Source organism: Drosophila subpulchrella, chromosome X (assembly GCF_014743375.2).
Source record: "Drosophila subpulchrella strain 33 F10 #4 breed RU33 chromosome X, RU_Dsub_v1.1 Primary Assembly, whole genome shotgun sequence".
NCBI lineage: Eukaryota > Metazoa > Arthropoda > Insecta > Diptera > Drosophilidae > Drosophila > Drosophila subpulchrella.
Window position 1 is genome coordinate 3,518,670 of NC_050613.1, and position 72,089 is coordinate 3,590,758.

Sequence of the window (72,089 nt, forward strand, 5' to 3'; positions counted from 1 at the left end):
GAAAAAAAGCGTGGAAAGGCACTTTCTAAGCCAAGTTCCAACCAGTTCCAAAAAGAAGAGCGCATTACAAACAAGGGCTTTCTTAACTTCTTGACCGAATACAAAAATACACAGGAAATGGTACGTTTCGGAGTCAGACATTGGAATGAATTGAACAAAGGGTCCATTTAAAACATGGTAAGTAAAGGAAATATGCTAGTAAGAACAAATATAAAACAATTTTTAAAAAAAGGGGTTTTGGGAAGAACCTGTGACCGTTATAAAAAGTGCATCTCGTGAATCATTCCCATGGGGAAAGCCCCGAAAAATCTGAGCGGGTGAAAAATAGTCCAGCTTACTCTCCTTATGCCCGTGAGGCGACGTCCAGAAAGGTAAAGAAGCCATCCAAACCCAAGAAGCGCCAGGTCAAAAAATACGTCCTGTGCTAGGCGGTTGCCTACATAAACTTTAAACGCTTGAGTTATAAAAAAAAGGAAGAACGCTATAGTCGATTACCTCGTCTGTCATATACCCGTTACTCAGCTAAAGGGACCAAAGGGAGATGGAGATATGCAAGCAGCAAGGCGAGATTGTAATGCGCCACCTACCGGCGGTAGACAGATTTAAGCGTTATGGGCGTTAGAGTGGGCGTGGCAAATTTTTTTTGGATCAATCGATAGGTATTGACGAGACCAATACATTTCAGTTAACATTTTTTATCTACCATGAAAATTGTGGGCGGTTTGTGGGCGTTAGAGTGGGCGTGGTATATTCGCGTAACAAACTTGCGCTGCGTACAAGGCTACGGAATCTAAATCTGAGATCCCAATTCTCTATCTTTAATAGTTTCCGAGATATCCACGTTCATACTTACGATTTTTTGAAGTTTGGGGGCGGTTTGTGGGCGTTAAAGTGGGCGTGGCAAACATTTTTTGGGTCAATCGATAAGTTTTGATGAGAAAAATACATTTCAGTTAAAATTTTTATTTCAGCATCAAAACTGTAGGAGCCACAGTTTTGGGCGGTTTGTGGGCGTTAGAGTGGGCGTGGCACTCTGCTAAAACAAACTTGCGCTGCGCAGGAATCTCAGGAATCTGCATGCCTAATTTTATTATTATTGTAGCTCTTACAGTTTCCGAGATCTCAGCGTTCATACGGACATGGGTAGATCGACTCGGCTAGTGATCCTGATCAAGAATATATATACTTTATGGGGTCGGAAACGCTTTCTTCTGCCTGTTACATACTTTCCGACGAATCTAATATACCCTTTTACTCTACGAGTAACGGGTATAGAAATGGTCACACTTACCAGTTAAGAACACCCAGCACTGCTTGAACATTGAACTTTTTATTGAAACTGTTTTAAGGTTCTGGAAATTTTAGAGTATGTTAAACAGCTTAGTATAAGAATCTTTAGTTCTACCACTTATGGAAAAAGTCTCTAGTTTGGCGGGCAAAACAGCTATAAATAGCTAAATTTCGTACGCCCGTAACTTGTGAATTTCTAAAGCTACATGCTTGTGCTATATTTCGTTAGATAGGTGTATTGAAATACTGTGTACGCCTTCCTAACATGATATGTATCAAGCAAAAACACCTCTTAACGAGGTAAGAATCTCGTGACGATCGCACCTTCAACAAACAAAAGTTCTGATATCAACTTTTGTGACAAAAATATATTGTGCGATCTACTAAAATCAAAAAATTTCTGACTTTTTACATTTGGCACGCTGCAATTCAATATATCAGTGTTTTTCTCATTCGACACGCTTTATCAAAATCGTACGGCTAAACACAGGCATATTGAATTTTAGCGTGCCGAATGTAAAAAACTAAGAAAGTGTATTAATTTAGTAGATCGTATAATACATTTCGGCATAAAAGTTGATATCAGAACTTTTGTTTGTTGAAGGTGCGATCGTCACTAGATTTTTACCTCGTTAAGAGGTGTTTTTGTTTGAAATACCTCGCTTGCACAGAAACGACCTGCACGGGCATAAAAACTTCGGCTTGCCAAAGTTTGTTTCCTGTCTTGTTAATTCTTATTTCCATACTCAAAATAAATAAATTCGCAATTAATGAAAATTAAGGGAAATGGATATTTAATTTAAGTTCGCTTTGTTTTTCATCGCGGTTCTTAGCATACTGGCCTCTGATCTAGACTATTACCAAATAAAACAAGAAAGAAAGTTCACTTCGGCACCCGAGGTTTGTATACCCTTGCAGCTATACTTATTACATTTAAAAATACAAAAAATGATATTCCCAATAGTATAAGATATTATGTCAAAAACACCGACCCTATAACTTGTTTCATATTATTTTCCCACCAATTTTCCGATCGTTCCTATGGCAGCTATATGATATAGTCGTCCGAATTTGATCAAATTAAATTCAAAATTGAGAAATAATTAAAAAATGTTATTTATAAGCGTAGGAGGTTATATGTTAAAAAACACCGAAGCTATAATTTGTTTCATATTATTTTCCTACCAATTTTTCGATCGTTCCTATGGCAGCTGTATTATATAGTCGTCCGATTTTGATAAAATTAAATTCGAAATTCAGAACTAATTAAAAAATTTTATTTCAAGCGTTGGAGGTTATATGTTGAAAAAGACCGAAGCTATAATTTGTTTCATATTATTTTTCCACCAATTTTCCGATCGTTCCTGTGGCAGCTATATTATATAGTCGTCCGATTCTGATAAAATTAAATTCGAAATTCAAAACTAATTAAAAAATGTTATTTCCAAGGAAAGGAGGTTATATGCTAAAAAACACCAAAGATATAATTTTTTTAAATTTGTTTTTCCTCTTATTCCTATGGGAGCTATAAGATATAGTTCTCCGATCCGGCTGGTTCCGACTTATATACTACCTGCAGAAGATATAAGACTTTTGGGAAAGTTTCAGCCCGATAGCCTTAAAACTGAGAGACTAGTTTGCGTAGAAACGGACGGACAGACGGACAGACGGACATGGCTAGATCGACTCGTCTAGTCATGCTGATCAAGAATATATATACTTTATGGGGTCGGAAACGTCTCCTTCACTGCCTTGCAAGCTTCTGACTGAAATTATAATACACTCTGCAAGGGTATAATAAGCAAGCCAAACTGTTTCAATTTTATAACAATTGCATTTTTTATGAAACGTCAGACATCTCAGTTAAGGAATAGATTTAGTAAAACAAGAAATACAATAAATACTCACAAATTAACGGTTAAGAGCGATCTGTTCTTGGGAATACTTTTTGAATTCACATTAGTTATTAAAATCGCACCAAGTTTCATTTCAATGTACATGGAATTCATATCAACATTTGTTATTTATTAGTTTTGTAACCTGTTCATATGAATTCGTAATATTCTGGTATGAAAAAGGGATGTGTTCAAATTGAGGAGACAATACCAAACGGGTATTGCTTCATTTTTTTCTCTGTGCAATAGACCTTTAGCCAACACTCCACAGCTCTTGCCCAAATCGCTTTACACCCGACATTCGAGTTTCGAACAGAATTCGACGCTGTCTTTACGGCTATTTAAGTGCCGTGGCCCCGGCAGGAATGCCGGAATAGAATGCCCGGTACTTTTAGTTTAGTTCAGTTTTGTTCTGTTCAGCTCGAGGGGTCGTGGTCGAAGGATTCCCGATTCCTATTCCGATTCCCGCCGGGTGCTCCGTATTTATTAGAAACAGACACGCGACCGCTGCATATTTTATAAGTGCTAATGTCGGACGCGGTGGGAACACCCAGGAACCCCCTGGAACCCCGGAGCTTTTGGGGCTCTCGTTACAAATTGTAATAAACCTGCACATCCGCTGCCATTAAGTGACTTCTAATCAACTTTATGGCATCATTTTTTCAGCAGCCAGGCTAGAGCCCAGGTGTTAATGATTCAATAACATTTGCCTTTGATAGCTGCTGGCGTTTGCGAGACAACCACCGACATTAATGTGGTTACTTTCTCTTTTTTCGGTTTCTTCGGTGGGGCACGAGTCGAATGGGCAGAGGGGTTGGGGCTGGTCAATTGTTGCGTGACTTTCAATTTGTAAAACATTTTCGCCCCTAATGGTAACAGGCGGTCAACGGGTGGGTAGGTGGATGTCCCTAATGTATGCCATGATTTTTGCCTTTAAACCTAATCAATTTGCCTGTCTGGTGACATGGCCACCGACCGGAAGCTGAAGTTCACCCGCTTCGGAGTCCAAGTCCGATTCCCGGGCATTAAAAGCAGTCATTAACTTTTAAATGAAGCAACGGAAACAAGATAAGCACGTGAAGCGACAAGCGACCCCGCGACCCCGCGACTCCTCGATCCACGTCCACTACCCTCTACCCACTGCCCACTGCCACGCCCACCACGTCGCCGCTACCAAATGACCCATAATTATTCAATAAGAAATAATAAAGTGTGGGGCAGAGGTAGTCGTAGTGAAAAGGGGGGCACATATTTCCATTGATGGACAGGCCATGGCTCAAAGGATACGAGGGGGGTGAGGGGAGTGTGGGCTTCAGAGGATACACCGAAAAAATACCCGTGAATTTTCGAAACTCACAGACACATTACATTTTTAAATATTAACGTCTTTTTTTGTATGCTTATATCCTATATTTATATCCTTGCAGAGAATATAATGATTTCAGACAGAAGTTTGCAACGCAGTGAAGAAGACGTTTCCGAAAGAGACATCCGAAAGTATCAGCATCATTAGGCGAGTCGATATAGCCATGTTCGTCCGTCTGACCGTTTCTACGCAAGCTCTCAGATTCTCAGTTTTAAAGCTATCGTACTATCGAATTTTTATTGCAAGTAGTATATAAGTCGGTACGAAACGGATCGGACAACTACAGGGGTGGTAAAAAATATTTACACAAAACAAAAGTTAAATATACTCATAATTTGAACTTACTTCATGTACAATTTGGGCTCAATGGAAAGGTCATTTAAATTCCGTTTGAATTATACAAGACTTTTTTCAACCCATTCAGTACTTATTGAAAATGCAGATTTCTTGTAAAAATCTACTTCTTAAACTTTTTTCCACGTTCAGAAAACTAAAATTTTTAGATGCTTAAAGTTTCTCTAAACAAAACTAATAGTTACTGCAGAAATCGTTAGACTTATATTTTTTATGATTTTTTGAATGTGCCAATGTCAGACAAAAGTAGTATGAAAAAGAGAAAAATATGGCTCGAATGCAAATTTCCAAACATTTCAATGTCCGAGAATTGTTAGATGGAACTTAAGAAACCTGACTTAAATGGTACAACTTCAGAACTGATAAAGGAAATTCTATACGTAAATTAAAATATTTTACCATCTCCAAAATACCGAGTTTTTGCCGTGTAGTCCCTGGTATATGTTGACGTTGGCCCAGGCCAAATGATTGTTGCGTGACTGGCAAGGTTTTTTTCAATGAAAATTCCTTAATTTGCCAGGCCATAAGGCTCCGACGGTCGTCCCCTGACCCCTGACCACCGAAACGGTCTTTGGCAATGTTGTCGCTGTTAAGTAGTTACATTTTGTAGCGATTTACTGACAACACCAATAAAGCATCAAACACCCAGCACAAAGGAAGATACGGAGAAAATACAGTGTTGGATGGGGAAAAAGCACCAAGTTTGTTTGATTCCCAAACATCAAATTATAGCCGGGAAAGTCGGGCTGTTTGTTGGAGGAGAGTGTGAGTGCCGATGCCGCGGAAAAGTGAGTATTTGAAGAGTTGTATTCAATCCCAGATGAATTCGCCACAAGCGCCTCTTTAAGAGTGTGACAAAGTGCACAGAAATAACTTGCTAACTTTTTAAAATGCTAGCTAGCTAAAAAAAAAATGGGACCACTTTCAACATACAAAGTTTTAGATATCGAATTGTGTGATATCAAAATAAACAGGGATAAACAATATTTTTTTTAATGTTCAATTCATTAAATAAGGATTTTTCGGAATTTCTCTCCATAAAATGTCATCGAATCGCAAAGGTCCCACTGGTGTGTTGATTAGGGCTAAGTTAAGAAAATTCCTGGAAATATATTGATTTGGATAGTTTATAAAGGTAGTACTGATTAAGATCTTCGAGTCTTTTCTTGCAAATTCGATGCATTCTGATCCACCGGTCTCCCCAGCTCAAGATGTCTATAGTCTTACCAATCTACATATGAAAAGAGTAATGGCCGATTTCACAAGTGCCGGCTACCATGATACAAGGAATTACGACATAATTATTTGACTGCGAAAATGTTCTGTATAACAAGAATACATTTTGCAATAATTCCCTAATTAGAGCGTGGAATTGAAATTTTTTGAAATCGGAAACATGATGTGCCTGCCAGTTTCATTCTTTTCTTTGAATTAAAATGAAAATTATATTAAGCAAAGCGCTGCATAATGATCTCTCTGCCAACCGCAAACTAGTAAACTTTTCCGATTAGTTACACGCTCCATGACCTGAATGGTATCAACCGACAGCCCATCTCCGGAATGATATGGTTTTTGCAACTTACCTTTTGAACCGGACCAAAGGACTCGGGAATCCGGCGGCCGAAGTTCACTAATTATGTGATGTGCTGTCATCTGTTTCGAATGCGATATGTTTATTGTTTTTGGCAGGATGCATTGTGGATTTGTGGAAACAGGAACCCAAGGCTTTGTTATGCAAAAGTTCCGGCGTAATCACAATCAGATTTCGTCGGGTGGTTTTCGGGGTCTTTGGAGCATGGTCCGTCGTCGAGTATTTAGTGTCACATCATTAAAATCGACAAACAACTTTCGTCAAACAACAATTCAGCAGAAACTACGCTCCATCCACCCAGCCATCTATCCATTCAAACTACGAGTGAAAATCTACAAAATTAATGAGTCATCGTAAAAGTTAACAACTTGCACAAAATTGTTTATCTAAAGTGCTAAGCTCCTCCGTTGGCAACTCTATAAATTGGTGTCCTCGATTGGATTGCTCTGGCAAAGAAGGTTCTTCCCTCTCCGGAAAGGAAAACGGGGTGGAACACGCAGACGTAATCACTTTTTAAGTGTTTGACAATTTATGATACATGAAAATGTTTTTCCTGCTTAGCACACACACCTTTTGCACCCATCGGAGGTTGACAGTAAGACTCAAAGATTATTTTTGGGCTGTGTTTTCGTCCTGCTCAAAGGGTTCTCCCAGCCCCTCTTGGCCCTGTGGTGTATTAACGTGCATTGGAGATGAGTGCGTGACATCCTCTTGTGAAAATCTGGTTTGAATCGTGTTGAATCGTGAGCGAGACAGCTTCATGAGAACACAAATGGGTCACGCACTCACCGCTGGGTTGTCAGCGCAATAAACACCTCAAAGTTGATGACATTTCATTAAGCTCAAGATGCGGGCCGCGGGACGAACTGGCGGGTGTGCCAAATGAATTTACTTATGAAGCATGAAAGTGGGTTTCTTTGGTTACTTTTGGGTGTATATATATGTACGTGCACCCCATGCCCATTTCATCCGTTTCGCCCCAGACATTGATGAACATTTTCGTGTTCATTTGGTGAAAAGGTTTGTCGACGTCGCCGCTGCCGCCGACGCATTGAATTTCATTAAAACAAGCGCAAAAGTGCTTTTACCCAGTTCACCTTTGCCCACCCACTAGCCCACACATGTGAAGACGACTTATGATAGGCAAAAGATCCTGCAAGGACTCTCGCTCTCATCGCGAGCTGGCTGACTAAGTGTTGCCGCCTTTTTGCCTTTTATTGGTCTCCTTGATTTGCCTAAGTGATGTGTGGGCGGGGGAACTGGAGGAAAGTGGAAAAGGGAAATGCTATGGAAGAACTCCCTCTTCAAGCACCTGGTAAGTGAATTTTCCTGAAGGAAGAAGAGCGCCGACAAAGCGACTTTGATTGCAAAAGCCGCAGTTATTTAAGTTATTTAACGCTCCTTTGCCGCTTGCAATTTTAATTATATTTCAAGGAGAATAAATTTATGACGTCTTACCTGATCAAAAAAAAAGTTAAAATAGTTTTAAGTGGTCCACATAATTATCCGTATTAATTAAACACCTTCCATTTTTTGAGAAGCTTTGATTGTTTCCGTCGTGTATTTAACTTTTTTTAACATTTATTTGGGGCCACAGAAACCGCAATGGTGGAATTGTTGCATTTTAAATAATTTTAAGCTTAAATAAACCAAAACAAGAAAGGAAGTTAACTTCGGCAAGCCGAAGTTTGTATACCCTTACAGTTATAATTATTAAATTTAAAAATACAAAAAACAAGAAAGGAAGTTAGCTTCGGCAAGCCGAAGCTTATATACCCTTGCAGCTATAATTATTAAATTTAAAAACACAAAAAACAAGAAAGGAAGTTTTATATACCCTTGCAGCTATAATTATTAAATTTAAAAACCCAAAAAATGATATTCCCAATAGTATAAGATTATATGTCAAAAAACACCGAAGCTATAATTTGTTTCATATTATTTTCCTACCAATTTTCCGATCGTTCCTATGGCAGCTATATGGTATAGTCGTCCGATTTCGATAAAACTTAATTCAAAATTCAACACTAATTACAAAATGTTATTTGCAAGCTTAGGAGGTCATATGCCAAAAAACACCAAAGATATAATTTTCTTAAATTTTTGTTTCCGATTATTCCTATGGGAGCTATAAGATATAGTGGTCCGATCCGGCTGGATCCGATTTATATACTACCTGCAAAAGATATAAGACTTTTGGGAAAGTTTCAGGCCGATAGCTTTAAAACTGAGAGACTAGCTTGCGTAGAAATGGACGGACAGACGGACATGGCTAGATCGACTCGTCTAGTCATGCTGATCAAGAATATATATACTTTATGGGGTCGGAAACGTCTCCTTCACTGCGTTGCAAACTTCTGACTGAAATCAATATACCCCCTGCAAGGGTATAATTATATTCCCAATAGTATAAGATAATATGTTAAAAAACACCAAAGATATCATTTCCTAAAATTTTTTTTACGATTATTCCTATGGGAGCTATAAGATATAGTTGTCCGATCCGGCTGAATCCGACTTATATACTACGTGCAAAAGAAAAACGTTTCAGCCCGATAGCTTTTAAACTGAGAGACTAGTTTGCGTAGATCGACTCGTCTAGTGATGCTGGTCAAGAATATATATACTTTATGGGGTCGGAAACGTCTCCTTCACTGCGTTGCAAACTTCTGACTGAAATCATAATACCCTCTGCAAGGGTATAAATATACGAAAACAACGAAATGTTTTCGATTGGAAAACTTAAGTAGTTCGGAAAGAACTACAAAACACAAAACAATTTGAAAAACAAGAAAGGAAGTTAGCTTCGGCAAGCCGAAGCTTATATACCCTTGCAGCTATAATTATTAAATTTAAAAACACAAAAAATGATATTCCCAATAGTATAGGATAATATGTCAAAAAACACCGAAGCTATAATTTGTTTCATATTATTTTCCTACCAATTTTCCGATCGTTCCTATGGCAGCTATATGATATAGTCGTCCGATTTTGATAAAATTAAATTCGAAACTCAGAACTAATTAAAAAATGTTATTTCCAAGCGTAGGAGGTTATATGTTAAAAAACACCGAAGCTATAATTTGTTTCACATTATTTTCCTACCAATTTTGCGATCGTTCCTATGGCAGCTATATGACATAGTCGTCCGATTTTGATAAAATTTAATTCGAAATTCAGAACTAATTAAAAAATGTTATTTCCAAGCGTTGGAGGTTATATGTTGAAAAACACCGAAGCTAAAATTTTTTTCATATTATTTTTCCACAAATTTTCCGATCGTTCCTATGGCAGCTATATGATATAGTCGTCCGATTTCGATAAAATTTAATTCAAAACTCAAAATTATTTAAAAATTGTTATTTCCAAGCTTAGGAGTTTATATGCTAAAAAACACCAAAGATATAATTTTTTTTCATTTTTTTGTCCGATTATTCCTATGGGAGCTATAAGATATAGTTGTCCGATCCGGCTGGTTCCGACTTATATACTACCTGCAAAAGATATAAGACTTTTGGGAAAGTTTCAGCCCGATAGCTTTAAAACTGAGAGACTAGTTTGCGTAGAAACGGACGGACAGACGGACAGACGGACAGACGGACAGACGGACAGACGGACAGACGGACAGACGGACAGACGGACAGACGGACATGGCTAGATCGACTCGTCTAGTCATGCTGATCAAGAATATATATACTTTATGGGGTCGGAAACGTCTCCTTCACTGCGTTGCAAACTTCTGACTGAAATCAATATACCCTCTGCAAGGGTATAACAAGAGAAAACGCTATACTCGACTATCTGATAGTTACTCAGCTAACCAAAAAGTGCCACCTATCGTTCATATCTATCGGCTGATTATGAAGCCCAAGAATCTTCATACCGAATCCCAACATTCTAGCTATTATAGTTTACCAGATCTCAGCGATCATATGGACAGACGTGCATACGGACATGGCCAGATCCACTCGGCTAGTAATCTTGATTAAGAATAGTTATACTTTATGGGGTCGGAAACTTTTCCGTCTACCTTTCCGACGAATCTAGTACACCCTTTTACTCTACGAGTAACGCCTATAATAAGACCAAGTCACGGCCACCTATATGTAAATCAAACAAAATCACCTTTTAACGAGGTAAGAGGTCGTGACGATCTGATATCAAAATTTGTGACAAAAAATGCTAGTTCATTAGTCTAAATCAAGAACCATGGGTCTTCATTTGAACATCAATATTGCTACCCGAATATATCTATTTTTTAAAGAGAGGTCTGTACTTTTAAAGATTTTTAAGCCTACATTAAAAACAGCCGTGGAATATGAATCCAGGGGAAACTGGCCAAAGGGTCAAAGGGGTAAGATGGCAATGGGGAAAGTGGGCAGAGATACAACAGGGATACATTTCAAACATGAAAAAAATTAAGTATTAGGAAAGCGAATATTTAAACCATTTTTGTCAATAGCATTTTTTAATTTTCATTATTTTTATTTTTTCACATCCCTCCATTTTAAGTAAGGGAAATTTATCAGCTTAAGAATGTTTCTGGCAACATGTTGCCAGAGGACAGATGCAGACACTTATGTCTGCCACCCGAGTTGTTCTAAGGACGCGACGGCTAGCTTCGGGAGACTTCGGCTTAACGGGACACGGGACCCCGAAATGCCATGACATCGGGAAGTTGGTAAATCGGGAAATCGGGACGCCAGTGCTGCCGAAGGACGAGCACGTTGCGTTAGGTCGGCCCAATGCGAAACGCGCTTGGCGCGACAGGCTCAGTGCTCGGGCAACTTCCTAGCGCGTCGGTTCAGTTCAGTCCAGTGGATTCGCTATACGCAAAGGACCTAGTGCCGAGTTTGATATTCTAGAACTTCGAAAAGGCTTTTCAAGCAGAGCGAAACAACATCAAGTGATAATTACTCTAGTTGACGGTCTAAGAAAAAGTTTTTTTTGACAAGTGTTGTTTGTTTGTTTTCCAAGTTTTTTCAAGTGTTGGCCAGTGCCTTGGATTCGTTTTGTGTCATCACTTGTTTTTTGAAAAAGGTAATTCTAAAAACTTAAATTCAATAGTTTTTGGTGGAAAATTCAACGTGAGTTGTGGCTGTGTCTTTTAAATACTAGTAAAGTGAAGTCAATCCTTTGCTCAATCTTTTTTACCATTTCCCGTTGATCGAGGCCCTCAATCGTTTAACATATGCTTGTTCACTCAGTTGTCAATTGCATTATCGGTATGCTATCATTCTCATTCTTTTCACAGTCATTGAAACAGTTTTTACACCAATCGAGTTTTTTCTTTATGAGTTTCCTTGGTTGTTCATGAGTGAATGCCTATTCACTTCATTTCTCTGATACATTTACCTTCTTTATTGAGATTCTTGCATCTTTAGACATTTGTTAGTAACCTTTAGCCTTTGATCGTATCGCCCATACTCTTACTTCTTGTTTAGTAAATTTAACAATTTATGCTCTTCAGCTTGATAATCGGTTATTCTAAAAAAATTGTTCGTTTACTTTTAAGTTTGTCATTAACGTTACTACTTTTAAAAGGCGGGATATTAAAGGATAAAAAAATATATAACAATGCATTAAGTCGACTCGATTGAAACCAAAATAATCAAGAGACTAGATTAAAAAAACACATATAAGATGTGTAGTAAACATTTCGATCCATAAGATCCTTGAGAAGTATCAAAATCCAGTCATAGATCACACAGAAGAAAAAAAAGAAACTTATCGATGCTAAATAATGTGAAGAAACAAGAAAAAAAGCTTCACGTTGTGTATTTAACCTTCAGCTACATGATTTGTTAATCCAAGTCCATATCTTGAGTTATTTGAAAATTGTTCCCATTACTTTTTTTATTGTTCCTAAAGCAGCTTTATGATATAGTCATCAGATTTTTGTAAAATGAAGGTCCGATGGACGTGGCTAGTTCGACTGCGTGTCAATGCTGATCAAAAATATATATGCTTCATCGACCCTGAAAACTGTTAGCATGCGAGGATCCTCCTTGGTTGTGAAGTGAAAGGGAATGTGGTATTCTAATAGAATGCTTCAAAAAATGTGTTGTGCAGCGCGAACAATATTATTTGTATATGATGGCACTGTGCAACATTTTTAGATTTTTGGAGGGCAACCGTATTTATATCCGATACTTGTAAAGCAGGTAGAAGAATGCTTTATTCTTGATCAGGATCACTAGCCATGTCCGTCCACATTTAAAATTCGAAATAAATTTTAGTTTACTTCGCTTTTCAATATCTACCGGAAAGCCATAATTTGTTAAAATCGGATCGGAAGTTATTACCTTGAGTCCGTATCTAGCAAGAACATGTTCGGTGAAGTCACAGTAGATAAAATTGAAAAGCTTAAAATGTAAAAGTGTAAAGTTAGTAAACATGTTAACATCGATGTTTATTTACCTCTAATCAAGGTATGTTTACTTTTAACTTGGTTAGGCACTCGACTATAGCGTTCTTTCTTGTTGTGACTTCGAAGAACTTTCAGACGATTCATTAATAAAAAACCATTTGGGTTCCTCTGATTTAGCTCGCGTATGGATAATATATTGGTAAAAAGATTTTAAGTAAAAGTCAACTATACTTAAGGGCCTAATTAAATGTTATTATCATTATTGTAGGTATGGACTTAAGTATTAAAGACCCCAAACATACTTTTGGATGCAAGTGCACCTATCGTATAAAAGGCCTTACGAAAGGGAAAAAAATAAATATACACTGTTATAAAAAGCGTTTTAAAATTTTCTCATTCATTATATTTTTACATACAATAATGCGTTTACGTGTTTCGTATTGCAAGTGTAATCTTATAAATCAATAGTTTTATATATTGTTAAGTGTTTTTTACATAATAAATGAGTTAAGCATTTATTAAGTCAATATGTTATGTTTTTGAAGCTTAATAAAAATGGTGTTATGTACGAAATGGCATAGAAATCTTCGGCCGGAAATCTTACTTACACCAAAACAAATTCTATCCGAATTCAGTGCTAAGCGACTCATGCATCAAAAATGTTCACTGTATAATGTGCAGATCAACTTATCAAATTGAATATAAGTTTAGCTTTAGTAATATTTAAAACCTTTAACATTTTATTTAGTTCAAAATAATAAGAGAGAATTTAATTAAAAGAGCATTTTTGAGATATAACTCTACAGAAGTGTGTTAGTTATTTATATAAAAAGAAAAATATTTTTAAAGCCACTTAAAATGAAATAATAACAGCTAGAAACATATAAATACCCATCACTCACATATGGGTTAAACCTAACTGATTAGGCTTTTTGCACTTCTGGATATTATAAATACTTTAAAATTGCAATATATTTTTTCCTCCTTTTCTTTAATTATAAAATAACTTATAGCTAATTTATTTTATTTGCGGAACTTGAAACTTTTGGAACGTAATTAGAGAACTCTTAATCAAACAAAAATACCTCTTAACGAGGTAAAAATCTGGTGACGACAGCAAACCAAAGATCTGATATCATCTTTTGTGACGAAAATGTATTATACGATCTAATAACTAAATACACTTGGATACGAACAAAAATTTCAATTGTTCATTTATAGATGTTCTAAACTGGTAAATATGGCCATTCTTGTTGATTAATAATTTTAAATCGTGACTTTTTACAACATCGTGTTAGTTAGGAATTTCAAGAGTTTAGGAATTTCAATTTACTATAAAGCTTTAATTGAAATCGTTAGAGCCGTTTTTACAAAATAAAAAAAAGCTAAAAAATCTAAATTAGAAAAACTTTTGCACATTATTTTTAAACGGTGGTAATTAGAAAAATCATGTTGTAGCACAACTGACAAACAAAATAAAATTTTAATTTTGAGAAGACCCCAAATTTTGATTTGCGTATCAATTTTGAACCGATTTCAACAAATGAGTTGTCATTCGACGCGTATTTTAAGTGAGAATACAGCGACTAATGAACTTGTGCATTTACCCTCAACGGCCCCAAAATATAAAATTTTCTAAGTTTTCACTTTTACACGATCGGACGATCACAGTAATTTTCATTTTTTCGTGTATATCTAGTAGTCGCCTTCGCACACTCTCCTGGTGCGATAATTGGGAACTTCTTATATATTTAAACCCTTGCAGAGAGTATTATGATTTCAGTCAGAAGTTTGCAACGCACTGAAGGAGACGTTTCCCACCCCATAAAGTATATATGTATATTCTTGATCAGCATTACTAGACGAGTCGATTCAGCCGTGTCCGTCCGTTTTTACGCAAACTAGTCTCTCTGTCTTAAAGCTATCGGGCTGAAACTATCCGAAAAGTCCTCTTTCTTTTGCAGGTAGTATATAAGACCGAACCAGCCGGATCGGACAACTATATCTTATAGCTCCCATAGGAAAAATCGGAAAAACAAATTGAAAAAAATTATATATAGTTCTAAATTTTGAATTTAATTTTATCAAAATCGGACGACTGTATCATATAGCTGCCATAGGAACGATCGGAAAATTGGAATATGAAACAAATTATAGCTTCGGTGTTATTTGACATATTATATTATACTATTGGGAATATAATTTTATGTATTTTTAAGAACTTCGAATTAATTTTAATAATTATAACTGCAAGGGTATATAAGCTTCGGCTTGCCGAAGTTTACCTTCTTTCTTGTTTTTTGTATGCTTGGCTTGAAATCGGTTATACAGATAAATTATTTATTCCTTTCTGTGCTTTTGATTTGCTGGAACAAATTTAACCCACCTGAACTTTAAACTCATCCGTACCCATACTTATTCTTCGCCAGCCACCACCACTTTGGCACATTCTTGGGGCACCTTTTCGGGGGGCTTCTTCGAAACTTTTTGCCATCGAACAAAAGGCGCCAAAATGAGACTGCAGCATCCAGCCAGCAGCCCAAGTTTTTAGTTGGCCGTGATTTATGTTTTATTAATATTAAAAGTGATTTATTAGCCATGAAATTTGTAAGCCCAACTTGGCCGGTCCTTATTCGGCCAGGTGAAGCGCTGGCTGCATACGCGATTGTATAATTACAGGTGGGCTGTGGACGGTGTCCTCTTCCGCTGCAGGCTCCATTATCCTTAAGCGCGGACCCGGCCGCTCATTATCCCGCCGTCCCGAACTTAAGCTAAACTGCTGCACAGCGAGATTAAAATTGTAAATGACAGCCAGACTGACAGGACAAGGGAGGAGCATCTGCTCGTCCTTTAATGTACCGAACTGTAGTGTCCCTGCTCCAGCCCCTGCTCCTGCCCCAGCCCATTCCCATTTGCCGTCGCATTTTGTCGTGTTTTTAATGAAAATTAATTAATTAAATAACGTTTTTACTCATCCGCCTCGCCTCGCTCAGCAATTGTCTTCCTTTGTTCGCGGGTGTGCGTATGAGGATGCATTTTATATTAAATAATGAAGTGTGTACAATGTATGCAGTATCACACAAAAAGAGCAAAGAGGCAAATAAAGGAGCTTCTGCGGCAAACGAAAATATGGCCACTTTTGGTAGAGAACCTCACTCTTCACAGTGTACAGAAGGAATGTGCACAGCAAGAAATGTACAAGCAGTTTTTAGACGCTCCACCTGGAACACAATCACGTTGCGCAAAATAAATAAAAGTACCTAGTGTAGTGTGCATACAAAAAAAAACGGTTTTTACCACACAAATTTCTTGTTCCTTCTTGAGCAGCTTAAGGATGTAAGCCAGATTGGAATGATTTTCGAATTGATGATTTCTCAGTTTATTCTGTGTAAAATTCCTTTTAAATGGCCCCCAAACCGTTGACTGTTTTGGGCATTCGGGTCAAAACAAAAGTCATGCACTTCAATTAGAATTAATTTGGAATTTGACTCCTACTCGTTCGTTTCGATTTGGTTAACCGGGGTCATGGCAAGTAGCTCTTGGCTCCTTGGCAACTCCCTTTTTGACTCCAACGTCCTTCCTTTACTGGTTAATTAACTAACGCTCCATAATACCCTCAAGGCAGGGGATCCATTGGCAGGCTGCTCAGGGGGTGAGCCTTTGATTTTCATCCGGCATCTGGGAAAATTGAAATATTACTCAAATTTCGCTCTGAGCTTCATATTAAATGCATTGTTTGCGCGTTGCCTCTATTTATATTAGCATGCATTTATTGCAACTTAATCCCATTTGAACGTTGTGTATTTGATAAATCTGCGAACTATTTTTACTGGCCTCGTTAGCTCGAATAGTTAATTAATGCTCTTAGATAATATATACATTCTTGTGCGAAATCTAGTTGTATTAATAGGAACACATATTCATTTGAAATGGAAATATTTGTAATACAAAAGCTTTCTACTAAAGGTTAATCTACGCCAACATTTACTAAGCTTTGGAGTCCATTTGTAAGACCATTTGTAATTTTCTGCAACAGCTATTTGACACAAAAAAATTTTAGTTTGAAATGCAAGCCCGATTTGTTCGTCAGTATTAATTATTAAAAACCCGTTGCATTCTCAGGTGAATTAATTCATGATTGTGGCAGGAATTGTTAGGCTCGCATTTTCCTGTCAAACTGAAGGACCCCAAGGAGATATTCCGAAATTCCAAAAGCATCGGGCTCCCTTTGCAGTGGAACAAATTGACGGGCTACCTAGGGCATTCAATCACCGCTAATTATTTGGAAATAGGATATGGTCGAGCGATCCAAGTGATGACTGATGATGTGGGCATCAAAGTGCAGCGAAGTGAAAATGCATTTCAGGAAAAGCTGCTGTTCATTTTACTAGCAATTAGCTAGATTCATAATTGGCAAAAACGATGAAATGCATCCCTCGCAGGCAATACAAACAAAATAGCATTAATGTCGGCAATCGGACTTACACAGATTTTGTTTTCGGAGGATTTTCCTTTTGATTTTACGCAACAAGCCCCAGCGAAACAAAGGGAATTTTCGGACGGTAATTATGAGGGCATAACAGCAAACAAAAGACACTACCAAACAAAAGACAAAAACGGTTGCCGCCCAGCAAAAATTAAACGAAATTTTTGCGCGCAGTATTTTCCGGTCCCGATACAGTTCCGCAGCCCAACTCTCCTGGAATCATGTTATAAATAAACTCATTTGGTTGTCTCGTTTTTTGTTTCGGAAGGAAGCAGCGGAGAATGGCTCTGGTAATTCAAAATGTCAGCGAATAAATCAGGCTGCAATTTTTAACCCTAAGATTGATCGAGACCCAGTGAAGATTTATGGTTAAACGAACGAGACGGTTCTTAAAGCAGCTAGCTGTTCGCGTTTTTTGTGGACTAATAAATGACGTGTCACAGCGAAGCGGAAATAAACACAATTAAAAACGCATCAGTGGCGAAATGGTTACACATGTGTGGGCCGGGCACGGGCAGCAAAGGGTTAAGGCAGGGTCGGGGGTCGGGGGTCGGGGCTCGAATGGCCAACAAAGCAAACCACAAACAACCAGCACTTGCACATTAACAAAAGGCAAGCAACAGCGGCAGCAACACAATAAAAGAAATATTTTTCATACAAAAAAGAAAATTGCACAAACAATTGAGAGGAAATGCCAGAGCGCAATATTTGCAGTCGCTTTAAGTGAAAAAATAATGTCACTGCTACAATGCCGGGAAATGGCGAAAGCTTTACCCCAGCGGACCACTCTGCGTATGCGTAATGTTGTTGAGGGGCGACTGCGGAATGCATAGAGAAGCAAGGGCAATTTGACAACAGAAATTAGCCAGCAAGACAACAGGTAATTGGCGCAGGGAGGCAGTGAGGAAAACCAAGAAGTTGGCAAAAACTTACAGGATATGAAAGAAAATTGTATCTGCAGCAGAGTAATTGGAGGGATCAACTGCACACGTACAAAAGAAAAGAAGATAGTGAAAAACAGTGGAAAACAGAAATACTATTCAAAATAACAATAATTGGCCATTAAAAGAAAAATAATTTGCGCCAAAAACTTATCGTTAGTAAACAACGCTCGTAATGACCAAAGGTTTGCTAGAGTGCATTTTGACAAACATGTACCTATTATCTATTACCAAGATATTCAGACAAATATTATCTATTAATAAGGGATTTGGATTAAAATTGTTGGATTACGTCCAAGGGATCAAGACATAAAATAAAATAGTTTGTAAAATACCAGAATTACTCGGATATGATTAATATCTGAACAGAGATTTCTTAGATAATTTATGAAACATACCCCAAAACCCGATGAAATCAATGCAAAGCCCCTTTAAGAAGAACCAAACCAATAGGTGAAGACAACAACAAATCAAACTTAATTCAGTCGTACTTGAGTTTTTCTGCGTATCACGATTTTCCCACCCACTTTTGGCAGTTTTCCGATGGCCTTGCACGCCACTTTCCCCTTTTCGCATGTGTAGCTGCAATAAGCGAGTCAAGCAGATCATTTACACAACATTTCCATCGAGCCAAATGCAAATAAAGCCTGAAGTGCTGAGGTGGGACTCTGGGAGGGAGTTTGGATTAGACTCACTAGCAAAAATGTCAGCGCTAATACTCATTTCAATATCAACAATAAAAGCCGAAACAAGACGGCGAACAACTTAATGTGTGACAGCAGTCGCATGTTAAGTGTGTTAAATACAAACGTGTGTGAAGCTCTTCACATGCACATATTTCCCAGGAGTTTTCGGCCTTGATTGAAGTACTGTCTTTGAGTGCGGACTTTAAGCCGACTTTGGATTGTGGCTTCTCAGTTAATGGTATAGGCCCGTTGGCTATTATGGCTTTCCAAAGATATTTTACACTTTCTGGTAAATATTTGCACACATCAAGGCACAGCTAATGGGCTCGGTCAGACTTAAAGCCGATTATATCAAATTTAATATTGGAACTTACGGCCTCTTTAAAAAGACAAAGGAAAATTATAATGTTGATTAACTGAACGGCCATGAAAGGATTTTTGCTTTGATTGATTCGCACAGTCGAGGGTATTTATTGCGAAATGAGGTCTCAAATCAATTGGCCGTTTCCATTTGCCTTTGGCAAACAACAAAAGGGGCCCAACAATTCCACAGCGGTGTTTATAAATAATATGGAGTAAATTCTACTGGCAACTGCAAGTTCATTGCTTTGTTGTTCCCGTTGTTGTTGCCGACTGGCATTGCCAACTGGCCACGAAATTTAATTAAAACGATTTTCCATCGGCAAACAAACTGCGGTGTGGTGCAAAAGCGAAATTCTTCCACACATCCCGAACCATTTTTGTCTCGCGGTGCTCGTTTTGTCATTAATTTAAAAATTTGTCTGAACCCTTTTCAACTGACAAAATCGGGACATGCAGGGACACGCCCAACCCCCTCCAGGCGCACACTGAAAGTTGCTTTTTGGAACAGGCAAGTTCCAAAAAGTGCCTTCAATTCAGGCAGTTTTAGTATCAACTTAATACCAAAATTTAAAAATCCCACCTTGATTATTTATGGGGCATGCCTAATCCATTGTAATATTGTTATGTAGGATTTATAGACAATCTTTATAATAGTGTCGAACTATTCTTCCGTTTTTTCTCAGTGCAAGCGCACACATATGCATAAAGTCAACTTTGCTTTCGTTCGGGGTTTTCCGCCCTCTCGCCGTCCCCTCCAGGTATCCCTTGCCAATAGTGGTTCGCTTTCTCCGACATGAAAAAGGATGTGTCTTTGCGACGTTGACTCATTGCATTCCAGACACACACACACCCAGCCACTCGCACACGAACACACCCGTGGCTACACCCACACAGCAACAAGTCAGCGAGTCATGTTTTGCTTGCCATTTGTGGAGTTGACCTCAGCCTTTTCCTCTCTATTGAATGGGTCTCAGCTATTTGTAGCATTTAATACACATCCGCACGCCCCCAGTGGTTACCCCAGTTGATCCCCATTCCAAGCCCGCGCCCCCTGACCCCATGCACCCTTTTCTGGTCCTGGCACTTGTCACTTGGTCGCACCATTGCTCATACTAGTGTATATTTGGTGAATGGTGGTGCTGGACATCCTCCCTCGCCCTCTGCTGCTGGCATCTCCTGGTTGATGGACTTCAAGTCGGCACACAAAATGGTAGCGAATTGTTGGGACTCACAGCCTGTCACCACGAAAATATATCCTTACTTCGGCTAATGTCATTTTCTACGGACTAACTAACACGGATGTGGTTCTCAAAATCCTCTGAAGCTCTACCAAAAATGCCTTCATGACAAATACAACAAATCCCAGCTTATAGTTCTCGAGATCTCGACGTTCAGCACGAACAGATAAATGCGCCTTACACAATGCACTAGGTATGACGGTTCTGTAAATTTTATCAGAACAAAATTGAAACAAATATTTTCGCAACGAGCTGCGTTTGTCAAATAAACAAACCAAAACCAAATAGGATTACAAATTGTTTAACGCAGTCTTACGATAAAATTATGTTAAACAAGAAAGGAAGTTAGCTTCGGCAAGCCGAAGCTTATATACCCTTGCAGCTATAATTATTAAATTTAAAAACACAAAAAATGATATTCCCAATAGTATAAGATAATATGTCAAAAAACACCGAAGCTATAATTTGGTTCATATTATTTTCGTAGCAATTTTCCGATCGTTCCTATGGCAGCTATATGATATAGTCGTCCGATTTTGATAAAATTAAATTCGAAATTCAGAACTAATTAAAAAATGTTATTTCCAAGCGTAGGAGGTTATATGTTAAAAAACACCGAAGCTATAATTTGTTTCATATTATTTTTCTACCAATTTTGCGATCGTTCCTATGGCAGCTATATGACATAGTCGTCCGATTTTGATAAAATTTAATTCGAAATTCAGAACTAATTAAAAAATGTTATTTCCAAGCGTTGGAGGTTATATGTTGAAAAACACCGAAGCTATAATTTTTTTCATATTATTTTTCCACAAATTTTCCGATCGTTCCTATGGCAGCTATATGATATAGTCGTCCGATTTCGATAATATTTAATTCAAAATTCAAAATTATTTAAAAATTGTTATTTCCAAGCTTAGGAGTTTTTATGCTAAAAAACACCAAAGATATAATTTTTTTTCATTTTTTTGTCCGATTATTCCTATGGGAGCTATAAGATATAGTTGTCCGATCCGGCTGGTTCCGACTTATATACTACCTGCAAAAGATATAAGACTTTTGGGAAAGTTTCAGCCCGATAGCTTTAAAACTGAGAGACTAGTTTGCGTAGAAACGGACGGACAGACGGACAGACGGACAGACGGACAGACGGACAGACGGACAGACGGACAGACGGACAGACGGACATGGCTAGATCGACTCGTCTAGTCATGCTGATCAAGAATATATATACTTTATGGGGTCGGAAACGTCTCCTTCACTGCGTTGCAAACTTCTGACTGAAATCAATATACCCTCTGCAAGGGTATAAAAACGCAAAGTAGGAGCAGGGAAATATGTTAAATATGCAGTAGCGGAATCTATTCAAATAGTAATATCGCGGATCCCATCTGTATAAAGATGAATTTGGGGCATATTAGTTATGTTCATATTTCTGAGACTCAATTTGATGGCTCTGTGAAATTAGTTTCCCCAGAGCAAGAAGTCGAAAAAAAAAAACGAAATATGTATGTCCCAAAAAAATGCTTGGAAAAAACAACATCGATTTTCATTGAAATTCTGAGTGTTATTTCATTTTTGGAGACAAGTTTTGGCAATACCAATTGGGTGCTTACTTCATAATGAAATATTACCCCAAAACGAAGAAAACATTTTACTGGAATGTGAGAAACAATGGAAGAACAGTTAGCTTTCTAATCTGCATGGGTTCTTGGGCTATGTTTTTGAAGCGCAGCCCCTTGTTATGAATGTATATTATATTTTAAAGAAAAGGTAAGTACATTATTTTAAGATATATGGCTTTTAAACTTGATTAAGCAACTCAGGTGCATTTTTTTGATTGTTAGTAAGCCAAACAATATAAAACGTTAAAAAGTAATAAAATTTAAAACAAGAAAGGAAGCCAACTTCGGCAAGCCGATGTTTCTATACACTTGCAGGTCGTTAGCGTGGGAGCATTGTATGTAAAGAGCGTTCCGATTTTAGGAAAATTATAAACTTATGACTTAAATATTAAGAGTATCTTTCATTTTAATTTTCTACCGTAAATAAACGAAATATAACGGTCTTTGTATTATTTTGACATTAATTATCCGATCGTTCCTATGCAGCTATATGATACAGTCGACCGATTTTTTTTTTAATTTTATTCGAAATTCTAAAATATTAAAAATGTTTCTATGGGAGCTTTAGGATATAGTAATCCGATTCCTATGGGAGCTATAGGATATAGTTATCCGATCCGGCTCGTTCCGACTTATATACTACCTGCAAAAGAAAAAAGACTTTTGGGAAGGTTCCATCTCGATTGCTTTAAAACTGAGAGACTAGTTTGAGAAGAAATGGACAGACGGACATGGCTAGATCGACTCGTCTAGTGATGCTGATCAAGAATATGTATACTCTAAGGGGTCTAAAACGCCTCCTTCAATGCGTTGCAAACTTCAGACTGAAATCATTATACCCACTGCAAGGGTATAAAAACACTTCAATAGTATCGTTAATAATTCAACAAATACTAATACCCTTTTACTCTTTGAACATAGTCTTTTAGGATCGCAGAAAGAGACGAACCAGGCTAAGTCCAGATGGCCAAGGTCATAAAACTAGCTATTTTGACTATCTTATTCAAGCGGAACCAAATAGTTTACAATTCAAGAAAAGAGATTAACATTTAAACGTGCTAAATTATTAATTTTTGGGGCATTTTGCTTAAATTTATTTGACACAGAAATCTATCACTTCAAATAAAAAGGCCTCCCCAATGCAACTACATATAAATATAATCGCAGATTATATTGTTTTGCCATTAAATTATTCCCCGAAAAATAGGCAATACGTATGTCCCGATAATTCGCCCTCAGAAGTAGGCAACACATTTTCGGTTCGCCCATTGCTTGCCCTCAAAAGGAGGCAATACTTCGCTGGCAAACCAGGCTAAAGTAAACAAAGTGCAGAAATAATGAAATTCATTCGCCCCATAACACAGATTTCTGCATGTCAACGGGGAGAAAGAAACACAGTCTGACAAACGCCAACCGCAGAGTGACAGACGTTTGAGTGTGATAGTAGTGTGCCAGACAGGTGGACAACCAGTCAATGACCCACACCACCCACACCACCATCATACCCCATTTGGTGTCCAGACGACAGTTAATTTCCTATTTGATATTTGCTGTTAATCTAATAAATTTGCACGTTGACTAAATCGACAGGCGGGCGAATGAATTGAAAGGCAGCAGATAGGGCACATGTGAGGGGGCGTTGGGATGGTATATACATAAGTGCAACCACACGCACACGAACACTTGTCCTGGTAAAGGACATCGAGGTCCCGACGGCAGCCATTGTTGTGGTCCTGCCTAATCTTGGAATTAATCTCATTTAGCCTATAAACTGCACTGGCCGGAGCCACGAAAGCAGCTCAGCCAGCATCTCCCTTGTAATCCTTTTGTCACAGTTCATGACTTGGCAGCTTTCCGATGCCCCGGCTCCACTTGGAACTCGGACTTGGCCGGCTCCATCTGCTCCTGCTCCTGCTCCCTTCGCACCGGGCAATCCGGCAGAAGCCGAAAATGCGCCAAAGCCAAGCGAAGTACTCTGCTCATAAATTCACTCTCCGGCACACAACGATTGGACCTTCCACATACTGTTCCCATACGGATCCTTAAATAATTTAGGAATAAAAGGAAGAAATTAAGCCCTAAAGAGTCTAAATTAAGATGTTAGGAACGGAAATAAAAGAATTTCCGTTTTATTTTAAGGAATATGGGTAAACAGGATACACCAGCATGTCATTTTAGCGGTCTATATTAAACCGAGCGTTGGTTTCATGTAATGTATAGATATATATTTAAACAGATTGAACAACTCCTATAAGCAACAACAACCCTTTTTTAATTGAGCTTTACTTTGAAGCAGAACCTTTCCCTATTTATTCTATACCCTTACAGGAACTCAAATCAAAACAAAGCTACCCTAAGCTACCCTTCACTGGGTGCGTGCCCCCTCGACCAGCTCTCATTTTCGCAGCTCTAATAACATTTTACATTTTCCATAGTTTTTCTTTTCTGCTTTTTGGGTTTTTTTCGGTTTTCGTTTTTGCTGGCTTGACTTGGGCAAAGATTAAAACTGAAGCTGTGGCTCTGGCCAGACAGGGTGCCCCCATCCCTCATCCCTCATCCAGCCTGTCTGATGGTGGTCCGTCCGGGGTCTGTGGGTCTCGGTCTTACCATCTCTGTTACACGGCAATTACATGACACAGAGCGTGGAAAGCTGGGAAAAGCAGCTTCTCCGCCTTTTGGCACGACAGCGGGACGGGGGCTACAGTCGTTTGTTTGCATACCTGGCTAGCTGGTGATAACAATAATCCTTGACAAGCCATAAACATCTTAACGTCCTTGTCCCGTCGCCGCTTTTCCGCTTTCCATTTACCATTCACCGTTCACAGTTCACCGTTCACCGTTCACCGTTCACCATTTCCATCCAGCGCAGACAAATAGACTAGAGTTACAAATGTCGCAGGAGTCGGGCGTCCTGGGGTTGCTCTTTGAAATTGTAAACCCAACAAGCGCTCTCGGAGTCGCAAAGTCAATTTGAATGTTTGTCCGGGGGATTTGCCTTTTTGTGCGACCTTAGCCCCCGCTTTCCCAGCAGGAACCCTCGGGTCATGGCCCTTGAATAAGCAGCTAATTCGTTTATTATTTTTATTGTTGCGTTGACATTATTTACGTAAGCTGCTTGTCAGCTTTTCACTTAGCGAAAGAAAAGCGGAAGGCTCCGCGTCAGAGACTTTATTATATTCATTTCCATTTTATTTGCCCATTTACAAGTTCCCATCTTTATGCCTCAAGTTTCGGCCAGTCCTGCTGCCTCTCATCTTCGTGGCCATATCCTTTTGTCGTGTTCTGTGTTCTGTGTCCTGCCTGCCGAGTTATGCCTTTATTTGGCACTTGACGGCAATTGCCTCCACTCCACTCAACCGAACTGAATCCCGGGCTAAGCCGTTGCTCCTCGGTCGCTTATTGACTTGGCCGGCTATTGATAGAGCTTATTACGGATTACGGATTGGGGATTGCGGATTGGAGAGCAGCGTCTGGGGCAACGGGCGGATGGGCGATGGGCGACGGGCCAGGGTGCCAAGTGACTCGTGATTTTCGATTTATTGCCGTTGTCTAGGAAGACGTTCCGGCTTAGATTTTCAATGGAAATCTCATGAATATCGGAAGCCTCCCACTCCAATACATTTAAATATGCTTTCAGCCTTCCGTTTATTACTGGTAGCTATACGAAAGTTGAAAGTATTTTTATTCTTGATCAGCATCTCTAGAAGAGTCGATAGAGTCGGTATGGTCAATCTGCGTCAATACCGTTTGCAAGCTCAATTTGAAAGTTATCGATTTACAACCTTTCTTGACGATTGGTCAAATATGTGAATGCAGATTTTGAAGATCCGTATTTCATACGACATTAAGCTGCCATGGATGCAATCGGTTCCAATAAGCAACATTTTCAAGTTTATGATATCTTTTGACAACTGATGGATATTGAGGCATTCTATTTCGATGCTATCAAACATGCTTTAATAAATTTAAGAGTTCTAACATTTAGCAGTTACTTGATACACCGTAACTGCCAACATTTTTTTAACAGCTTAATAAAAGTACTTCAACGCCTAATGTTTTTATGTCTTTAACTGAATGTCTTTATTTTCGAAATAATATCCAAAAATAAAAGGCTGTTGGTGATTAGTATATCGGGACTTGTGTTCCGTCTAAATAGAACATACAACCCCAGCGACTAAGTTAAAGAGATTTGAGGGTTAAAACTGCCCACAAAATAAAAAAACCAATTCGGGGATCTGGCTTTTTTGAATTCCTTTTCCATTCGCATCATAGCGAGGCACTTTTCCACTTGAGCGCAGGCACACACAGCATAACCAAGGATAACTAAGGATCAGGAAAATACGGCAATTGTCCGGCCATGGTCGTGGCTATCACCCCATCCAAGTCCTTCGCCCGGCTCAATGGCCGCCAGGTCAGGTCGGTGGAGCTGAAAGTAAAGCCAAAGTCGAAGCGCTCAATTAGAGGCGTGGTGGACTGTGGGCGGTGATCGCTTGACGTGGCCCAAGTATCAAAGGACGAATCCAAAGAGGTGGAAAAGTTGGTGGGCGACTGGGAGTTTCGCCTGCAAATAAAAATATGACACGAGCTGGCATTTTTCCCGTGCATGTGGACCAGTTGACACTCACGCATATTCAGGCATTTTCTGGCTTAAGCCGGGGGGGAGGACAAGGGCCTTGCAGGATTGTGACAGGGACATGGGTAGGGGCAGGGGCGGGGGAGGTTAGAGGGCCCCCATTCCTACTGGTGCGACAATTGCGCCGCTGGCCACACGAGGCGAGAAGCTCTGGCCTGGACTGCTCATTTACACTTTGCCACATGTCCCAGTGTCTCGGAAATCTGTCGCATCAGCACTAAAGTCCCAGACTATCACGAGGTGTATGTGGGGCATTCCAGGGGCGGGGTGCCAAGGGGGTGGGGCAGAACAATGGGTGGGGCAAGTCAAACGGTTTGCTGCATTATAGTGCGAGGTATCTGGCTAGCTCGAGCTGGGAGTACAGCTAATAAGCAGGTGGGTCTCTGTTCTTGGGCCTGCATTAATTTTAACCCTTAACACTGTATTCTTAGGAGACTGTTAGTCAGTTATTATATTATTAAAGAAATCGATTTATTTTTATTAACTTAAATGAAAGACTACAGATATAAATTCACATATAATTTGTTATTAACCAGCTTAGGACCAGCATAGCTATCGATACTTAAATAAAGAATCTGAGACAAGAATGGCTACAATTACTGCAAATACATTTCTTAAGGAAACAAATTAAAATAGCACCATCTAACATTTAAAAATAATCCACAGCGAGTGCTATTACCACGTATTTTAGCTGTAGCTAAGAATAATAAAAAGGAGATTTGCATAAGAGGTACCAACTAGTTGGGCTATTAACTAGATCGCTAGATGTTTGTGCTTCGTGTGGGTTCGGTGTGTGGGTTTTTCGGCGTGTGTGTTTGTAAGATGTTAAGCAAATACATTTATACTAGTTGTACAGTGGTGTCGAAACCCATTTTAGCCCCCGGAAATCTCCTGCCCCATTTTCCCAAGCGCCGCGAGAAGTAAGTTTTGCTGACCATGACAACGACCACATGGGGGAAAGTGGGTGGGAAAATGAGCACGTTCCATGGCTAGTCGATGGCCAGTTGTCTTTTGCACCCCATCTACCCACTACCCCAGGAAACTGTGGGCTTAATTCTGTTTACTTTGAAGCAAAACTTGGCATTCCCAAGTGTGTATTTTTAAATGTCAGCAAGAAAAGCACAGAGGCATTTTCGGCCAAAACACATGCTGATTTACTTAAAGTTTCGGCAAAAGAAAACAAAAACCAAATCAAAGCCGAGAGGAAAACATTTTGCTGCTGTAAAAAAACAGTGGGGATTTAAAGGGAGAATGACACATAGGCAACAAGCGAAACAATTAATAGCCAGCAATTTCCGTTCACCTCCTGCACAACCAGAAATTATATTAAGCCACCTGAGCCAGAGATTTTGGATCCCTGTCGCAGCGAAATTATTTTAAGGCACCGACAATATTTACTCTAATATTGAGTTTCAGCCATGGCACTTTGTTTCAATTAACAGCCTGAAAGCGCTCGATGAGGTGGGGAAAGGGATGAAATGTCAGATTGGCCGAATGGAGGACACCGTCGCCTCCCCATCCACCTGACCCTAACCAAATTGAACCGGCCTGATCTGAACTGAACCGTCAATTTGCTGGGTTACAAAGTAATTTTTAACCATATTGTTTACTCTCCCTGTGTGTGGCCCAAAGTCAATATGATATTATCATCGGTAATTCAATTTGTCCTGTCAAGAGTGCATCGAAGAATAAATGCACTCTCAACAAGGCACATTGGTTGTGAAATATGCATAGGTGTGAGGGCCAATAGATTGTAATATTTCCAGTAAACCATATTTTAGAATCTACAGCTCAAAAACTGTTTCCAATGCAAATAAAAATTTAAATATGGCAGTGCATTCCTTGTTAATCTTTTTCAAATAAATGAATAAACTGCATTTATTTCTATTTGGAATTACAAAAAGGTAGCTTTTTTAATATGTCTGTATATATGAGCTATAAGTTATCCATACGTATAGGAATTTGTTTACCCTTGCAAAGGATATAATAATTTCAATCAGAAGCTTGCAAAGCAGTGAAGGGGACGTTTCCGACCCCATAAAGTATATATATTCTTGATCAGCACCACTAGACGAGTAGGAATGATCAAGAAACTATTTTTGAAAAAAATTTAAAAAAAATGTAACTCTGGTGTTTTTAGACATATAAACTTCTACTCTTGGGAATATCATTATTTTAATATTTCAGAGTTTCGAAAAAAATTTTCGAAATATAGGACAGCTATATCCTATGGCTCCCATAGGAACAATCGGTAAAATAATGAAACTATTTCTTTGAAAAATTATAACTTCGATGTTTTGGTCATAGAAGAGATACATTAAATTATACTTATGGCAAGTAACTTATCCTACTACAATGTGAATTTTTTTGTACATTTGCCGACGAAAAACAAATACATAATTATCAGCCCAGACACAGTATTGATTAGTTGGTAAATATCCGAGAGTCCAGTTGAGGAAACTATGTCACTTATGAGTGGGCTAAACAATTATTTATTTGTGGAGCCGACAAAGAAGGGAGATTTTCTCGGTGTTAAGGGCTTACAAATTTATCTGGAGATCTCACATACCATATCTAAGCCACGAATCTGGAACAGAACCTGGGGTAAGTGTGAAAAGTGTTTGAGTGCCAAGTGTACAAAAGACGCCCGCATCGGAGACATCAGATGATTATTAAGGGGTGGCAGGGACTACGAACCAAGCACTACGGGCTGGAGGACTAAGTACTGAGGACCGAGGAGTTGGACATGGGCGACAGATAGGACACGTATCTAATAAAACGCCTCGCACACGTACCCACACTAATGCGCTGGCTTCGATCCAGCCATCGCAGCTCAAATATTTGGGCCCGTCTTTTGTGAGCTCATTAAATTTCGTCAATGTAAATATGTATGCCGCTGCAAAGAAGAGTGGTTCCGAATGCAACACGTTGGTCCGTGTCCGCGTCCTTTGGGGGCCGAAGAAGGCGGCCGAGGGTAAGCAACAGCCGGCATATGCACTTCCGGGACATTTCCTGTTGCGACTCCTAGTCCTCGTCCATCGTTCTCTGAATTTATTACGTGCAAATGTAAATGGCGGCACGTGCGGGCTTCGCATCCTGCACTCCACTGTCCCTCGAATTGTGCAAGGTACTAGTCCTGTGCCAAGAAAAATTTGTACTGAAAAATATCTTCTCAAAACTCAAGGCGAAATTAATTATTGCAGTTTTTTTTACAGTTGCGAGGGCATCATAATTTGAATCAGAATTTTGCAACGCAGGGAATGGGCCTGAAAAGGAGTTATATTTTGAAATAGGCTTATATGTGTTTGAATTTATTAATTCAAGAACGTTTTACAATAGTTCTTAATTTAAGAACATTTTACCACAAAGTGCTCCAAACTCAGAGTTGTTTTTAAAATTCTGCCTGCTACACTAAGTTCCCATGTTTTTCTTATTTTCTATTTTATACGATACGAATGTTGTAATATACTACGTATAGGAGAGCACAGCACTAATATAATTGTATCTGTATGACCGTACAAATAATTATTATAATTACCAAAACACCTTCACAACCAAAATTAAATCATTCAAGCCAACCTGGAAATCTAATGAAAACAATAATATTAAGAACAGGATAACCGCTAGTATCGTGAATTGGTTGTTCATATTATCCCACGATTTTTGACACACCTAATTTCAAATTACACAAGGGTGACATCAGAATAGCAGAAGTAACTGACTTCAAAAGGATGTTTTTTGCGTGGTCGGAGCAGGGAGAGGTCTCAGCGGGTTTCCTCCTTCTGCAATAACATAACATCAAGAACAAAGAAGCTAATCATTCCTATGGGAGCTGTTGAATATTGTTGTCCGATCTGGCTCGTTCGGACTTATATACTATCTGCAAAAAAGAGAAAACGTTCGGGAAAATGATGACGAAGAGTGGCCAATTATCAAATATTTAACAGGTACAGGTATTTCATCTGGCCTGTCCGAGCAATGTGACCTGGCTCTGGGAAAAACAACTCGACGTTATACTTTAATTTGTCGTCTGGTCATATTAACAAATATCTTAACGTTAAAAATATTGTCAGTCGGATATTTTGGTTTAAAACTTTACCAAACAAATTCACCAAATTATGCAGACACTTATTTAATATCGTTTTCTCAAATTGATTGCCCCAACGCAGTATAGCCATGATTCAACTGTGTGCTGTTTTTTCTCTCTGTAGACAAATAATGCCCGCTCTTTGTTTCCATACGATAAAATGCAAGTGCCGATCCTCCGTTGAATCCTCCTTGGTGGCGATAAAAATGTTGTCGTCGCCAAACAAAGGCGAGGCAGCTTGCCGTCTGGTATCCTTCGAGCCAGGTTTCCCGGGTCCTCTGTCGCCTAGTGGGCATGCAACGTTCTGTCAATTGATAATGCAGTCACAAGATACAAGCTACCAGATACGAGGGCAAACACTGCAATATGTACGTGCGTTTATTTAGATTATTTATTTTGACAAATTGACAGCGCATTCAAAACGAGAAGGGAATAACGAACAGACAAAAATAATTAAGGCACAGAAAAGAGGGCTGAAAGTGCCAGAGTTTTGTTTGGCTTATTTAAGCTAATCGGTGGTATCTTTGTGATGGGTTAAAAGGCACTCCACATTTAATTGCGTGTAGGGACAAAAATAGGAAATAGTCTTCTGGAAGTCCAACGAACTTATATTTCATATCATATGTCTGCATACCGCATTTGATAACTCACTTGTATTTAATTTTCAGCATCTCAAGGTTAACACAACTAAAGGCATACCAATGGAAGCTAGGACAGTCTTATGATGAACTTGCTGGTGGTTAAGGAAAGCGGCGAGCGGATCGCCGACATCAGCTATAGCCAAGACCAAAGTACCAAGTCCCATCCAAATTTGTCACAAACAACCAATCATCGCAAGCTGGCGCAACTCGAAATTGCATCTGTATCGGGATCGGGTGTGGGAGGATCTGGAACCGGAAGTGGAAGTGGAAGTGGATGTGGACCAGCTTTTCGGTGGCAGTTGCTTATCCTCCTCCTGCTCTGCAATTGCATTGGTAAGTGGATGATGGTTCCTCAAGTTGACGAGCTCTGGCGCTGGTGCGTTGGGCAAATGCCAATAAATGTTTTTGCTTTGCTTAATTTATTATGATAATCCTGCACTATCGAAAGGTTAGAATGTCGGTAATTGACCACTTTGTTGCAATCGATGTACCCATATTCCAGCTATAACTACGTTTTGCTTGCTTGATTTTCCCGGTTATATCGATAAGTCATATCGATCTAACTGGCTCCTTCAGCTTAACCTTATTGATTTGCCTATCGTTGACAAGCCGCTCGGTATGCATACTTACTCACCCATACACTAGTTCCTACACAAAGAGAAATATACCTGATGTCATTACAAAAAAAATGTATATGATTTGTGGCATGATTTCATAATATAATAAAATATATTCTTATCCTTACAGTACCCATATTACACAAAAACTTTGAACTCAATAATTAAAATACCAGTACTTAAAATAAACTATTACACAATTTTTTTTGCTATACTGATTTAAGGACAAAAAAGTAATGTTATATATGTACTTGTATTGTTTTAAAACCAAACCGAACCAATTTTTTATCGAAATAATCTTCATTTTTCTCTGTGTAGTTAGGTATAAGATTTTGGGTTTTTCGTTTGATACTTCATAGGCCAACGAAAAGCAGAATGTTTTATTTTAGTAGCCTTTTTATTTAAGTACTACATATTTATAAGGAGAAATGGATGAAAAGAAAGACAAATTGTTAGCACGTGTGTCAAGAATAACAGTTTTAAGGATTGATTAAAGAACAGGACAATTTGATTGAGATAGTAAATGCCTTAAAGCATGAACCAAAACGGACGATTTTACCATTCAAATTAATAAGTAAACCAAATTTATATTTTGAGTTAGTGCGAATTTTAAAAAAGAGAACGGCGTGCCAATAGATATTGACAAGCGAAAAAAATACAATTTATTTTAAATAAGAATCTTTAAAGATGTGGGTGCTACAAACGGACGGGCGGAAGAGCTTCTTATAGGGGTAGTATTAACAATTTTATAAATGGGGGTATTTTTGATATATGTTATATATATATGTATATATACTTATATTATTTACTTAACAAGATTAACTGTAAACTAAGTAATCAAACTATTTTGTTGATGATTGTTGCTGATTGGATATTAACTTTTTCTGTGCATTTGCACACACAAACACACTGCCATCAACACACACGCACACTAAACACATAGCATATGTAAATTTGTTCGAAATTGTGTTAATTGTTCAATCAATGTCTTCTCTTCATGGAAATGTCAATTGAAATGAAGATCTTACCATTTCGAACAAAATCTCCTCAGTGGGCGCCTTCGAGCCGGACTTTGTGATTCCGCTGGAGAACGTGACCATCGCCCAAGGTCGGGACGCGACCTTCACGTGCGTGGTGAACAACCTTGGGGGTCATCGGGTGAGTGGTGACGGTTCGTCAGCACCAGCCAAGGTATGTATCGGTTTCAAGCGCAGCGTTGAATTTTCAACTTCCGTTTTGCTTTCGTCTTTTGTTCCATTTCGTTTTGTTTCCATTTCCGTTCGTGGCTCTTCCGTTTCGTTTCATTTGCCATTTCAAGTGCACAATATTCAAATAACTTAATACAGTTTTAACGATTTTCCAATCTAAAAGGCACCAATAACAATAGCGAGTTCCCAACTGCACCACAATTATCGCAATTATGTAACCGTTAAGCGCACCTATTCCCATATACGCATATCTATAGTTAACTACCAGTATAACAGCCATAACACCATTCAATATTTACGATTTATATAGTACCTACAAAAAGATGTATGTATATAGAGCACTCCGCATATTAAACGCCACGATGCACTGCAACAGCAAAAGCAACAATTGAGACAAGAGGACCGTACAATAACAGTAGCGAAAATAACAACAATCGCATTGAATCGAATCGAATCGCATCGACGCATCGAGCGGCGGCACCAAAATAAATTTAAATAAACATGGCACAATTTGTGCGATGCGAAACCGAAAAATGCATTGCTTATTGTTTTTATCATCGTATTATATTATTATTAGCACTCACATTTAATTTATAACACTCACAAAGCGAGGAATACGGGGTATGGTGATCTGGGGTCCCGACCCCGGCATTGTGCCAAAGAGTTTAAGCGATAAAAGAGCAGCGCACAAAAACCACCAACTGTAAGCGATTGTTGTTAACAACAATAAACAATCGCCAACCGTTAAAGAATAAAAAAACACAACAATAAATGTAAAATCGCTATTATTCAGCGCCTCCCAGCAGGGATGTATGTTTTCACATATATATGTACGTATATGTATAAGGTCGCATCGAATCGCGTAAACAATGAAAACAAATTAAGTCATTGTATCAGCGATGGTTTAATCCCTTTAAAGCCTAGTTATCCCTTCATCGCGAAAGTTATTCATCCTAAGCGATCAGCATGGGATATTATGGGATTACAAAAATACATAACCAGTGCGCGTACCCATGGAGAGTTTATCCCTTTATCAATCGTGAAAATCTTTGAGATAAATACTATGGATATACATACCGAATGAGATTGAGTTCATCCTTATTATGCATTAGAACCTCTTCTGAGCGGGACAATTTGTTTACTTGATATCAAAAATACATCCATAGACCTATTTTTCAAAAAGTAGAAAAATCAACAGTAAAAAAAATGGCAATTGATGAGAAATATGGTATGTTTTTGCGAAAAATGTTCGATAAAATCAAAGCAGGTCACCATATAAAAAGCGTTAGGGCTCAATCCCTCGGTGCGAACATTTTTTGTTATGAAAGGTTATACAAGTTTTTGTTGCCGTTAGAGCAAATTAACTTATTCCCGAAATAATTAAGATGTTAATGCCCTATTGCTATAAATGCAATTTACCTTTAAAAACAGACGAGTTACCATAAACACATAATTAAAATTTTTTAATTGAAGTCTTTTAAATGTCCATCTTAAAACAAAAAAAGGTCGATCTTATAGACAAATTTTTATGAGTGTATCTGACCAACATTTTGTTTTCAGTATCCATACAAAGCTGATAAAATACCTGCTATAAAAGCGATTTTTGTTTAACTGCCGACATTGAAGTGAAATTGGAGGACACCTTTGAAAGTGACGCACAGTCCGAATCAACGCTTTATTTTCAGTTTTTCGGTGCTTTCATTAAATGCGTTTTTGTGTGTGCAATGTTAACAGTATCATAGCATACCTATGTACCGAAAATTGTGGAGGAGTCTATTGAATATTTGTAGTTATGTTCTATTAAGCTGAATTCCAATCTTAAATAAATTTAAGCTACTAATAATCCCACAAAGTGCCAGACAAATTTATGAATATTATATTTGCTTTAGCTTTCGCCCATTTAGTTATAAATAAGTAAGGGGTATTCGGCAGTCCACGCTACTTCTCTTTCCTTCGCATCCCTCTGTCTATGTCGTTATATATCTGCTTGCTTGCGGCGCGCATTGAAGAGTGTTAATCAACGAAATGGCATCATAAATAAAAATGCCATTTCATATAAATCCTTCGATGTTTTAATCAAACAAAAACAACCAAGGCAAACGGCAGAGAAAGAAAGGGAACAGTAGTACCCCCTGTCACAATGTTTAAACTATAACCTTCATTGTACACACATATAATTTACATTGAATACAATAAAAAAAAATTGCGAGGGTATGGATAACAGCCAGCCCTAAAGAATATCGTATGCCCTAAATGTAAATACCTCACACTTATTTGATGGAAAAATACGGTTCCTAGTGATTAAGAAATGTAACTTTAATTTGTGAGTTCAGTAGGTTGATCTGATGTATTATTTTACACGGGGGAAACAAAATTTGGTCACTCTAATGATCAGGTTTAGTATTTAGTGATTTAGTAGAAACTAAATGTGACCATGGTCCAATTGAATGCAGTTCAACGCAATCCACTCAGCTCTTCGCCAACCATGCATAATTAAAGATCTCTTTTGCAGAAAACTTTGGATGAATTTGCGAAACGCGACCCTTGCTGCTCATCCATTTGTTAAACAAGGATGCCAACAACAATGCGAACAATGCAAAATTCGTGGCATTGTTTTCATTTTTGTGCTGCTCTCTCCGTCGCACTCATTCTCTGCCGCCATCTCTATCTCTGTACCTCTATTTGTACTTTCTTTCTCGCTTTTCGGTTCGTTTTTTAGCCCGCTATTCAGGGCATCTTTTACTGTTTTTATTTTTGGTTAGTAAAATACAGTAAAATAAAAATAAATTCAAGCGCACCGAGTTCAAACCGAAACAAACTTTGCACCATTTATGTATGCATATATATACAAACATATATATACTCTGTGTGTGTGTCTGTGAGCGAGTGTGTGTGCGAATGTGTGAGTCGTGCGTGAGAGTTGTGCTTCATGTAGTCGTGTTGTCCATGTAGTAACAGTAGACTTACTTTATGACATTTGCTCGCTTTATTTGCATTTACATTTGAAATTTTTTACAATCCGTTTTACATTTCCCCCCCCCCCACCACCCCCCCAACCATCACAGTGATTTTTTGTCGGCCCCTTTTTGTTTCCCTGATTTTCGTCACAATCCGTTTGAGCCTTTGTTTGAAATCCCCAACCATCCAAAAAGACCCTGTTTTCCCCATCCCATCCATGCATTACTCAATAAATTTGCTTTATTGAGTAAATAAATAAAGCGTCAGTGCCGCCGTCGCGCTGCAACATCAAACGTTCGTCCTGGCTGATGTCCATGGGTATTTATTTTCCAAGAGGGCTCATAACCCATCACCCCATCCACGTTTTCAAGCTCCCACCTTTCGCCCAGTCCCGCTATTGACACACTCCAATAAAAAAGTAAATAAAAAGGAAAAAGAAATGCGAAGTCTGAGTCTCAGCTGTATTGGCATTCCTGCTTATTGGATTGTCGGACCCACTACAATATAAACCTGCAAAACGGCTGCCGTGTTGGCGGATCACAAAAGGCTAATGGAAAATATTTTATCACTTTTTAGTCAAAAGTTACATCAATCAGCAGCGTTGAAAAAGACCGGCGGATTTTAGTTTTTAGCCTTAAAAGTTCCAATCAAAAAGTTAAAACAATTTTTCATATGCACTTCATGCTGTTAAGCTCAAAAACAATTCCGATTCTTCAAAAAGGCTAGGGCACAAATTTATTACACTCACATCATATTATTTTAAATTCCTTTTACGCAAGTAGGTAAATATTTAAATATATTATTTTAATTAATATAGTTTAGTTCAAACTCTTTAAAAATTGGCAAAAACTACAAATTTAAATATACCTTATCTTTGAAAGTCTACTAAAATCTCGGGTTGGAGTGATGCATTTATTTTTTTGAAATCAATTTTTAACAAATTTTATAGGGTACTTAATTAGTTAATTTCTTAAAAATAAAAACAAAAACAATGTTTTATGCTTGCCCCACAAAAACTATTTTTAATTTACATAGTTTTACGCCAGCTCATTGTCTACACCCAAAAAGTCATCATTATTTTTTAGGTGTTAATATGACAATATTCAGACAACTATTATAAAGCAGACTTATAAAGCTACAGATTTATGGAGTTATATTTTTTATGCATAGATTCAAAATTGGAATCTTGGAATTTTTTGGAATGACTCGGCCTGACACGAATATATGAATGATTTTTTACTTATTTGGTGCGCAGTCAAACCCGAAATAGTTGGGTTGAAGTACGGAACACCTGTGCCATAGAAAAATCGCTCATACATGCTTTTTTGATTAATAAATATTGGTCTTGTGTATTTTCGTGCCAATTTTCAGCTAAGCGCACACGCGCGGTGGCGCAGTGCCCATCTTTAGACTAAAGTTAAAGAGTTAAGCACTTTTTTGGAGTAATCAGGTTATTAACCCACTCCATACGTAATACTTCAGAAAATATTAATGTGACCTTTTGGAGGTCAGCAAGCAACGATCTATTATTCTTGGTCATACATACCTCAATATGTTATCAAAACGATCAATGAAATGTTAAGAATGCAAGAACCAAACAAAAAATGTACCTATAAATAAAAATTGAAAATAAAATTTTTCGGAACATTTAATATGCATTAAATAAAATTAATCTGCACATTTAGTTTATTTGTGAATAAAATTTGTTAGAACATTTCCTATATATGTAAATAAAATTAGTCGAAACATTTCGTACATTTGCGTCACTCATTTAGAGTTTTCTTCATAAGTTATATATTAGTTATATATACGTTTTTCTATTCATTTTGGTTCGTGGTATTGTTGTATGTAATAAGTCCGTTTTTGTACCCATTACTCGTAGAGTAAATGGGTATACTAGATTCGTCGTAAAATATGTAAAAGGTAGAAGGAAGCGTTTCCGACCTTATAAAGTAAATATGTTCTTGATCAGCATCACTAGCCGAGTCGCTCTAGCCATGACCGTCTGTCCGTCTGTCTGTCCGTCCGTATGAACGCTGAGATTTCGGAACCTATAAAAGCTGGAACTTGACAGGTCGATTTTTGAGCGTATTACGCAGCGGGAGTTTGCTTCAGCAAGCTGCCACGCCCATTTTTCGCACCCCCTGAGTGCACTTAGCTAAGTAACAGGTATCTGATAGTCGATGGCATTGACTATAGCGTTCTCTATTGTTTTGTTTTACAAACACATCACAGCGATACATTTGGATCACTTTTACTGATAGATATGCGAATGTAACGCAATAAAGATGCGGCTGGGTTTGACCGTTGCGCTTATTTTGTTGATTTTCAGAAAAATTCATTTGTGGGGGCAAGCACTAAACGTTTTTCTCAAGTATTAATTTGTTTGTATTTCTTGTTTACTTATTTACCGAGAAAAAGATTTTAGAAAAATGTTACACAAATCAAAAATGTTACTCAATAAAAGCTGTTCAATTTGTAAAAGGACAACCCAACGAAATTTCGATTTATTTGTAGGTACGGAATAACGCTAAAAGGCAAATGCTAAATTTTGCATAAGAAAAAATGTTCCAAATTATGGTTTTTCAATATTATATATTTTGGGAATTGTGAAGCCGGTTGATTTAATTTTAGAATTGAAAAAATATTTCCATTACAAGGACAAGTGTTTGGAGTTATTATAGTACGCTTTCAAACATAATACACGTTTGAGGCAAGTCCAGCTCATTTAAAATGGCTTTCCACCTAAGATAGTCAATATGATTTGATTAACAAAAAACCAATGAGATATTAAGAATTATAAACAAAGAGCCCTAATTATTTGGTGACCTTTTTTGTCAATTAACATTCAACACTAAAATCCATAGTCAAAATTTAAATCAGTTACCAAATGAATGGGCCTGAATAATAAAATTGTTATTTAAAAACTTTCTTCTTAAAGCTATATATATACGCTACTTCCTCAGAATAATGACTTGGGAATACTAAGCCGCGAAGACACCATTCGGAAATGGAAAAAATTCGTACAGGTTTGATGATTTTTCGTAATACTTGTACAAATCCTATCTGTCAAGTTTTCTCCTGAGTGTACCGATCCGACTTTATCGTTAGTTCCTTTTCCACCGTTCCCGTTCCCCGTTTCACTTTCCGGATTTGCGAAACCCGTTTTCGTTTCGTCCGCACAAAGCCGCTTAAGCCTATTAGCTAAAACCCGTAGACTGCGCTCAGTCGGCACATCATAATGTTAATTAAAACTAGGCGGAGCAGAGGAGCAGGGAGGTGGCGCAGGGGCTAGGATTAGTGGGATGGGAGGATTGTGAGTGTTGCAACATTTGCCTGCCTGCACCATACATATATATCCTTTTAGTCGTTATCCCCCGCCCCGTTCCCCCGTTTAACATTAATCCACTCTTTTTTCTAATTGTGCATGCGATGTTAATGCCAACTGATTAGCCGCTTCACAACGCACCGCCAACTGCACCCATAATTCATGACTCTTGTGTTCCTTTCCCTTCGTTTCTGTCTGTCTCTCTCTCTCTCCCCCACTGTCTCTGTATGTGTGCTTTGCACATGTGAGCGTTACTTCCTGTTGTATGTATGTTTGTTTTATCTTTGCTCTTTGGTTACAAAAAGGAAAAGAAAATGTATAGAACTGCATAAGAAACACGAGGCGATTGCATAAGCGGAAAATGTTAACTAATTGTTGAATATTTCTTCTCTCCACGAACGCAAACTAAAACCCATATCCACAAAAAACACTGAAATCCATTCGCCAAATGGCCAACGATGGACGCTGAAACCCGAAAACCGCAAACCCAATTCCACTAATTGCACTTGAAATACCCCCTTTCATATCCACCGACCATAACAACACCACCAACAATGACTCTAACAATCTGCACTCGATGGCAAAACCACCGGAAAAAACCAACTGTCCTACCCACCCTTGAACCAAAAACTTGCAAAAACTTTGCCATTGCTCCTGTGCAAAATGGAAATGGCGTCAAATTGCGCTGACATCTGACAATGACAACAACAAAAATACCAATAACAATACTACACCAACGCAATCCGCAACAACTCAAACCCGAACTGACCAACAACACTATCGCCGGCTCCTTTGCACCAACACTGACATAAATCCTTCCACTGACCCATCCTTGTGGAAACCCCTGAAAACAAAATGCTGTCACCCACTCGCCGATACCCCAATACACCAACACTTACAATTCCAATGAAACTTATAATTGATTTCATTGGTTTTTTGTTTTTTTTTTTTTAATAAACATAATTTGACTTGGCTAATTCAACAACACAAATATTCAAAATTTTCAATTTGGTAATCCTTGAAAACCTGATTTCGGTTAATAAACATTTACACGAATTTTTGGCTAATTCAACAATTCAACAACACACAACATTGACAATGGTGACAATGCGCGAATGTCTCCCATAATGGCATTAACTAAATATAATGACCCCGAAACTTTGCCTGTGGGTGGATATCAAACTGCAATTTCCGAACATCTGGCGTTCGCTCACACCCACACGCATATGTATATCCCGGAACACAAACACAAACACAAACACCAACAACACTTTGACATGCAACAACGGCCAACTGTTGTCTTCATCAACACACACTCACTCATATGCACATTCAAACCGACGCTGTCATCAACTCAACAACAACAATGGTCATCCCTTTATCCCCACTTCCATTTCCAATTTTCCCGATTTCCCGATTTCCCACCATTTCCCCCGATGGCCACCCCCGTTCCCATTTGGCAAACTGGCACCATCAGGTCGCCTGGATTAAGGCCGATGCCAAGGCAATTCTGGCCATTCACGAGCACGTGATAACCAACAATGATCGATTATCGGTGCAGCACAACGACTACAACACATGGACGCTCAACATACGCAGCGTCAAAATGGAGGATTCCGGCAAATACATGTGTCAGGTCAACACGGATCCCATGAAGATGCAGGTGAGCGCTGCGATTTCAGTGCGGGAACGCACTGACATTCCCCGGAAGAACGAACCGTTTGTTTTCTTGCGATGCTGTAATAATAGTCAGGGCCACAAGTTATGCTTATGCTATAAAGTTAAAGGAGCCATACACTCATAAAAAATACTATGATAATCACTAACATCTTGAAAAATCTTTTCTTTTCATTTTCGACAAAGGCAACTTTGCTCTTTTGGAAAAAAAAACGCGTGCCTTGTTTCAATTGTATTTGTATTTTCAAGAAGTCAAATTTCTTAAAACTATGAAATTTTTTTAGTAAGACGCCTTCACAACAACAAAAAAGTTCTTAAGATAGAATTGAAGTTCTGCTTTTGCTGGATTTTCAAACTGAACTAAAGATTATTACTTTCTTTAATTCGTATCCCCAGGACCCTCCCCATATACAAATATTTTTATTTACTCCGGCCCATTTGATTTTCATATCTCCTCCAGCTGGAATCTCAGCGATATACACAAGAACTTGGTTGTAACATAAAGCGCAACTCCAGAAAGCGCAAAGCTCAGAGATACCAAACAAATGTTCTTACATAAATCTTTAATAAAACTTAACCTACAAAAATGTTACTTCATTTTGTTGACCCCTAGATCAACCAACTCTACCAGGAACTACCATCATCCTTTGAGGAGCATTTTTTAAATATTATCTAGTAAACTAGTGTAATCGAAGGTTAACTTGATAGGCATTTTCATTCATTAAGCCGAATGCGAAACAGTTGAAAAGTTTTGGCTCTATCATGTCTAAAAACAAGAACGATTTTCGTTTAAGAAAAATGATTTTCTGTAATTTTTTTATCAAGAACGCTTTTCCATTTTATAAGGCGACAAGAATATTTGTTCTTTATTCAAATGCTGATCGATTCATTGGCGAAATTTCTAAAAGATAGAAAGAAATCTTTATGAGTAGCACTCACATCGACGAGTCACACCGTCCGTCAACTTCCTATCGATTTGGTTAATAGAGTAATGGGTATCAGGTTGTGTAGATCCTCGACTTAAGCGGTTCTTCTCATATCAATTGTTTTTGATCATTTTTAATCCCAGTTCAATTAATTCGTGCGTGAATACCAAAGTCAAAATAACAAAATATTGGCAGTTTTTTTTAACATTTCAACTTTTCAAAAAAGGTTTGAAAAGTATTTTCTGCAAATTTAGTAAAATACCCTAATGTTGAGACAAACAATAAAGGAAGCTAGCTTCGACGCCGATGCTTAAGCACCCTTGCAGGTCTAAAAACTAAAAAAAACTTCAATGTTTACGGAAATCAAAATAAAACGGTCTAAGTATTATTTTGACATCCGATCGTTTCTATGGCAGCTATATGACAGGGTCGTCCGATTTGCTTTAAATTGTATTCGAAACTCTGAAATATTTAAAGAATGATATTCCCAAGAGTTGAAGTCAAAAAACACTAAACTTATAATTTTTTTACATTTTTAAAAAAATATTTATTTAATCATTCCTATCGTTCCATTAGGATATAGTTGTCCGATCCGGCTCGTTCCGACTTATATACTACCTGCAATAGAAATAAGATTCTTAGGAAGGTTTCATCCCGATAGCTTTAAAGCTGAGAGTCTAGTTTGCGTAGAAACGGACAGACGGACATGGCTAGATCGATTCGTCTAGTGATGCCGGTTAAGAATACAAGTATATATACTTTATGGGTTAGGAAACGTCTCCTTCACTGCGCTGCAAACTTCTGACTGAAATCGTTATACCCTCTGCAAGGGTATAAAAATTACCCTCAAATGTATGACAAACTTGTCTTAAAGACACAAATAGGGCGAATTTCTTAAGTTTTAGTTTGTTTTGAGTGTACACTAACATAATGTTTCTTTTTCACTTCCGTTATGCAAATCTTTGTCATAAAGCAATATATATACATATTTTCAGTACCTTTTGTATTTGTTATAGCCGATCCTTGATGTATTTGCATCTTCCGGAATCCTTTATTTTTTGCTTCAGCCTAATTTCTTGAAACTAACAGAGCATCAAAGCTATCTTCTTTCAGTTGCATTTTCCCCAGGCCAGCAAAAAACGTTACAGACAAAGTAGGGGTATAATGAAATTATGCCGGGAATGTCGACGATCTGCGTGTGTGGGTGTTTGTAAATGTATATCCTGTATATCCTGGCCTCCGATTTTCCTTCCATTTATTCACTAGTGTGTGTGCGATATTTAAACGCGATATATAAACAATGAAGCGCTTTAATGACAAAAATAAATAACAAACACAGTGCCCTTGCAACGTTGACGTCATCAAAGAGCGCTTATATGGGTGTGTGTAGGGGGTAAGGGATAGGGTATTCCTCTGAAATTTTCCGGAGGGAATTTTCCTCTGTGTGTGCATGGTTCTCATGTGACGTTTGCTGTTACTCGAGTCGAGTCGAGAGTCGAGTTGAATTGAGTTTTTTTATGGAGCACCACCCCGCCATTAAACGACATGTGGAAAACGATTGCGTTTTCAATTTCATTTCATTTATGCTGCAAGGATGATGAGGGAAATGCGGATGGGCGGCGGCCCAACCATCCGCCGGTTTGTAATAAAATCAACCTAACAAAGCGAATTGAGTGAAAAGCAAATATGAGACAAATAAAAAGCAAACAGGCTTGACATTTCTCCAGCTTTCTCGCTTGGCGTCCTGCTTTCCAGCCTCTTTTACCCACAGTCGTATAAATTTCGCGCTTGACTCGTTTTGGGGTTTTCCATTTTTTTCTCACCCCCTCTTTTCTGCCAGCCGGCCTCTTTTTTTCCCAGTGACGTCAACTTTATTTTATGACACAACTGTCAACTGCAGCGAGAACAATGACAATGACAACGACAATGATAGCAGCAATTCGGTTATTGTTGCTAGCAGCCAGCGACCGCAAAATGAAACAAATGTTAAAAAAGGAAAAAAGGGGGAAAAAGGAAAAAGGTGCGTGATACCGGGATTTATAATGAGACGGCAATTTGTCGCAGAGTACGTTTAAACTGTTGACCAATACTCATTAAAAGTTGTGCACTTTAGTGCTATTTTTATGGCCTTTCGGTTAAAAGCGCAACGAATAAAAGATTTACATTTTACTTGACACAAAATCGGATGGGAGTAAAAACGGCTTGATACATAATTGGCAGCTACGCTGATAACATATCAACATGGATGTGTAAGACAAAATAATTGGATTAGGAACCATTAAATATGTGAATATGAATAAGTAGAGTACCTAATTTTTTTAAGGCTGTAGTATGCCAAACTTCTGATTACATGTATCGATAGGTGGCTGAACACATATGTATAATAAGTTTTTCCAAGCGGTGCTACTGGCGTGTACATTGCGTAAATAACGGATCGTATACGTGATATTCGGTAAATTTAAAAATGTATTATTCACCTAAACGTTTTCGCTTACAGACCGCCACCTTGGAGGTGGTTATTCCGCCGGACATCATCAACGAGGAGACCTCCGGAGACATGATGGTTCCAGAGGGCGGATCTGCCAAGCTCGTTTGCCGAGCGCGTGGCCATCCGAAGCCCAAGATTACGTGGCGCCGCGAGGACGGCAGGGAGATCATCGCCCGCAGTGGTTCGCACCAGAAAACCAAAGGTAAGAAACAAAAAGCCCTGGTGCCACATTTAGAAATCGGATTATCTCAATAAGATATTACCAGTGTATCTAAAATAAGAAGAAACGCTGTAATAAAAACGAATCTTATGTCAATTCACGAGCAATGACGCTAGAGCTGGAAGTATTTGTGGGTGTCACGAGTATAATGATAAGCACTTTGGTGTTGATTTAAAATATTACAAGAAATGGGAATAAATAAAACTAAAACTAAAAGATTCGCATTATTTTTAATGCTCAAAGCACTGAAAAAATATTTAAAGTTCTTGGGTTACGCCGGTCTAAGTTTTCTTTCATATTGCCAAAGTACCTTAAATCATTTAAGTCGAATCCTTAAAGCTTACTTCCTAAACGCGGAACCCCACGTTTACCCTTTGATTGAAACACCTCAGGGTGGCACAGGTGGCCTCCTTGAACCGACTTACCGACCGCATGTCTTTAGTATATATATATTATGAACATATTCTTACACACACATATATTCTTGCCACCCGCAGCCCAATCGGTGGAGGGCGAAATGCTGACGCTGTCGAAGATCACGCGATCGGAAATGGGCGCCTACATGTGCATCGCCTCCAACGGAGTGCCGCCGACGGTGAGCAAGCGGATGAAGCTACAGGTGCACTGTGAGTACCACTATAGTATACACACATATATCTATCCGTATTTGATACATGATAAATGGGTGGCGCCACCTGCTGCTACTGTTGGCCAAGAAAATGCTCTGATTTATGGCAGTCGAAGGCAGCTAATGCCGCATAATAATCATAATGGTAACGTATAGCCCGGCTCGGATGTGATGTGCGTGTTCCAGAAGGGGGCTTCCACGTGGTGGAGCCAGTATCGAAACTAAATGGCAGAACTATAAACGGGAAGCGGAAGAGGAAGAGGAACAGGAACAGAACCGCAGCAATAACGCAGCGGCGCCAACTGCAAGTGTTTCCGTTTCGATATCCGGCAGCTTCCTTCACGTGGCCGGCAAACTTTCCAAATGCATTAGGGCGCCAAACTGAAGGATGTGGGGTCAAAGGGCATTTTTCCAGAACGGGGAAGAGCACAAATTGGTGGGGGGAGTGTTTCTTGGGGCAACGCAACGTCACGTTTCTGCCGTAAAACTTTAAACTCGTGTGTGGGGCGGGCGTGTGTATCATGTGAAGTGGTAATTGTTAAGGGCAGTTCAACACTATCCCCCGTCTGCCCACATGAAAGTCCTCTTTAAGCCCCTAGTGACCCCCCTCGAAGCCCACTTCATACTGTTTTACCTTCCCGCATCAATGTTAATGAAATTTCCAGAAGGGGCAAAAGTTTATATGACGACAATTTGGCAAGCAGGGAAGCGGGATAGCAAAAAGTACGGAAAAATTCAGGAAAGCGCGGAAAAAAGGGGGAAAAAGGAAAGACCGTAAGAGAAAATGGAGGAAGGGAAGCGAAGAACACCAAGAAGTTTTGGCTTGTCAGAAAACCGAGAAGATCTTATCCTAAAAATTATATTGACACGGTCGTGAAAATGTGGCACCAGTTTCGTATGCCACACAAACACACATCCGGTTGATACTCGCTTTGCCGCAAAAATTAATTTTCATTTGTATTTTATTTTATCTATGCCTTATTTTCGTTTGCCTTTGTCATTTCAATTCCATTTCCATGTGGCTCTTAAAGATGCCCTCCTCCGTTTGGTTGTCGAAATTTCAATTTAAAAATCCATATGTGTGAAAATCGGGAAAAGTTGCGTTACTTCAACGCCTTTTGCGTTCTGGTCCTTGCTCATTTTCACCCACTGACTTGATTGATTCTAATCAGAAAATTAAAAGGCTCCTGGGAGGTCTTTCGGCGAGTATTAAGGCTAAGTGGATGTGTAAACTTAAAGCCTCGACCCCAAAAAATTTTAAGTCAAGGCAGCTATTTCGCTTAATTCCTACTTTTCTTAACTTAAAAAATATTATTTTGTTACAATATTGTTACAAAAATCGAATTTTTTACAAGCTTAAGAAATGCATATCAAAACAATTTACCGATATATATTTAATATTAATACCATACCAACCAACGAATTGGCGATTTCACGTATTATATTACGTTAACTTAAGGAAATAGTAACCCTACATAAAGCATAAATAGTTATGTAGCTATAACATTTTTTTTATGGGTTGGATAACATAAATTTGTAATTTTAAAAAACTTTTACAAGCAACTGCATTTATTTTTAAATATAGTTCAGCAGTGTACGAATGCTTTTAATGATGATGCCAAAGCTAGCTTCCTCTCTTGTTTTTCTAAACATGCTTTTAATTCTTCTTGTTTATTTTGTTAACGCTATCATTGTTTTTTTTTAAGATGTTATTAGTCAAATATTTTTTATTTTCGGAATCAGCGTTCACCTCAGACTTCAGTACCGCAATTGTCTTGAACTTGAACAATGGACTCAATTCAAACATGAGCCAGGCCAGCTGTTGCCACAGAACGCAGAAAACAAGAGATACACGCATAATTAGAAAATAAGTATTCTGGCTCAGGTCTTCTGGTTCTCTCTTCGCGATCTTCGCTTCATTCTCCATTCTTCAAAGAATCCAGCTAAGCACACAGGCGATGCTGACGTCATGGGGGACTCTTGGTTGTTTGATGCGTGGATTTTTGTCTGAGTTTTTGGGTATAAAAGGGGCTTCGCACTGATAATTTGAATAAGTTGCGATCGAAGCAAAAGTCTGGAAATGCGTGCCTACATTGCAATTACTCTTCTTGCCCTGGTGGCAGTGGTGGTGGCCCAAGGAGGCGGCGGAAGACGCGGAGGACGTGGTGGAGGTGGTAGCCGAGGATTCGGCGATGGTGGTCGAAGCTTGGGATCTTTCCGCAGACGTAATGCTGTCTTTGGTAATGGCTTCGGTGGTGGCGTTCAAGGCATCGGAGGACCTAGAGGATTTGGCCGTCGCGGTGCTGTCGGAGGTCCTGGTATCTTTGGCGGTATCTTTGGCGGTATCTTTGGCGGTCCTGGCAGATGTGGTCAGCCACGTCGTCGCCCAAGACCTTGCCTTACCACCACAGAGAGTTCTTTGGCTAACAGCTCCTCCAGCTCCACTGATAGCAGTTCCTCCGTTAGCTCTACTGATAGCTCGACTGATAGCAGCTCCACCGAAAGCAGCTCCACTGAACAGAGCTCCACTGAACAGAGCTCCACTGAGCAGAGCTCCACTGAACAGAGCTCCACTGAACAGAGCTCCACTGAACAGAGCTCCACTGAACAGAGCTCCACTGAACAGAGCTCCACTGAACAGAGCTCCACTGAACTGAGCTCCACTGAGCAGAGCTCCACTGAGCAGAGCTCCACTGAACAGAGCTCCACTGAACAGAGCTCCACTGAACAGAGCTCCACTGAACTGAGCTCCACTGAGCAGAGCTCCACTGAGCAGAGCTCCACTGAACAGAGCTCCACTGAACAGAGCTCCACTGAACAGAGCTCCACTGAGCAGAGCTCCACTGAGCAGAGCTCCACTGAACAGAGCTCCACTGAACAGAGCTCCACTGAACAGAGCTCCACTGAACAGAGCTCCACTGAACAGAGCTCCACTGAACAGAGCTCCACTGAACAGAGCTCCACTGAACTGAGCTCCACTGAGCAGAGCTCCACTGAGCAGAGCTCCACTGAACAGAGCTCCACTGAACAGAGCTCCACTGAACAGAGCTCCACTGAACAGAGCTCCACTGAGCAGAGCTCCACTGAGCAGAGCTCCACTGAGCAGAGCTCCACTGAACAGAGCTCCACTGAGCAGAGCTCCACTGAACAGAGCTCCACTGAACAGAGCTCCACTGAACAGAGCTCCACTGAACAGAGCTCCACTGAACTGAGCTCCACTGAGCAGAGCTCCACTGAACAGAGCTCCACTGAACAGAGCTCCACTGAGCAGAGCTCCACTGAGCAGAGCTCCACTGAGCAGAGCTCCACTGAACAGAGCTCCACTGAGCAGAGCTCCACTGAACAGAGCTCCACTGAACAGAGCTCCACTGAACAGAGCTCCACTGAGCAGAGCTCCACTGAACAGAGCTCCACTGAACAGAGCTCCACTGAACAGAGCTCCACTGAACAGAGCTCCACTGAACAGAGCTCCACTGAGCAGAGCTCCACTGAACAGAGCTCCACTGAACAGAGCTCCACTGAACAGAGCTCCACTGAACAGAGCTCCACTGAACAGAGCTCCACTGAGCAGAGCTCCACTGAGCAGAGCTCCACTGAACAGAGCTCCACTGAACAGAGCTCCACTGAAAGCAGCTCCACTGTAAGCTCTACGGAGAACTCTTCCGTTTCGGCTTAGATTGAAAGATCTACCAAAGAATAGAAATTCAAACTGTATACAAATAAAATCCGTTTCGCACATGTAAAACCCGTTTTTGATTTAAGGAACTTTGCCATTTTATACCTTGTTCTTAGATGTTTTGATTCAAATCTCTATTATGTTTTTTCGTTGTAAGGGAAAGTTGGGTATGAATAGTAAGACAAGTTAACATTGACATTGAACAAGACATTGGATTTTATTTTTTGTACACCATTTTGAAGTCAATTGCAAAGCTTTCGAGAAATGTTGCAAAATAAGAATATTTTGTAAACTATCCTTTTAATTTGATTGGAGTCCTTGGACACCAATCTTTTCATCTAAAGTGGAATAGATTTTTTTCGCTTTTTTTAAATCTTTCTTCAGGACCACATTTATATTAATTTAGTTTTTTTCTTTATTGATCTACAGAATATCATTATCCCCTGAAAATTCGGTGGTGTCAACTATATTTGGGGCGCCACCGACCGAGTTTTGGACCGTTAGATTTAGTATAATTGCATCTTGGGTAATCGAGTTTTCGTTAACAGGTGCCATCACCACTGGCAGCATCACTGTCACCATGAAAACTAAATATATACTTCAACAAAATTCGTACTATCAAATATTTAAATTAAATCCGTATTATCAGAATTACATTTAAAAATAAAAAAAGCCAATGTCCAATAAAGTGTATCGAACAGAATTAAGATGTTTTATTAAATGTGACATTGACATAAATTAATTCACATCTTGAATTAATCTTTAATTAATGGCGTTTAAAGCTCTACGGTATCTTTATTTAAAAGGGCTCGCAATTTAAACGAGCCGTTTAGCCGATAGGGTCACAAACTGTCCTTGCCTCTTAACTATCCTTACCCCTGATTTTATTTTTGCGTTAACCTTCCTACTTTTCAGAAAATTATTTCCCAGTATAACCCTTTCTTGTTTTAAAAAAAACCTATGAAACGAAAATTGCATTCAAAAATTACAAGCGGAAAACTTTTAGATCGTTTTCTACTAATAATATAACAAAAAAAAGGAGAAAGTTAGTTATTTTGAGAATTTAACCCTGTTATAAGTAAAAAAAAGTTTTAATCCCTTTGCCGCCTGGCAGCTGCTGCCTACTGGAAAGCTCTATTAGGACAAATTGAATTTTCAATAAGTGGTAGGCTGAACCTAGAATTGGGTATTATAGGGGAGTGCCTCTGCGAACTACACATGACACATGCTGCACTATTCCGGATCCGAAGAGGAATCGTGGCGGGGAACAGCCATGCGGACTGAAAATCCGGACACCACATGGAGCCGTGCCGAGAGTGCGCCATGCACAAATCCAATAAATTGACCAATAATGAACGCTCGATTCCAGCTCGAGGCGAAAGAGGGGCTGTGCATTGGGTTGTAAGGGCAAAGTCGAAAAGCCAAAAAACAATGATGGTCAGTGGCTCTGGCCTGCGGTCCTTTGGTCCTCCGCTTCTCCGGCTGCGTTCCCTGGGGCGGCTTCAAGACAACGTCAAAGACTAGGGAGAAAGGGTCAGAAAAATAAAAAACATACAAAAAACAACTTGCAAAAAATACGAAAGTGAACGAAAAAAATTCTTAACACGACACGAACAACATGGAAAAGCTCCAAAGGGCAAACCCAATGAATTAATGGCGTGTCCCTGGCGAACTTGAAATGCTCTAACGGAATGAAAGCCAAAATTAAATACTTGGTAATTGTATAAATTACTTACATACCAGTAAATATTTTTTAAACAAGCTCCATAAAAGCTTTTAAAAATACATTAAGTGCAGTGCTAAGCCCTAAAGTTCTTAAAAATATTTAACAGAAGTTTATGAAATAGCAAATGATATTCGTATATTGCATTTAATGGCTTGTAAACTCACAAGCCATTATTGACTTTTGATGAACGCCCGAAAAAATTATTTTGGGACTTAAAAGTTATATATATTATTAAGAATTTAGATAAGTAAAAACAAAAGCCATTTTATGGGTTTAAATATTGATTTTGAGGGCAAAAAATTAAGTGATTAATGCAAGTCCACAACTCCATAACTCCTACGCCAAATATCGATATGAATGGGAGAATCATTAATACGTTCTGGGATCGCCATTCCTTCGGCTGGGTAAAACAATTCCCAGCCCAGATGAGTAAGGGTATTCCTAATAGCAAGTGGAAAATGGGAACAGTCGGGGAGATGGCTTGCTAGCTTTATTTGCCACTGACTGACCACTGGGCGCAAAAGATGGATGCTGCTGCGTGGACCTGATTGCTGGCCAGGATTGCTGGCTTTCACTCTAACAACAAAATAATTCATTTTCAATTAAAATCGCATCAGTTGTTGTTGGCGCTGCCATTAACCGACAACAAAAAAATGAAAGCGTAGGGCGGGAAAATCACAGCTGGAATCTGGAGTCAGACAAAAGGGCTTGAAGTTTGACTTGGGTCCCTTGTCGGCAGCTTAATTGCCGGTCTAGTCCGCGGGGGCAGGGGTTAAACGGGTTGAGCGGCAAGGTCAAAACCACTGATGGCTTAACAATTGGCACTGCCACTGAGAGTAGATTTAGCCCCCAGACCTAACTCCTTTTGATCCGTTTTCCTCTTCGCAGTTCATCCGCTGGTGCAAGTACCAAATCAATTGGTTGGCGCCCCAGTCCTCACGGATGTCACATTAATTTGCAATGTCGAGGCATCGCCGAAGGCCATCAATTATTGGCAGCGGGAGAATGGTAAGTCGAGAAACGTACGATAATATCTACCCACGGAAAACAATTTTCACATCATCTGCTGATTTTAATTTATCCAAATACATACCCAACAATTTTCGACTTGAATTTTTAAAATATACTAAAATTAATTGTTTATTTCAATGGGATGAAATCTTATGTCGAAAATAATAATCAATTAACATCTTTTAATGATGGCCGGATATTTTTACACCCTTGCAGAGGGTTTTATTATTTCAGACAGGAGTTTGAATCGAACTAAAGGAGACATTATATGTATATAAATATTCTTGATTAGCATCACTTGTCGATCAATGTTCCTCTTTCCGTCCACTATACCATACCAATTTTGTGAATTAAAAATTAAATATTAAAAAAGATCAGACTACTATGTCATATAGCTACACTAGAATCGATAGGATGACAAAATACGTTATATTTTTAACGATTTAAAAATAAAAGGTTTTTATTGATATACCTACAATTTCTTATACTTACGTATATGGCTTAAACGGCTCGCTTATTAATGTATTTAAGTTATTAGTCAAATATTTAATGCTAGGCTCTTATACCTACATTTATTTTTTGTCTGTGTGGCTCATGGGCGGTGAAGTGGCCACGAATTGAATTTTTCATTTAGCATCTGCCCGAGTTGGAACTCGGACTGGTTTAAGCTTTATAAACCTTTCAATGCCGCAATTTGTCTTTATTTGGTTCGTGTTCGAAACTCAAATATTTTGTTGTCCCCAGGAAAAGGGGAAAAGTGGAAAAACTGGTAGAGAAAAGTCGTGGAAAAGGGGGAGGAGTCCTGGCTGGCTGGATCTTTTGTCAAGTGCATTCGACGTATATTGCAAACGTGACGTGAGCCGCAACGTAAGCGTGAAACACTCGACGGCAATGCCAGAAATGTCATCATCCCTGGCTGGTCTCCTCGTCAGCGTAGTTTCGTTAGCCCCTCCTCCGCCTTTCTTCACCTTTCTCCTCACGTAACCCGAACTCATTTGGCCCCATTCCCTGCTTCGTATTCATGACTTCATTCACACCTCAACTCATCTCATCTCGTTTTCATCGTTGCTCATTTCGAATTTTCTGCTTGTTCTACCTTTTTTGGCCACGGAACAGGTGAAATGATTATTGCCGGCGATCGTTACGCGCTCACCGAAAAGGAGAATAATATGTACGCCATTGAGATGATTCTGCACATCAAACGACTGCAATCGAGCGATTTCGGGGGCTACAAGTGCATCTCCAAAAATAGCATCGGCGATACCGAGGGCACCATCCGGCTTTATGGTAAGACAGACAACATGGTAACAGTTACTTTTTTTACCTTAATACACTTTGAAAAATTTGTATACCCTTGCAGAGGGTATTATGATTTCAGTCAGAAGTTTGCAACGCAGTGAAGGAGACCTCTCCGACCCCATAAAGTATATATATTCTTGATCAGCATGACTAGACGAGTCGATCTAGCCATGTCCGTCTGTCCGTCCGTTTCTGCGCAAACTAGTCTATCAGTGGTAAAGCTATCGGGCTGAAACTTTCCCAAAAGTATTATATCTTTTACAGGTAAAATATAAGTCGGAACCAGCCGGATCGGACAACTATATCTTATAGCTCCCATAGGAATAATCGGGAAACAAAATTTCAAAAATTATAAATTTGGTGTTTTTCAACATATAACCTCCTACGCTTGGAAATAACATTTCTTAATTAGTTCTGAATTTCGAATTTAATTTTATCAAAATTGGACGACTATATCATATAGCTGTCATAGGAACGATCGGAAAATTGGTGGGAAAATAATATGAATCAAATTATAGCTTCGGTGCTTTTTAACATATTATCTATTGGGACTATTGGGAATATAATTTTTTGTATTTTTAAATTTAATAATTATAACTGCAAGGGTATACAAACTTCGGCTTGCCGAAGTTAACTTCCTTTCTTGTTTTTTACTGAAACGCCTCACCATGTTTAAAATAGGGCTGGTAAAAATTCTAAAAATCTATCAATACTATCGAGTGTTTTAAAATTAAGCAAAAATCTATGGTTGGGGCACACCCAACCCAGTAAAGGGTACATTGTATTGGTCGAAAAGCTTAATACAGGGAAAAGGAAGCGCCTTGGACCCGAGTTAATCTAGCCATGTCCGTAATATCGAAAACTAAAAAAAATAAAAGCTAGAATGTTAGGATTAGGGGTTTTTTAACAGCCCAAGTGTGTCTCAGCGGAGTGCCGCGGCCAATCTAACGTCCACAAAAGCCCTCGACGCTAAAGTCTGTCTGGAGCCCACATTTTAAAAGATTTTCTGTGCAGATTGAAATCGATTATATTGGTCAATACCTATCTACATGCCAATAATCAGTCTAATAGCAAAATTTTTTTAAAAGTTATGAATAACTAAGTTAATAAGATGCAAAGATACAAGTAAAGACCCGAGCCCTTAATGTGTGTTGTTCCATCCGCTGACGCGCTCGTTGGTTGGTAAATGTAATACTTATTTTAAGAACGATTCGTCAAAAACATTCAACAGTGTATGTATGTATGGTCAAAAAAATAAATATTTTTTCAATTATTAATTGTTAATTTATTGTTAATTTGTATAGTAATAAATTCAATAAGTTTAATTAATTAGCTGCATAACGGGTATATGATAGGCAGCTCTGTTATTTAAAAAATAGGATTAAATATTTTTTTAAAAACGGACGAAAAAGTAAAAGGTATTTCGAAAATTAAATTTAAACAAAGCTTTCCGGCCTAATCCAGATTATGCGGCTCTAATGATAATCGAGGCACTCAACTATAGCGTTCCTTCTTGTTTTTAACTTTAAACAGTAGGTAACTTCAAGTTGGCTGAGCACGTTCCCTGTCTTTTCTGTTTTTCTGTACGGGGCTAACTACCAGATAACATGCGTGTTTTGAAAGACGTTCTGAAGAACCTGAAGGCCCAAATAAGTGTTACTATACTTTTACTGTTTTAAAACATATTTTTTATGCATATTTTATATTTAAGCTGCGAGAAATATATGTTTGGAAACTATTTGGCAAGTCTAATTTGCTGAGGCTTATCATAAATAAGATACTTATCAAAAATCCTTTCTAATCTTGATAAACGAATAAATTAAGTCTTTTTTAATTGTCGCTTATTATTTTTTGCTGTTTATATATGTATAGTTTCAAAGCCTTTTTATGATAAACACTAGCTATTCGAAAAGCGCTACAGAAATATTAATTCAAATTTAAATTCCATTTTCAGAAATGGAGCGCCCAGGCAAGAAAACACTTCGCGATGACGATCTCAACGATGTATCGGTAAGTTTACGCCCCACAAAAATGCCTACCACGCTAAGAACGCATATACATATGCCAAGAAGTTGACCCAAACATTTTGAGAACAACCGAAGCAGGTCCAAACAAAACGCACGTTCTTCTTTTATCCCGCAGAAGAACGAGGTGGTTCAAAAGGACACGCGCAGCGAGGACGGCTCTCGCAACCTGAACGGAAGGCTCTACAAGGACCGAACTCCGGATCAGCACCCGGCCAGCGGGAGTGACCCGGTCCTCGGCCGAGGGACAATGCGGCTAATCGGTACATTTCTATTAGCCTTATTGGTTTTATTAACGGCGATGGCGGAGACCCGGCCAACCACATTGTTCTGCCACACAAAGGGCGGCAGACAAAAGAATGCCAAGGAAATGAGTTTGAATGGGCAGAAGGATAAGGGCAAGGAGCCCAATGATGGGCCGGCGGAGAAGTGGAGCAAGTACTGGGAAAGATCAGTGCGGAGTTGGAGATGGGCAGCACTGGCAGAGTAAGATTATTATAGCCTAATTCAATTGTAATTATACAAACAAGATTATGATGCAAAGAGCTCCTGCCCCACGTCCGCTCCATCCATGCCCAGACGTAGGCCAGGACAAAGGGGGCATTAATCAATGGGGATGTCGAGGATGCCACCCCACGGGCTAATCATCTACGCCCATGCTAATTGCAAAGAGGTGGGGCGGCAGAGGGGGCGGGGCTAATTGAATGCATATTAAATCAAACGGAATAAGGAGAAACTAAAGTGTCGTAGTTAAGTGGAAAAGAAAACGCGTTTAAATGTTACCTCGTTAGTGGAAAATTATGACAAGAATGAAAACCCCAATCCCACACAAGGAAAGTCAACTATAAACAATATTGAGATTAAATGGTGTTCGGTTCTTTAAATGGCTTTAGCTACTCTCAAGAAAAAAGTACGACTACGGAAGGTTATATGCGTACTATAAATCCTTAATACGTTAATGACATTGATACCGATATTTCTAGATGTCTAATTGATAAGCATTCTTTTTGTTTGTTAAAACTTGAATTCGATTGGTTTTTCTAGAAGAAATTTATACATATACATATACCTGTATGTATTAAGTGTTTAATGAAGAGTTCTGTATATATATTTAGGGCCTGCTCAAAGAGAAGGAAATATATGGCTAAAAAGAAAATGTTTAGACGATCTTTGCAACCGTAAGCTGTAAATATTTATGCCCTTAGTGATCACGAGATAGTTGTGTTGTTATCATGCTAAAAACTGGTAAATCCTTTTTGCTCCCTTTTGTTGACATCTTCGTTCTCACGGCTCAAAAGACTATTGCGAACCCTAGTTTAAGCCAGTTTAGTAATCCCTTATGACATTTATCCGCTAAAAGTGCGTGTGTGATTTTCAGCTTATTTAGCTTAATCAGCACAAGCACTAGTAAACTAAACAATCAATAATACCGAATTAAAAATTTAAAATGCTTTTAAGCACCCAATTTTTATTTCTAATAGACTTTGGTGCGCTGAGTTCGAAACTGGCTATAAACATGCTCCATCGGTCATGGAAAAATTCACCTCAAAGTTGGAAAAACCTATTTATACACTATCAACATCAAATTAAGAATATTTAATACTTTAAGGAAAACTTATATTCTGAGGTAGTTTAGAAGTCAGCAAACCGAAAACTGTTTTCGGCTTTATACTTTTTTTGTTTTCAATTTAAAATGCATCTGTAACTACTTATTTTTATTTGATTTTATGCCGATGATTTCTTAGAATACTTCATACAAGTCTCTACAGTTTGTATATATTATTTTGCATACTTAGAAGCGTCATCAAAAGATTCTAAGATATTCGATGTCTACAGCCAAATTCACACACGCACCGAAACCACCCATAGTTCCCACGTAAATGTTTATATAATACTCGTGTGTACGTGTTCAGCTCAATTCCATGTTTAAATATAATGTAAATCAATGAAAAGAAAATCAGAAAAGCAGAAATAAATGTGCCAAAAGCATTAAAAGCAACTCGCAGTACAGAAATGTGGAAAACGAAAATAAGCTGAGGTAAATACCAAAATAAACTATGTGTGTTCATATCCAAAATACAAAATACAGTAATACCCAGACATATGTATAATTCGCATATCCAACACTGCTTCCCCAAAATCCAGCTAGTAAACATTATTTGAAAGCTGACTACTCAGATGTACTCTGACTCATATACGTACCAAGAAAGCAAATGTATGGAAAGCGAAAAATAGGGAAGGAGGAATACATTTTAAATATATTGAAAATATAAGATAATAAAGCTAATTAAATATAGGAAATATTTTTTTTGCGGGTACGAGAGCAACGTATCGCCTAGCAAATCAAAGTTACGTTTAATCTATACGTGTAAGAAAATGGAAAATAATTTATTCATCCAAATGGTATCCCAGGCCATCGCATTGTTAAGAAAAAAATACATTTAGTGGAAATTGCAGGCGGAGTAAGACAGGCAAACTAAACTATAGTAATACCTAAGAATTAACAAACTAAGACAGAAAACCATTCAAATCATAAAGCATTCAATGTCTACGCTACACCCATAAAAAGATAAGCCATAAACAAAAAATATATAAATATTTTGCAACTACATATGCAATGAGAATATCCAACAATTTCAAAATGTAAAACCCATAACGAAAGTTTGCTGCGTAATAATGTGAAATTCCATGATTTTCGAAAAACATAATACAGTGAAGATAATATCATTTAGTTGGATTTGTGTTTATGTACATAAAAAATGAGCAAAGACAAATGTTTGTACTGTAAAATCTGATTATTTAACTGAATATTTCAAAACGCGCGATGGAAACAACACCCCAAAAAAAAGAAAAAATGAAAAAATAAATAAAGAAAAATACGTATGGAAACTTTATAAGCTTACAATCAATTTGAATATAATATAGTAAGTATAAAAGGGGAAAAATAGTTATCAGTCGTAGCTACATACATACATTTTATTTAATTTAAAGATTTTGATGCTGTAAAATAGGCTGAATAATCGATGTATTATTTGGTGTTAGTAAGTATTTTTTCGTCTGGCCATTAGTAAAATTTAAAAGCAGTTAACGCAATTTTTCCATAATGATTTTGGCAACATCTTGATGTTAATTTTGTACTTTTAGGTAAATATTTCATGTTATTATTATTTATACATATATTTATTAAATCTGTTTAAAGAATATAACTGAATTCCAAAGTGAATGATACTCAGTTATGTGTAAAATAAAATCAAATTCGAATAGTTTAGGCATCTTAAACTTTTGTTGAATGCTAAAATGCTTTGAAAATATTACTCTAACTTCCGATTGAATGTGTCAATGCAAATTTTGCCCCACACAATCCGTGTTGATTATGAAAAAAACTAAAAGTGTGTGATAAAAGCTAGGAGGACTGGTGAGGTTCAGAATATGAGCATTGAGCTCGATTTGTTTCGTAAAGAATAAATACAAAATTCAAATACAAACACAAACACGAAGTGTGCAAATATTTTCGATGTGTGTGCCAGTGTGTGTTTTGCGTTGGTCAAATGATGGTTGCCGACAACAGAGGAACTAACTAACATTTTGTATTTATTTTAAGTTGTAGTTACAAAATATGCACACAGCCCCGGCCGAGTTATTTATATTGCACAGACTCGCTCGCACACAATGGATAAAACTGTATTGTGTGACAATGTTGCTCCAGAACGTTGCACTCACCGCAACTCAACAGAGAACCCGACTCACATCCCCTTCTAGCCTAAAAACGAAAATGGAAAATGGAAAAAATATCTTTGCATTTGCATCTTTTATATTCACACGACACAAATAAAGGCCAAGGGAGGAAGCGAAGATTACGTTTATAACAATGTGGAGGGTTATGTCAACCAGAACCAGAAGCAGAATGAGAACGAGCATTGTCATGGGATCTCTCGGGGGAGAGGGATCGGAAATGCACTGGGGGAAAAGAGTCTGGGCTCAGAAATTAATATCCTGGCTTGTACTTTTTAATCCCCTGAAAATGTGAATTTTACTAGCCTGCATTTTTATTAGACGTTAGGTAAGTCCTACTTCGTGAAACCAAATTATTTTAAATACAAAAAAAAACACTAATGACGGAAACGTCTAACTCTAGTGACTACATAATGCGTCTTACCCTTAATATCTAAATACCTTTTTAAGCTTTTGTCCGATTTCAACATATAGCCCTTAAGATTCCTTAATTGCTTTTATTATTCATTCAACTCGCTTTTAAATGTTATTGATAATTAAGAACAGCAGCTCGTTTTTGGTAAGAACACTAACGTCTCGTACAACGACGAAAGCTAAGCCACCTCAACTTGTTGATTTTCTAAATAAAGTAAGCCCTTTAGAAACCCTTGGACTCGTAGCTCCTCAGTTGATATAATCGCCCGATATTTTAGAGTAACCGACTGATACCAAACAAAACGAGGCGATGAGTCCTAACAATCTCACATGAGTGTTCAGCAAGGTACAAGAGAAAAAAAAAGTGAAATAGAAAATATATATGTTAAATTTAATGTATGTACCATGTACAATGTACATTATACATTGTACACATTGTTATTATGATTTTGAGTTAAGAGGGCGATCGTCACGCCTTTTTTAGCTCGTTGTTTAATTAATATAATGCTTATTTTATGAAAATTGTTGAATTTGATATATAGATACTTGGAAAATATTAAATGTTTCTTTCAGAATAACCAATAATTTATAGGAATAAGATTCGAAATATTCTGTTCTTCATCTATGGCGCTCAAAGTAAATTTTAAGAGCAGTCAAATTGAGCAGGTTTAAAATAATTATTCTGCATGACATATAGGTATTGGTATTTTTATGTTTATTGGGGTCGCGGTTATAGTGTATTGCAAAATATACATTTGGCTGTCTGCACCATCATTGACATCTAGGATGTAATTTTGGGCAGTGTAAGGACAAACTAGAGAAAACCAACCAAATCCAGCTGCCTAACGATGGATACACCTAGCAGGCGGATGGGAGTCCAACATTGTTGGCAGAGTCGGTTCGCTTCATTCTTTCCTCTTGCCACTGCTAATAGTTTAAATTCATCTGCATGTCTGTGCCTGGTTTCACGCTTTATGCACTGCTAATGATTTGATGTCGTCTCCCTTTTCCTGGAGAAAGCCGGGAGAACCAGGGCAAGGAATTGTGGGCACAGGAGTGGGCAGGACAGCCGTGGATCCAGCAATACAGCAGCTGCAACGTGACGACGTCAAATGCAAAACTCTCCGGCTAATGCTTCTCCATCCGCCTTCCCACTTCCCATTTAAAGCTATACCCAAGTTATCTGGCATATTTCTGTGCCGTATACGCTGTCTTTTTGTGTGCCGTTGATGGACCCAGGAAATGCAAAGTTTGCAATTTATGCTGCCATCAGCAAGCTGGTCAGAAAATCGATTAGCCCGAATTATAAACATTGCAGCCACTTCAATTGAGCAGTCAAATAAATGACGAATCAGTCGTGCAGTCAGCTGTGGCAAAATATGAGCATGGTGTTTGGATTAGGAAACAACTTGCAAATTTTGACTGTCAAAGGAGATATTCACTTTTGTCTGCTTAATTTCATGCATGTATTTTCTCCAAATATAAATATGACAGAGCTAAAACTCAACGCAATACCCTAGGCACTTTCAAAAACGTATCTATAAAATATCACTGTGGACGGCAGTCCACGTAGTGACGAAGCGCACCAGGAGGGTGTGCGAAGGCGACTACAATATATACACGAAGAAATGGAAATCTACTGTAATCGTCCGATTGTTTCGAGTGATACATAAATCGAAAGGTATTGCGAAAACTAAATGGATTGCATACCAAGACTGAAAATTCTAGACGATCTTAAACAGCTCAATATAGGAAACATTAGATCTACCACTTTTGGAAAAACTAGCTAGTTTGGCGATGAAACAGCTATAAATACCCTTCAGTTCTGCAGTAGGGACGCGGTGACATGCCTCAAGGCAAAAAGCTTTTTATACCCGTTACTCGTAGAGTAAAAGGGTATACTAGATTCGTCGGAAAGTATGTAACAGGCAGAAGGAAGCGTTTCCGACCCCATAAAGTATATATATTCTTGACCGAGTCGATCTAGCCATGTCCGTCTGTCCGTCTGTCTGTCCGTCCGGATGAACGCTGAGATCTCGGAAACTATAAGAGCTAGGCTATTGAGATTTGGCGTGCAGATTCCTGAGCTTCTTACGCAGCGCAAGTTTGTTTCAGCAGAGTGCCACGCCCACTCTAACGCCCACAAACCGCCCAAAACTGTGGCTCCTACAGTTCTCATGCTAGAATAAAAATGTATTGTTCTCTTCAATACCTATCGATTGACCCAAAACAAAGTTTGCCACGCCCACTTAAACGCCCACAAACCGCCCACAAACTTCAAAAAATCGTAAATATGAACGCGGATATCTCGGAAAATATCAAAGATAGAGAAATGGGATTTCAGATTTAGATTCCGTAGGCTTGAGCGCAGCGCAAGTTTGTTACGCGAATGTGCCACGCCCACTCTAACGCCCACAAACCGCCCAAGCCTGTGGCGGCCACAATTTTCATGCTAGATTGGTCCCAAGTGAATCACTTGTGAAAATCAGAATTTTTCCATGAGTTTTCACTTGTGAAATCACTTGCAAGTGACACGTCCCAAGTGAAATCACTTGTGAAAACCATAATTTTTCAACGAGTTTTCACTTATGAAAATATAGAATTTAAAGTACATACATTTTTAATTACATTTAAATTAATTTTAATTAGATCGTATTATTCAGATTTTCAATAAGGGGACAATTATTGTTAGTATTTCTGTTTTTTTGTTTTGTTAGTTTGTTTTTCACGTTCGTCATTTTTTTTTGGCATAAAACATTTTGTCATCCACTTTCGGCTAACGGAACCCATTGAATACCTTCAAAATATACTTACTTTAAACTAAGATCAATGCACAACATCTTAAACTTAACGTAGCACTTACCTGACTTTATTAAATTAACTTAAAGAGACGACTAAAGTAACTCTGCTGCGCACAATTAAAATAGATGCTTCCCTTTCAATCACTCAAACAGAATGCACCAAGTCTTCTCACCCCTCTACTTGATTTCTTTTGTTTTCTCTTCGCTGTTGGCGCGTACCACTGCACTTGTACCCTTTCTAAGGCGAAATATATCCGACTATATAATTTGTACTTCTTAAGTAAAAAATTCAATACAAATTTTTTAAAAATGTTAATACTAATACTACTAATGTTTTAAATATTGAAATCAATTTTAACGGACTAATTTTCTATAATTACACTAAAAAAATATATTGTAATAAAAATGTATAATATGTAAACATAACATTATAAGTAAATCCAAATTACTTAATTTAACTATAATCAAATAATTTACTTTTAAAAAACAATATAAGTCGTTTATTTTCGGTACACAATAATGCTCCTAAAATATTAGGGCATTCACATGTCGCTGCTCCACGAAAAATTTTCCGCCGAAATATTAGTCGCTAGCCGAACATAACGGAGAGACGCAAAAAAAATAACGGACTGGCCAAAATTTGTCTCTGCGAGCGCGGAGTGCAGGCAGATTATAAGACAAGAAAGAGAGGGAAATATTCGAATATCTGCCTCTCTTTGTTGCACGATCTTTTTCGTGGGCAGTCTTCTACGCTGCACCGACTTCTCTCTGCTGACGTCAACAGCGGCACAGCGTTTTAGGCATAAAAAAAAAAACAAAAAAAGCTTTTTGCCTTGAGCCATGTCACCGCGTCCCTACTGCAGAACTGAAGGGAAGGTATTTGAAATTCAAAATGCTTTATACGCCTTTCTAACATAATTTGTCTAGATACCACCGTTTAAAAAATATGGGCAAAAGTTTTTTTTGTATTCTGATTTTTTCGGCTTTTTTGTATATCTCTAAAACGGCTCTAACGAATACAAATTAAATTTTAAAGTGTTTAGCGCATGAGATTCCTTAACTTTTGACATACGACACATTGTTATCAAAAACGATTGATTTGGAAATGTTGACAAATGTTGTTCCTAGGGACGTATTTAAAGTAGAACTATGCTCTGTCTCCAAAACTGGTTCTGCTTGAGCTCCAAACTAATGGAATCTTCAAAAAAAATAACGAAAATGTGTCGTTTGCAGATAGCTTTTTGGACGCATTATTAAATATGTACGTACCGTCTCCTTTTTCCATTCAAAAAGCCGTGCTCTGAAAACAGCCCTAAGACCTATCGGCCCGATAGCTGATTTGATGTCGTCCTCGGTAAGGTACTGGAGACTTGCTAAGGTCACTTGCGATTCTGATAAAAAACATACATATACTAAAATAAATATGTATTCACACTTTTTTTTAAGGTGTCTGAATAACTTTGCTATAGAAGACTCTAACATACGATTTTATACACTTTTTTCAACAACTGCTCAAGTACTACTTTTAAATATGTAAACGCTGGAAGAATCTCTCTTTGATCTAAGAACTCCAGCACCTTAGAGTAGTCGTCCGTCAACACTGTGTGGGCTTCGCTTTCTTGTCAAATTAAACTGTATCTAAAGTGTATTCATTTAAATTGAACCTTTATTTATTACTTTCCGTCGTACTCGCACGTAAAAACGTTTACAATTAGGTTTGTATCCATTTTGGCACTTTGAACAGTAAACAAACATCAACCATGTGGCGAAAAATTATCGATTTCGATAGACTTTAACCACTCTATTGCAGCTTTTTCATGAACGGCGTTCGATACCTGAGAAATATTTTCGCAATTTGGCACCGACAAGTTCGTCGGTAGAAATTGTTACCAACACCTTTCGATTTTCGTGAACAAACGTTCGAAAAGTGAGAACTAACAAGAAAGGAAGTTAACTTCGGCAAGCCGAAGCTTGTATACCCTTGCAGCTATAATTATTAAATTTAAAAACACAAAAAATGATATTCCCAATAGTATAAGATAATATGTCAAGAACACCGAAGCTATAATTTGTTTCATATTATTTTCCTACCAATTTTCCGATCGTTCCTATGGCAGCTATATGATATAGTCGTCCGATTTTGATAAAATTAAATTTCGAATTCAGAACTAATTGAAAAATGTTATTTCCAAGCGTAGGAGGTTATATGTTGAAAAACACCGAAGCTATAATTTGTTTCATATTATTTTTCCATCAATTTTCCGATCGTTCCTATGGCAGCTAAATGATATAGTCGTCCGATTTCGATAACATTAAATTCGAAAATCAGAACTAATTAAAAAATGTTATTTCCAAGCGTAGGAGGTTATATGTTGAAAAACACCGAAGCTATAATTTGTTTCATATTATTATACCCGTTAATCGTAGAGTAAAAGGGTATACTAGATTCGTCGGAAAGTATGTAACAGGCAGAAGGAAGCGTTTCCGACCCCAAAAAGTATATATATTCTTGATCAGGATCACTAGCCGAGTCGATCTAGCCATGTCCGTCTGTCCGTCTGTCCGTCTGTCTGTCTGTCCGTATGAACGCTGAGATCTCGGAAACTATAGGTGCTACAATACTGGGATTAGGCATGCAGATTCCTGAGATTCCTGCGCAGCGCAAGTTTGTTTCAGTAGAGTGCCACGCCCACTCTAACGCCCAAAACTGTGGCTCCTACAGTTTTGATGCTAGAATAAAAATTAAAATTTAACTGAAATGTATTGTTCTCATAAATACCTATCGATTGACCCAAAAAAAAATTGCCACGCCCACTTTAACGCCCACAAACCGCCCACAAACTTCAAAAAATCGTACGTATGAACGTGGATATCTCGAAAACTATCAGAGATAGAGAATCGGGATCTCAGATTTAGATTCCGTAGCTTTGTACGCAGCGCCCAAGCCTGTGGCGCCCACAATTTTAATGCTAGATAAAAAATTTTAACTGAAATGTATTGGTATTGTCAATATCTATCGACTGATCCAAAAAAATTTGCCCCGCCCACTCTAACGCCCATAACGCTTAAATCTGTCTACCGCAGGTAGGTGGCGTATTTAAATCTCGCTTTGCTGCTTGCATATCTCCATTTCCCTTTGGTCCCTTAAGCTGAGTAACGGGTATCTGATAGTCGAGGTACTCGACTATAGCGTTCTCCCTTGTTTTTTCAACAATTTTCCGATCGTTCCTATGGCAGCTATATGATATAGTTGTCCGATATCGATAAAATTTAATTCGAAACTCAAAACTAATTAGAAAATGTTATTTCCAAGCTTAGGAGGGTATATGCAAAAAAACACCAAAGATATTATTTTTTTAAAATTTTTTTTCCGATTATTCCTATGGGAGCTATAAGATATAGTTGTCCAATCCGGCTGGTTCCGACTTATATACTACCTGCAAAAAATATAAGACTTTGGGAAAGTTTCAGCCCGATAGCTTTAAAACTGAGAGACTAGTTTGCGTAGCAACGGACGGACAGACGGACATGGCTAGATCGACTCGTCTAGTCATGCTGATCAAGAATATTATACTTTATACTTTTACAAGGGTATAAAAATGGGGAACGGATTGTTCGCAAATCATGAAATTCTTCTTTTTCTGGGTGTACAAACGTCCAAATACAGCATTGGAAAACGGCTAGGGTCCTTTTACGAATCATGTATATAACTACCACAAGGTGGCCAAGGTGGTGTTTTCCCCAAGCCTGGAAGAAGAAGTCACATACCGGCGATGGACTACAAGCCGATAAGTCTGACCACCATCACTGTGAAAACACTTGAATGAATATTAGATATTCCCATTAGAGAAAAATCGGAGAAACAACACTTTTCCGACGCACAGCTTGAATATCGGAAAGACGATCAATGGTCATTGGTCATTAAAAGTCATTACACTTCAAGCAGTACATGATGGCAATCTTTCTGGACATAGAAGGGGCGTTAACCAACGTGAACTCCCTCAACATGGTGGGCAGTGAGGGCGAAATCAGAGCATGGATCGGCGTTATGCTGACAAGTAGGACGATAGCGGGCAAATTGGATGGCTTTACCCTCATGCGATATGTAAGAAGAGGCACACCACAAGGAGGAAGTGTGTCATCACTACTCTGGCTCATTAACTTGAAAGATTTACTGAAAGAAATCAATATCGGGGGCGTTAAAGCGGTAGCAAATGCGGATGACGTCGCGCTACAAGTATCAGAGCCTATTCCAGACGTTGTTAGCGTTATTAAAAGAGCCGCAGGAAAACAAAAAAAAATGGGCAGCAGTCCTGTGGACTACACCCAAAAAAAATCTTCGAGTGTCAATTTGATAAGTGTGGGTGAAAATGACACTACACCTAGGATCAAATTTTTGGGATCAATTTGATCCTAAGTGAGTGTCAAAAGTATACTACATTGTATGAAAAATCTTTTTTGATCCTAATTAGTGTAATTTTGACCAAATCCAGGGTCTCGTCGATACCAATAATTGTATTTTTATTTTCGAAATTCGAACTGCGCCTATCGTGCAAGCAAGCGTAGTTATCGATAAATCATTGTGAGCTCGACATTGCGTAAAAGACGACAAATATTTCAGTGCAAGGTGCTAGTGTTTATTGAGTCAGGTAAGTACATTCCTAAAAATATAATATGTAATATGTAATGTAGTTTGCGGTTACATACATACTTATTTACGCCGGAATGTGTATCTCTTCGTTAAAGCGATCTTCAATTCATAGATACACACTGCACATGTACATATATGTATGTAAGCACCGACGGTGACATCGCTTGCAATTTTTGAATGTAATATTTTTTTTTCTCATTTAAGTTCACTATGGAGGACAACGTTTCTATGCAGATGACCCGCCTGTTCACGTATTTACACCTGGTCGACGGCAGCAAATTTATAAGTTTAAAAATACACATATAACATCAATAAAAAAAACAAATTTGTATAAAAAAAAATGAAAAAGAAATTATTGGTCTTTTTTGGGTTTGAAATCAACAATTAATTCGGGTCATATTGATACTAAAATCGTATCAAGTTGACCCTAAAAATGGTCTTTTTATACCTCGAATGAGCATCAAAATACTGCGAAATAGTGTAAATGTGACCACATATTCTTACTAAAAAATGCCAAAGCGTAGTGTCCCTTTGACACCAAAAAGTGTTAAATTGATATTTTCGAAAATATCAAAATGACACCAAAATAGTGTCAATTAGATGTGCTTCGTATCAGAGATTTTTTAACACTCAATAGTATCACATTGACACCTAAATAATGGCATATTGATGACGATTTTTTTTTGGGTGAGGGTGCCACGCCCACTCTAACGCCCACAAGCCGCCCAAAACTGTGGCTCCTACAGTTTAATGATAGAATAAACTTGAAAAACTGAAATGTATTGTTCTTATCAATACCTATCGATTCACCCAAAAAAAAGTTTGCCACGCTCACTTTAACGCCCACAACCTGCCCACAAACTTCAGAAAATCGTAAGTTTGAACGAGAATATTTCGGAAACTAACAAAGATAGAGAATTGGGATTTGGATTCCGTAGCCTTATACGCAGCGCAAGTTTGTTACGCGAATATGTCACGCCCACTCTAACGCCGGCAAACCGCCGAAATCTGTTGCGCCCACAATTGTTTAATAACAAATTTTAACTGAAATGTATTAGTCTCGTCAATACCTATCGATTGACCCAAAAAATGTTTGCCACGCCCACTCTAACACCCAGAACGCTGAGTACTCGAGGTACTCGACTATAGCGTTCTGCCTTGTCTTTGATTATTTTCTTAGCCCTGGCGGCTTCCTTGTAGGTTCTATTCTTGGACTTTTGAAGCGCCCCACGTACATTTTTGGTATATTCTCCGAAACTAGAGCCGTCAGACCTGGGAGCTTCTGTAAAAATAACATATACAAAATGTAGTAAAAGGAATATTTTTAGAACACAACATTTAAGACTGTTCCTTACCAAATAGTGTATTATTTACATTGACAAAGGTCGCCAAACCAATCTGCCCACAAGATCGAGCGTAATTCATTTTACAAATCAATTCGCGACCAAAAATGCGCTCCAAGTTTTTCACAAGCCCTGATGGAATCAAAAGCTTTCTGAATAAAGTAATCTAAAACAAGGAAGAACGCTATAGTCGAGTACCTCGACTATCAGATACCCGTTACTCAGCTAAAGGGACCAAAGGGAAAAGGAGATATGCAAGCAGCAAAGTGAGATTGAAATGCGCCACCCACCGGCGGTAGACAGATTTAAGCGTTGTGGGCGTTAGAGTGGGCGTGGCAAATTTTTTTTTGGATCAATCGATAGGTATTGACAATACCAATACATTTCAGTTAAAATTTTGTATATAGCATGAAAACTGTGGGCGCCACAGGCTTGGGCGGTTTGTGGGCGTTAGAGTGGGCGTGGCATATTCGCGTAAAAAACTTGCGCTGCGCTCAAGCCTACGAAATCTAAATCTGAAATCCCATTTCTCCATCTTTGATATTTTCCGAGATATGCGCGTTCATATTTACGATTTTTTGAAGTTTGTGGGCGGTTTGTGGGCGTTCAAGTGGGCGTGGCAAATTTTTTTTGGGTCAATCGAAAGGTATTGATGAGAACAATACATTTCAGTTAAAATTTTTATTCAAGTATGAAAACTGTAGGAGCCACAGTTTTGGGCGGTTTGTGGGCGTTAGAGTGGGCGTGGCACTCCGCGTTCATACTTACGATTTTTTGAAGTTTGTAGGCGGTTTGTGGGCGTTAAAGTGGGCGTGGCAAACTTTTTTTTAGGTCAATCGATAGGTATTGATGAGAACAGTTCATTTCAGTTTAAATTTTTACTCTAGCATCAAAACTGTAGGAGCCACACTTTTGGGCGGTTCGGAAAGTATGTAACAGGCAGAAGGAAGCGTTTCCGACCCCATAAAGTATATATATTCTTGATCAGGATCACTAGCCGAGTCGATCTAGCCATGTCCGTCTGTCCGTCTGTCCGTCTGTCCGTCTGTCCGTCTGTCCGTCTGTCCGTCTGTCCGTCTGTCCGTCTGTCCGTCTGTCCGTCTGTCCGTCTGTCTGTCTGTCCGGATGAACGCTGAGATCTTGGAAACTATAAGAACTAGGCTGTTGAGATTTGGCGTGCAGATTCCGATTTGTTTCAGTAGAGTGCCACGCCCACTCTAACGCCCACAAACCGCCCAAAACTGTGGCTCCTGGTAGAATAAAAATTTTAACTGAAATGTATTGTTCTCATCAATACCTATCGATTGATAAAAATAAAGTTTGCCACGCCCACTTTTACGCCCACAAACTTCAAAAAATCGTAAATATGAACGCGGATATCTCGGAAACTATCAAGCATAGAGAATCGGGATCTTAGACTGAGATTCCGTAGCCTTGTGCGCAGCGCAAGTTTGTTACGCAAATATGCCACGCCCACTCTAACGCCCACATACCGCCCATGCCTGTGGCGCCCACAATTTTCAAGCGAGATACAAAATTTTAACTGAAATGTATTGGTCTCGTCAATACCTATCGATTGATTTAAAAAAAACTTTTCCACGCCCACTCTAACGCCCACAACGCTTAAATCTGTCTACCGCCGGTAGGTGGCGCATTTGCTGCTTGCATATCTCCATTTTCCTTTGGTCCCTTTAGCTGAGTAACGGGTATCTGATAGTCGAGGTACTCGACTATAGCGTTCTTCTTTGTTTTAAGTGTTTTTTTCCGATTATACCTATGGGAGCTATAAGATATAGTTGTCCGATCCGGCTGGTTCCGACTTATATACTATCTGCAAAAGATATAAGACTTTTGGGAAAGTTTCAGCCCGATAGCTTTAAAACTGAGAGACTAGTTTGCGTAGAAACGGACGGACAGACGGACAGACGGATAGACGGACATGGCTAGATCGACTCGTCTAGTCATGCCGATCAAGAATATATATACTTTATGGGGTCGGAAACGTCTCCTTCACTGCGTTGCAAACTTCTGACTTAAATCAATATACCCTCTGCAAGGGTATAAAAATGTGTGCATTCTGCCCGCTTCAGCAAAATATTTAAGCCTCTTAGCATACCGAATATACAGCTCAATAACTTCCAAACGGTAATTTTTATGGCAAAAAGTGTTTTACATAAAAAGAAATGAACTTAAAGAGAAATCCTTTAAGTCAATTTTGAGAAAATAGACAAAAAGTGGTTCGAAAAATCTTTTCGACATAACTTTAAATCTATTGTATTTAGAGAATTTAAACCACGGCAGCGTTGTTAGCTTATTAATTTACCTATTCAGCGACATATAGCACGTATCTGTAGCATAAGTTATTAGAAAGCCCTTAAAATCTATATTTTTGGATTCTCCGCTAGACTAGCGGGTTTTTCCAAAAATCGGAGAACATAACTTTTTCACATCGAGCTTCTTAATACAGTCATGAGGGCCCAAAGACCTTAAAACCATATAGCCATTCATTAAAATTTTAAGTCCACAAAAATCTTTTTTTAGGATTAGTTTTCTCCCAAGCCAATTGAAATTATTAAAGTCTTGGTAAGAAATCGATTGGTGTATGAACGTTTTGAACGGACCATTACTGCAAATTTTCAATTCTGCGGCTATATATAGTAGTTGCCTTCGCACGCTCTCCAGGTGCGCGTTCGCCACTTCGTGGACTGCCGCCCACAGTGATATGTATGTAATATACGTAATATTCGTGTACATATGTATTCGTGTGCTCCAATTTTTCGTCACTCATGAACTTCAACCGAGCACTGCACAAAACCGAAAATGTGTTTTTTTCGTGCCCAATTTTTCTGGGTGTAGGTGTCAATTTGATGACCTTCGTATCAGAGATTTATTGACACTTAATAGGATCACACTGACACCTATGTAAATAGGAGAATATTGATTGAGGAGAAGAATCGTCGGAAAGTATGTGACAGGCAGAAGGTTGCGTTTCCGACCATACGAGTATATGAAGATTCTACATATTCCTGCCCACTTCAGCAAAGTGTCACGCCCAATCTAACACCCATAACGCTAAAGACTGTCTGCCACCCGCATAAGAGAAGATTTCCTTACAGTGTAAATTGAAATTGATTTTGTTGATCAATACCATGCGTTGATCCACGGGGGAGGACATGGGGGATAGATCCCCACAATCGGGCTAAAATTAGAATTAAAATATGTTTTTATTCCACTTCTTGTATTTCTACTGAAGACATTTTGTTATATAAGAATACCTTGTTCATTTCCTGGGTCGCCACGCCCACTCCAACGCCCAAACCGCTCAAAACTGTGGCTCCTTAAAATTTGATTCTAGAACAAACATGTTAACTGAAATTTATTGCTCTCGTCAATACCTATCAATTTACCTACCCAATTTATCTAAAATTTTGCAACACCCACTCTAACGACCACAAGCCACTAAAAAGAAGGGCTCCTCCAGTTTTAATGCTAAAGATGGCTCTCGTCAATACCTATCAATTTCCCTGACAAAATTTGCACGCCCACTAGAACGCCTGCAAAACGCACATAACTGTGGCACCCACATACATTTTTAAAGATTAAAAATAAAATGTATTTTATTTTATTCCGCATGTCAATTACTACCTACACGCGAAAATTTTTAACTTAATTTTACTTATTAATAAGTTATGATATTACGCCCGTATCTAGCAAGAACATCTTCAATGACGACACAGCCAGTAGATACAAGTGAAAAGTGTAAAATGTATAAACGTAAATGTTATGTATTATGTAT

The 72,089-nt window shown here is 38.5% G+C and overlaps 1 protein-coding gene across 6 annotated transcripts; it reads left to right on the forward strand.

Annotated features, from left to right (window-relative positions):
• Positions 1-11,289: 11,289 nt before the first annotated feature.
• Positions 11,290-58,206, forward strand: LOC119557466 (neurotrimin). 6 transcript variants are annotated; one of them, XM_037870228.1, is made up of 11 exons: positions 11,290-11,536; positions 31,594-31,899; positions 33,205-33,341; positions 39,316-39,378; positions 41,155-41,340; positions 44,778-44,970; positions 45,486-45,614; positions 51,907-52,026; positions 53,146-53,316; positions 55,283-55,338; positions 55,471-58,206. In XM_037870228.1, exons 2-11 carry the CDS (start codon positions 31,647-31,649, stop codon positions 55,840-55,842), a joined length of 1,680 nt encoding a protein of 559 aa, XP_037726156.1. In that variant the 5' UTR covers positions 11,290-11,536; positions 31,594-31,646; the 3' UTR covers positions 55,843-58,206. The 6 variants fall into 6 exon arrangements, with proteins under 6 accessions (XP_037726156.1, XP_037726158.1, XP_037726157.1 ...); XM_037870230.1 differs by having other exon boundaries at positions 33,235-33,341; XM_037870229.1 differs by lacking the exon at positions 39,316-39,378 and having other exon boundaries at positions 33,205-33,374.
• The last annotated feature ends 13,883 nt before the right edge of the window (positions 58,207-72,089 follow it).

Excerpts from the sequence above, each read along its gene's own strand:
- LOC119557466 (XM_037870228.1), top strand. The coding sequence starts at position 31,647 with ATGATGAACTTGCTGGTGGTTAAGGAAAGCGGCGAGCGGATCGCCGAC. Across the intron at positions 33,342-39,315 it reads ACAACCTTGGGGGTCATCGG|AATAATGACTTGGGAATACT; the intron begins GTGAGTGGTGAC and ends CTACTTCCTCAG. Across the intron at positions 55,339-55,470 it reads ACGATCTCAACGATGTATCG|AAGAACGAGGTGGTTCAAAA; the intron begins GTAAGTTTACGC and ends TTTATCCCGCAG.